Genomic DNA, 72,089 nt, shown 5'->3' with positions numbered 1-72,089 from the left:
GTAATTTCTCAACTTGCTGTTCCTGTCTCTCTTCCAGCGAACTCCGTGGCGATTGTGATCCTGTCCCGGGGAAAGTGCAGTCTCTCCAAATGTGTCAGTCGCTACCTGGTGGGAATGGCAGCGGCCGATCTCCTGGTCGTTATCTCCGATCCGCTGCTGAACTGGACTGCTCCGATTTATTTTCCCCGATCGTTCCTGCTCATTACTCCTGTGTGCAGACTCGATGGATGGTTGATTTCTGCGAGCACTGTGATCTCAGTCTGGCTGACTGTCGCTTTCACCGTCGATCGATTTGTGGTGATTTGCTGTGAGAAGCTGAAAACAAAATATTGCACCGAGAGAACGGCGGCTGTGGTTATCGGGACAGTGAGTGTGCTGGCCTGTTTGGAGACTGTCCCCTGGGGCTTTGCATACGGGTCTGGAGAAATAATTGATGGTGTTCCCTGGGGTTGTGTTCTTACACCGAGCTTCACAAACTCTCCCTCATGGGCGGCATTTGAAATGTTTGACCTTATTTTAACCCCTTGTGCCCCATTCTTCCTGATGTTGCTGTTGAATATTCTGACTATCAGGCGGATTCTAGCGGCCAGTCGAGCCCGCAGGGGGCTCCGGGGACAAAAGAGTGGAGAGAATGACAAGGACCGGGAGATGGAGAACCGACGCAAATCCATCGTTTTGCTCTTAAGCATAGCCGGTAGTTTCATAGTGCTGTGGGGAACATACGTGGTATTTTTTATCTATAGACGGATTTCAAGGAGTTTTGTTTATTCTGTCACGGATCCCCGTTACATCACACAACAGGCAGCGGGAATGCTGCAAGTTCTCAGTTCCTGCACCAACACGTGTATTTACGCCCTGACCCAGAGCAAATTCCGAGAGGAACTGAAGAATGCCGTGCAATACCCATTGAATCGGATTTTGAAACGCATGAAACGTTAGAAATACTAAACAACACACACAAAATCAGATCCTGATGAAGGGTCTCGCCACGATACGTCGACTGTTCACTCTTTCCCTCACACAAAATGCTGGTGGAACTCAGCAGGACAGACAGCATTGAGGGGAAAAATAAAAACATAAACTGCCGACGTTTCGAGCCGAGACCCTTCATCAGAGTCCCGTTAACTGTTTACTCTTTTCCCGCTTTGTGTTTGTTGCCTTAGAGTTACAAAACAGCTGTTTACAGCTGATCCCGACGGCATCACTGGCCTCACCATCCCAGATAAATCTCCTTTACGCCTCACGTCCCGCCCTGTTAAATTGAGGCTTGAGGCGAACCTGTTTCCCCCGCTTCCCGGTTCTGACAAAACCGCCTGATCTTGGAGTATATTTTCGTCTCTATCAACCACTCTCGCTCCCGTCAAAACCCGTCCTTTCCTTCATCATCTTTTTCTCTCCTCCTTCTCTACCTGTAGGTTTTGCTTCTCACTGCCAACTTGAACTATCTTCCTGTGAGTGAATACTCCTGTTTTACAATTGAAGACAAAGTTCCGCTACCTTCACTTGTCGCTGTGTGAGAGATAGAGAGATGGAGGAAGCGAGCGCGAAGGAGAGAGCGAATGAGACATCGCGAGGAAAGGGCGCGCGGGAGAGCACGTGAGGGAGAGGGCGCGAGGGAGAGGGTGCCATGGAGATGACGCAAGAGTGAGCGTGAAGCAGAGGGCGTGAGGGAGAGGGAGCGGGAGGGAGACACCGCGAGGGGGAGAGCACGAGGGAGTCGGCGTGACGGAGACGGCGCGAAGGACAGGACACGAGGAAGATGCCGCGAGAGTGAGCGCGAAGCAATGAGCATGTGGGAGAGACAGAGAAAATAGAATGAGAGAGACAGAGAGACAATGAAGCGACTAAGACATCGTGAGGGAGACAGAGAGAGAGAGGGGGAGAGGGACAGGGAGAGATAGGGGAGAGAAAGAGAGAGGGGGGCAGAGAGAGAAAGAGGGAAAAGGAGAGACAGAGAGAGGGAGAGGGAGGGACGAAGAGAGAGAGAGAGGGACATGGAGATGGGAAGGGAGGTGGAGGAGGAGCAGGAGAGGGACAGGGAGAGAGATGGATAGATAGAAAAGAGGCTGTGTGATATTGTCAGATCTGTGGTTCCACTCTTTCAGAGGGATCGGCTTGTTTAGTGGATGAAAGATATTATTTTGAATTGTGTATAGCTACTACTGCAGACATTAGTTTTTTTTTGTTCTATATTAAAATCGTACGAGTTGTAACAAATCGTCTGGTTTCGACGCGTGTGTCGGGGGGAAGGCAGCCTACCTGGGGGAAGCAACAGCGGCCGTGCCTCTGGCACAGAGTCTGGTCCTATGACTCAGAAGAGTAGGAAAAGGGAGAGAATGGCAGTACTGATCGGGGACTCTATAGTTAGGGGGTCAGAAAGGCAATTCGGTGGACGCAGGAAAGAAACTCGGATGGTAGCTTGCCTCCCATGGACCTGGGTCCGGGATGTTTCAGATCGCGTCCACGATATCCTGCAGTGGGAAGCAGAACGGCCAGGGGTCGTGGTAGATATTGGTACCAATGACACAGGTAAGAAAAGGGAAGAAGTCCTGAAAACAGACTACAGGGAGTCAGGAAGGAAGTTGAGGAGCAGGACCGCAAAGGTAGTAATCTCGGTATTACTGCCTGTGCCACACGACAGTCAGTAGAAGAATGCAATGAGGTGGAGGATAAATGCATAACTGAGGGATTGGAGCAGGGGGCAGGGATTCAGATTTCGGGATCATTGCGACCTCTTTTGGGGCAGGTGTGACCTGTACAAAGAGGACGGGTTGCACTTGAATCCCAGGGGACCAATATCCGGGCAGGGAGGTTTGCTAAGGCTACTGGGGAGAATATAAACTAGAATTGTTAGGGGGTGGGAACCGAACTGAAGAGACTGAGGAAGAGGCGGTTGGCTGACAAATAGAGAAAGCTTGAAGACAGTGTGTGAGGGAGGATAGACAGGCGGTAGAGAAGGGACGCGCTCACACCGACGGTTTGAGACTTGTCTATTTTAACGCGAGGGATGAGCTTAGAGCGTGGATCAGTACTTGCAGCTATGATGCGGTTTCCAATCCAGAGACTTGGATGGCTCTGGGACAGGAATGGTTACTTCAAGTGCCGGGTTTAGGTGTTTCAGAAAGGACAGGGAGGGAGGCAAATGAAGTGGGGGCGTGTTAGTGTTGATCAGAGATAGTTTCACGGCTGCAGAAAAGGTGGACGTCATGGAGGGATTGTCTACGGAAACTCTATCGGTGGAGGTTAGGAATAGGAAGGGGTCAATAACTCTACTGGGTGTTTTATAGGCCGCCCAATCGTAATAGGGATGTCCAGCAGTAGATAGGGAAACAGATTCTGGAAAGGTGTAATAATAACAGAGTTGTCGTGGTGGGAGATTTTAATTTCCTAAATATCGATTGGCATCTCCCTAGAGCAAGGGGTTTAGATGCGGTGCAGTTTGTTAGTTGTGTTCAGGAATGTAGACAATCCAACAAGAGGAGAACCAATACTTCATTTGGTATTTTGGTATTGGGAAATGAACCTGGTCAGGTGTCACATCTCTCAGTGGAAGAGCATTTTGCAGATAGTGATCATAATTCTATTTCCTTTACAACAGCATTGGAGAGAAATTGGAACAGACGAGTTAGAAAAGCGTTTAATTGGAGTAAGGGGAATTATGAGGTTATCAGGCAGGAACTTGGAGCTTAAATTGGGAACAAATGTTCTCAGGGAAAGTTACGGAGCAAATGTGGCAAATGTTCAGGGAATATTTGCGTGGAGTTTTGCAGGCTGCAGTAACTCTAGTCAAGAAGCAAAGGAAAGCTTACGAAAGGTTCAGCGAGCTTGGTAATGTTAGAGATCTTGTACATTATAAGGCTAACAGGAAGGAGCTTAAGAAGGAAATTAAGGGAGCCAGAAGGGACCACGAGAAGGCCTTGGCGGGCAGGATTAAGAAAAACGCTGAAGCATAAGAGATGGACCAGAGCTCTTAAAGATAGCGGAATCAAAGGTTATGGGGATAAGGCAGAAACTGAATACTGATTGTGGATGATCAGCCATGATCACAGTGAATGGCGGTGCTGGCTCGAAGGGCCGAATGGCCCACTCCTGCACCTATTGTCTATTGTCTATTCTACAAGTACGTGAAAGGCAAGAGGATAAGACGTGAAAGAATAGAACCTATCAAGTGTGACAGTGGGAAAGTGTGTATGGAACCGGCGGAAATAGCAGACATACTGAATGAATACTTTACTTCAGTATTCACTATTGAAAAGGATCATGGTGATTGACGTGATGACTTGCAGCGGACTGAAAAGCTTGAGCATGGTAGATATTTAAAGAGAGGATGTGCTGGAGTTTTGGGGAAGCATCAAGTTGGATTAGTTGCCGGGACCGCATAAGATGTTCCCCAAGCTGCTGTGGAAGTCGAGGGAGGAGATTGCTGAGCCTCTGGCGATGATCTTTGAATCATCAGTGGGGACCGGAGAGGTTCCAGAGGATTGAAGGGTTGCGGATGTTGTTCCCTTATTCAAGAAAGGGAGTAGAGATATCCCAGGAAATTGTATACCGGTGAGGCTTACTACAGTGGTTGGTAAGTTGATGGAGAAGATCCTGAGAGGCAGGATTTATGGACATTTGGAGAGGTATAATATGGCTTTGTCAAGGGCAGGTCATGCCTTACGATCCTGATTGAATTTTTTGAGAACGTGACTGATCACATTGATGAAGGAAGAGCAGTAGATGTAGTGTATATGGATTTCAGCATGGCATTTGATAAGTTACCCCATGCAAGGCTTATTGTGAACTTAGGGAGGCATGGGATTCAAGGGGATATTGTTTTGTGGATCCAGAACTAGCTTGCTCACAGAAGGCAAAGAGTGATTGTAGACTGGTCATATTCTGCGCGGAGGTTGCTGACCAGTGGTGTGCCTCAGTGAACAGTTCTGGGACCCTTACTCTTCGTGATTTTTATAAATGACCTGGATCAGGAAGTGGAGGGATGGGTTAATAAGTTTGCTGATGACACAAAGGTTGGTGGTGTTGTGGATAGTGTGGAGGGTTGTCAGTAGTTAAAGCGGAACATTGATAGGATGAAAAACTGGGCTGAGAAGTGGCAGCTGGAGTTCAACCCAGATAAGTGTGAAGTGCTTCATTTTGATAGTTCAAATATGATGGCAGAATATAGTTTTAATGGCAAGGCTCTTGAGCGTGTGCAGGGTCAGAGGGCTCTTGGGGTCCGAATCCATAGGACGCTCAAAGCAGCTGCGCAGGTTGACTGTAGTTAAGAAGGCACATTTGTGAGTCTGGGAGAGCGGGGCAGCCATTTTCACGAGACCCTCTCTATCTCTTTCCCCCTCGCCTTCCCAACCACCCACCCGGCAACACGAGCATCTCTGGCCACACGACGGCATCGTTCTCTCCCCGCGGCCTCCATGTTTGGCGAGCAAGAAGCCGAGTTTGGATCGTTACGTCTTTCGTGTCCGGAGCCGGGAAACTGTGCGCTGGCCGCTGAGCGTCCGCCCCACTGAAGCCCGGCCTTGTTCTTGAGGCTGACAAGACAGCGGGTTTACCTTTGTGTCGCAGGTTCTGGGCATAGACCTCAACAATTGGCAGCCTTTGAAAAATTATTGCACTAGAACATCTCTTAATCCCCCTGGCACATTATTTAGATGTAAAATGTGGACGGCAGTAAAGTGTGTTTGACTTCACCAGGTGTGTACTTGTTAAAGGCTGCTGAATGTCACACAGTACAAAATACAATTCGTGGAGCTGGCTGAAGTGAAAGCCCACCGATTGTGAACATGCTGTGTTGAACTGAGTCTGCGACAATTACTCCGGCGCTAAATTGCAACGAGAAGAAAAACAAAATGTCTCCTCGAACGCCATTACCTGCGGTGAATGACCGCGAAACAGAACATCACACTTCACATATAGATGGCCGTTCAGAAGTTCCTTCTCGGTCAGCCCGACCTGGGGGAGCACGATGCTGTAATTCGATTACCTGTTGTGCTGATGAACAGGCACACATAGGAAATTATAGGCTTTTGAAAAGTATAGGCAAGGGAAACTTTGCCAAGGTAAAGCTGGCTAGACACATCCTCACTGGAAGAGAGGTTGCAATAAAAATTATCCACAAAACACAGCTAAATCCTACAAGTTTGCAAAAGACATTTCTACCATTTCTTCTCCAGTCTATCACATAATTGAAGCCCCTTAACTCTTGAATCTATCCAGCAAATGTCTGAAAGAGTGAAGCCCTGATAAACTTCCTGAAGACTACCCAGAAATGAACATTAATATCTGGTTGAGGCTAAACAGTGTTTTATTATAGATCATTGTAACTTTGTATTGTTTGTTAATAAAACCAGGGATTTTGTATGAAAAATAAAGAGGGCACATGTGTGGAGCGTGGCCAGGTGGTTAAGGCCTTCGTCTAGTGATCTGAAGGTCGCTAGTTCGAGCCTTGGCTGAGGCACCGTGTTGTGTCTCTGAGCAAGGCACTTAACCACACATTGCTCTGCAAAATCACCGGTTCAGAGCTGTATGGGTCCTAATGCCCATCCCTAAGACAACGTCAGTGGCGTGGAGAGGGGAGACTTGCAGCATGGGCATCTGCCGGTCTTCCATACAACCTTGCCCATTGAAACCTTCCAAAGCACAAATCAATGATCTCAGGAGACTTACGGATGCCTATATAAGAAGGCAAACGGTGTATTGGCCTTCAGCAACCGTGGAATTGAATTTAGGAGCCGAGAGGTAATGTTGCTGCTCAGACTCCACTTGGAGTACCGTGTTCAGTTCTGTGCGCCTCACTACGGGAAGGATGTGAAAACCATAGAAAGTGTGCAAAGGAGATTTACAAGGATGTTGCCTGGATTGGGAAGCATGCCTTAGGAAAACAGGTTGTGTGAACACGGCCTTTTCTCCTTGGAGCGACGGAGGATGAGAGGTGACCTGATAGAGGTGTATAAGATGATGAGAGGCATTGATCGTGTGGATAGTCCGAGGCTTTTTCCCAGGGCTAAAATTGTTGCCACAAGAGGACACAGGTTTGAGGTGTTTGGGAGTAAGTACAGAGGAGATGTCAGGGGTACGTTTTTTACCCAAAGAGTGGTGAGTGCTTGAGTGCAGAATTCTGCCGGCAACGGTGGTGAAGATGAAGTCTTTTAAGAGACTTTTGGAGAGGTACATGGAGCTTAGAAAAATAGAGGGCTATGGGTAAGCCTAGCAATTTCTAAGTTAGGGGCATGTTCTGCACGACTTTGTGGGCTGAAGGTCCTGTACTATGCTATAGGGTTTCTATGTTATAACTTGTGAACATGACTTTGAAGCAGATGTTCTCAAGGAAATGCACAGCAGGAATGTGACAGATGTCCAGGGAACAGTTGCATGGCATTCTGCACAGGGATGTTCCATTGAGGCAGGGAAGGGGTGGGTGGGTAAAAAAAAAGAAACATGGTGCACAAAGGATGTGGACAATCTAGTCAAGAAGAAAAGAAAAACTTACGAAATGTTCAGGAGACTATGTACTGTTAGAGATCTGCAAAATTACGATGTTGCAGGGCAGAATTCAGGAAGGAATTTAGGAATGAAGTTATGAAAAGGCCTTGGTGAGCAGGATTAAGGAAAACTCCAGTGCATTCTATAGGTATGTAAAGTGCAAGATGATGAGCTGTGCGAGAATAGAACCAGTCAGTTGCGATACTGGAATCGAGTGCATGCAGACGTAGGTGGCAGCGGAGGTACTTAATGAAAACTTTCCTTCAGTCTTCACCAGGGAAAAGGACCTTGGCAATTGTGGGGATGACTTACAGCCGACTGGCGCGCTTGAGTGGATAGTCATTAAGAAAACGGCTGTGCTGGAGCTTTTGAAAGGTATTAAGTTGGTAAAGTCGCCAGTACCAGAGAAGATGTACCACAGTCTACCGTGTGAAGCAAGACAGGAGATTTTCGAGCCTCTGGCGATGATATTTCCATCATCAATAGGGACGGTAGAAGTACCAGAGGATTGGAAGATTGCAAAGGAGGTTGCAAAGATTGGAGGCGGTACAGAGCAAATTCACCAGTCTGGTTCCTGAGATGAGGGCGTTAGGCTGTGAGGATAGATTGATTGCCTGGGACTATAGTCGCTGTAATTCAGAATGATGAGAGGAGATCTTATGGAAACATATAAAAGTATGAAACGGGTAGATAAGGTAAGAGGCCGGTAAGTTGTTTCCACTGGTAGTTGATACTGGAACTAGAAGGCATAGCCTCAAGATTCGGGGGAGTAAATTTAGGACGGAGATGAGGACGAATTTCTTTTCCAGTGACACCATCTGTAAAATTGTTAAGAAATCATAAGCGCATTTCTTAATTATCTAATAACAAGGTTGTGTTATCGAGAACGCGACAGTGGAAGATATTGCATTACCCAACACACCCATATTCCGTGATAAGAACCCTGGCACCCAAAACTATAAACACCTTTGTGTGATGTTCCCACAGTTCTTTAACACATGATAATTTATTTGCCCACTCAAATCAATCCATTCTGCTGCTATCAGCGTCAGCGTCCGCAATTGTAAGGGTAATTGTCCTGTTTCAATCAATGAAGCCGAAAGGAGGGGCCACTTTACTGCGTCACGACACAATCTTAAAGCCTATGCTTGTATCACATCCAAACATCATGAAAGTTTTAAACTTGAATATAATTTAAAGACAACAGAATCAGCGGAGCAGAGAGCTCAAGAAGGGATCGTACAGTCTGGCCAAGTGAAATAGGAATTGATATGGGAGGTGAGGGGAGTAATGAATTAAAAGTATTGTATATGAATGCACGGAGTATAAGAAATAAAGTGGATCAGCTTGAGGCACAGTTGGAAATTGGTCAGTATGATGTTGTGGGAATAACAGAGACATGGCTTCAAGTGGACAGGGCCCGGGAAATGAATATTCAAGGGTATACGTCCTATCGAAAGGACAGACTGATGGGCAGAGGGGGTGGGGTGGCTCTGTTGGTGAGGAATGATATTCAGTCCCTTGCGAGGGGGGACATAGAATCAGGAGACGTAGAGTCAGTATGGATGGAGCTGAGAAATTCTAAGGGTAGAAAGACCCTAATGGGAGTTATCTACAGGCCCCCAAACAGCAGTCTGGATGTAGGGTGTAAGTCGAATCAAGAGTTAAAATTGCCTTGTAGCAAAAGTAATGCTATAGTTGTTCTGGGGGATTTCAACATGCAGGTAGACTGGAATAATCATGTTGGTACTGGACCCCAAGAAAGGGAGTTTGTGGTGTGCCTCTGAGCTGGATTCTTGGAACAGCTTGTATTGGAGCCTAACAGAGAGAAGGCAATTCTAGATTTAGTGTTGTGCAATGAACCGGATTTGATCAGGGACCTCGAGGTAAAGGAGCCATTAGGAGGTAGTGACCATAATATGATGTTTTAATCTAGAAATTGAGAGGGACAAGGGAAAATCGGAACTGTCAGTATTACAGTTGAACAAAGGGAACTATGGAGCTATGAGGGAGGAGCTGGTCAAAGTTCAATGGAACAATACCCGAGCAGGGATGACAGTGGAACAACAATGGCGGGTATTTCTGGGAATAATGCAGAAAGTGCATGATCAGTTCATTCCAAAGAGGAAGAAAGATCCCGAGGGGAGTAAGGAGAGGCCGTGGCTGACAAGGGAAGTAAAGGGCAGCATAAAGATAAAAGAGTGGTAGTATAACATAGTAAAGATGCGTGGGAAGCCGGAGGACTGGAAAACTTTTAAAGAGCAACAGAAGATAACTAAAAAGGTAATACGCAGAGAAAAAATGAGGTATGAAAGTAAACTAGCCAAGAATATAAAGGAGGATAGTAAAAGCTTCTTTCGGTATGTGAAAAGGGAAAAAAAATATATATTTAAGACCAAAACTGGGCCCTTGAAGACAGAAACGGGTGAATTCATTATGGGGAACAAGGAAATGGCAGACGAGTTGAACAGGTGCTTTGGATCTGTCTTCACTAGGGAAGGCACAAACAATCTCCCAGATGTAATAGTGGCCAAAGGACCTAGGGTAATGGATGAACTGAAGGAAATGTATATTAGACAGGAAATGGTGTTGGATAGACTGTTGGGTCTGAAGGCTGGGAAGTCCCCAGGACCTGATAGTTTGCATCCCAGGGTACTTAAGGAGGTGGCTTTAGAAATCGTGGACGCATTGGTAATCATTTTCCAATGTCCTTTAGATTCAGGATCAGTTCCTGTGGATTGAAGGGTGGCTAATGTTGTCCCTCTCTTCAAGAAGGGATGAAGAAAGAAAACAGGGAATTATAGACCGGTTAGCCTGACGTCGGTGGTGGGAAAGATCCCGCGGCTTTACTAATGAACTGAAACACCGAGGTGACCGGATATTTCACCGCGCTGATCACCTGATAACATCTGACAGGCGCAACCCCCACGGTGACAGATTGTGATTACATTAATGAATTAATATTTAGACCATATGTGGGAGTTAGTTTGTCCCGACAAATTGTATACAGTATGCTGCCACTGTAAATTGCCTCGAGGTTCGTCACAGCTCCAAATCAGCACACAGCCTCACATGCACGTTAGGTTATCCCAGAGCAAGAATCATTTCACGGAATAACTGTCTCCGTATTTTTTTTTTAAAGAAAGCAAAAACAGAGATTAATGTTCATATTGCATTTATTATGGAAGTCTGTATAAAGGGAAAAACCTTGAGATTTGATACACCGCCAAACCCACCGGCTTTCCCAAGTAAGTGTTCACCCCCGAGTCCATCAACATACCTACTCTGCACATATCAACAAATTTGTGTGCACCCACAAATCCGTGCTCACCGACAAACCCACATTCAACCTTCAAGTCAGTGTGCACCCCAAAGCAACCGATGCCCCTGTTACGAGTTCTCGTTTCATTAACTCCGAGCGTCACTTTAAGAGGCGGGACTGAGTGACGTCATGAAAGGCGGGGCTGATTTCTGAGTGACAGCCAAAGAGAGAGAATATTTATGAACTGTGTTTGTGCTCGAAAAGCCGGTGAATCAGCGAGTGAGTCTGTGACTCGGTGACTTTCCGGGGAAAGCAGACATGGGTCTCCCCCATGGACTACTATCATCGGAAAGCATCGGGCCACGAGCTTGGGACAGGCACGTTGCAAAGTACGGACAACTTTGATAGTTCTCCCTGCCCGGAGAATTATTGAAAGATCGACACAGTTCCTGTGGCTAAAGTAACTGTCACTTTAATTGATCCTTTCGTGGGTTTTGGAAGAATTAGTGGCATCACATTTTTTTCCGTCTTCCCTTGTACAGTAGTCAAGGGGTGTTGTGACGACCACTCGAGTCAAAGGATACATCTGTGTGGATTCGGGGGATTTTGACTTCGGACGGCGGTGCTGTCACTCAGTTTACTCAGTCTCACAATCCCCTCGTAACTACGTCTCAATATTATTAACACTGGATGCTTACGACTGATTTTTGGGGAAAAAGACTTTCCAGACATGCTCCTAAGCTTAACTGTTGGGAGCTACATACACATTTATACACACACATTTTTTTTCTGTTTTTTTGACTGATGTTTTATATATTAAGTAGTTACGAATAAAAATAGTCGTTTTACTAATGGAACCTGCTTCCGGTCGTGATCTATTATTGCTGGTCCTTTGTTAGATCGGAACAAACGTGGGGTGTTCTGTTTTGATCGTAACACCCCAAAATCCCAGTGCACTCACACATTCGCTGGCATACCCCCAAATCCGAACACATCCGTAAAGCCGCGTGCACCCCAAATCTGTAACCACCCCCAGATTCACCGACAAATCGGGAAACATGCGCACACCCCCAAATCGGTGCGTACTCAAAATCCGTGCTTACACCTACACATGAGACTACCGCAGAGCAGGAATCATTTCAGACAATTCACAAAACTGCTGCCTCCTCTTGAAAAGTGGCAAGAACAAAGTTTAAGTTCGAAACACATATTAACATGCATATTCTCCCATTCTAGTTGACATCTCCTTGAGTCTTCGCACCTCCCCAAACTGATCCTCACTCCCGTGTCAGTTGGTGCCTCCAAATCCATCGACACCTCCATATTCGCTGACAAACCCCTAAGTCTGCGCAAATCCCTGTGTACCCCACATTCGCTGACAAATCGCTATGTCTGCACAAATTCCTGTGTACCCCATATTCGCCAAAACATTTCTAAATCAGCACAATCCTCAAATCTGTGTGCACCCCCAAACCTGTGCTCACACCAAACCTGCCAACAGGCATAAATATACCAACATACCCCGATCTGTGCGCACACCAAACCCGTTGACTCCTTCACACGCAGATTAGATTATCTCAGAGCAAGAATCATTTCAACCAGTTCTCAAATTATCTGCCTCCAACTTAAAAAATAGCAAGAACAGAGGTCGAAGTTCAGGTTGTATTTATTATTAAACTATGCATCAAGGCGAGATTCAAAACGCCTTAAAATCCACCGGGATTCCCATATCTGCAAATCTGTGTGCACTCCCCAATCTGTGCACATCCGCAAACCCTAACTCAGTGTTCACCCCCAAATCAGTGTGCATCGCCAAATCCATGCGCACCCCAAACCTGCCGACACCCCGAAATCCACCGAAATCCCGCTAACATCTCCACATGCACATTAGATTATCACAGAGCAAGAATCATTTCAAACACTCCACCTCAAATCAAATAGCAGGAACAAAGTTCACATTTTGAAGTGCATTTGTTCGTAAAGTGTCTATAAATGAAACAGCCTTGAGATTCATTACAGCCCGAACTCCACGGACTCCCCAAATCCGCCGAGATACCCAAATCTCTGCGCAGACCTAAATACGCCCAAATCTCTGTGCACCCTCAAACGCCCAAAGCAGTGTGCACCCCCAAATTCACCGACACTCCAAAATCCATATTCACCAACATACCCTGAAACCTTCGCACATCCGCAAATCAATGTGCAGCTCCATTTCCACGTGCACCCCCAAACCCGCTGACATCCCCACAAGCACATTCGATTATCCCAGAGCAAGAGTCATTTCAAACTGTTCACAAAATAGGTGCCTCCATCTTAAAACGTTCAAAATGCAAACTGTAGTCATGTTTAAAGTATTTGTGTATGTCTGCATCTCTGTGTGTTTATATGCGTCCTCGTATGTGTCTGTTCATCCTTTTGTGTGTCTGTGTGTTTGTGTCAGAGACCAGCTCGTAGACGGCGCTTGGTCTTTGTCGTGACGGCGTAGCTACTGAGAACACACGGCTATCCTGTCTACTCCACACTCCCCACCCCCGCCCGTTCTGTAGCACACAGAAAGGGAACATACTGGCCTCTCCCGGAAACCACAAGCCGTTATTTTCTGAGAACATCGGATCTTTCCAAACAATGAAGAATTACACAACATCTATAATTCACTGTGCGTGTCAACCCGTCATCACAGTGCGGGGTGAGGTGGGGGGTGTGTGCGGACGGGTGGGTGCCGGGGAAAGCGCGATACAGAAAAAGGGGAATTGGAAAGAAGGCGAGAGGTAGACGGGAAGCGTTCGGCAGAACGAGAGAAAGAGAAAATAAGGGAGTGAGGAAGGGCACTGAGTGAGTAGGGTCGGGAGGAAAGTGTGGAGGAAAGAGTGGTGAAAATACCGATAAAGAGAGGAGGACAGAGAGAAGAGATTGAGGCTATATATATATTCTCTCTCCCTCTCTCACTCTCCCTCTCTCTCTGTCTCTCTCCCTCTCTCTCTCTCTCTCACTCTCCCTCTCTCTCTGTCTCTCTCTCTCTCTCTCTCTCTCTCTCGTTCTCTCCTCTCTCCTCCACACTCCCCTCCCTCGCCTATTCTGCAGCACATAAAAAGGGAACAAACTGGCCTCTCCCGGAAACCACAAGCCTTCATCTTCCGAAAGAACTTTGTCGCTGTGAAAACAACGAAGAATTATACAACATCAGACAATTCACTGTGCGTGTCAACTGTTATCACAGTGCGGGGTGGGGTTCGGGGCGCGAGGGTGGCGACCTAAACATCATCAAAAATCTGTGGATAAACCTCAAAAGAGCAGCGCATTTAAGACGGCCGAAGAATCTCACAGAACTAGAAGCCGTTTGCAATGAAAGAATGGGCGAAATTCCCTCAAACAAGAATTGAAAGACTCTTAGCTGGCTACAGAAAGCGTTTACAAGCTGTGATACTTGCCATAGGGAATGTTACTAAGTACTGACCATGCAGGGTGCCCAAACTTTTGCTTCGGGCTCTTTCTCTATTTTGTTATTTTGAAACTGTAAAAGATGGAAATAGAAAAGTGATCTTGCTTATAATACTGCAGAAATGTGTCATCTTTAACTTTATGACTTTTGAAATCAGGTAATCTTTTACTCGCTTAGGTATTAACAGTCACAGAAATTTTGACTAGGGATGCCCAGACATTTGTATGCCTCTGTACCCCTGACACCCGCTCCGTACCTATATCCAAGCACCTTAAAACTCTTACAAGAGGAATTCTGCAGATGCTGGAAATTCAAGCAACACACATCAAAGTTGCTGGTGAACGCAGCAGGCCAGGCAGCATCTCTAGGAAGAAGTGCAGTCGACGTTTCAGGCCGAGACCCTTCGTCAGGACTCGCGTTGTTCTACGTTCTACCTTGGTTTTGAGGGAGGAGAAGACGGCGGCGCTACGCAGCGCGCGTGGCCGTTCCGAATGATACCGTACGTGCTAACTAGGGGGCCGTGCACAATCCTGATTTGATGGAGACAGCCATGAGAAGCACGGAGGAACATCTGGAGAAACTTCTGAAATGCCCGCGATCGAGAATCTCCGGAGGGGAAGGCCCCAAATCCTCGGCTTTGCCTATTGCCTGTTGACGGGGCCGGGGTCGAGTCGCTTGGGCAGAGATGGTGCTCAGTGCTCGGTGTCGGAGGGCTGGTCGGAGGCTCGGAGTTCTCGGACGGACTCGGAGTCGGACTCTGGTCGGATGCTTCCGGTATGCTGCATCGGCAAGTTGGCGGCGCTGGAGGTTTACCGTCTGCGTGAGATGATGGGACTTTGGAGAGACTTTGAGACTTTTTACCGTGCCCATGGTCTGTTCTTATCAAATTACGGTATTGCTTTGCACTGTTGTAACTATGCGTTATAATTATGTGTTTTTTGTCAGCTTTTCAGTCGGTTTGTCACGTGTTTCTGTGATATCACTCTAGAGGAACATTGTATCATTTCTTAATGCATGCATTACTAAATGACAATAAAAGAGGACTGCGTGTCCTCATAATCTAAAATCTGAAAAAAATGGCAGCAGTAGTGTCTATTCTAAATCCTCTCAGATCCCTGTCTGATCCTTCTAGTTATGGGCTTATATCATTAATGTCTCATTTATGTAAACTGATGGAATGTATAGTAATCGAGCGCTTCAGTTATATTTTGGAAAGAACAGTGATATAGCGTCGTATTAGAGTGGATTTTGGAAGGGTGGAATGACATTAGATTTAGTTTTAGGTTTGGAAGATGATATTAGGAAAGCACAGTTAAATAAAGATGTAATAGCAGTATTTTTTGATACTGAAAAGGGAAATAATATGTTATGGAAGAAAGGACTTTTGATTGAATTTTGGAAATTAAGAGTGAGGGGATATTGCTTAATTTATCTGTTTTTTTTTATTTGGACGGTCTGTGCAAGTACGGGAGGGCACGTTATATTTGTGTTTCCATGAGATGGAGAATGGGACTCCACAAGGCGGTATTTGTAGCCCTTCATTATTTAATATTATGATTAATGTTATTTTCTCTGAGATGGGAACTCTGGTGGGTAAATCACTATATGCAGATGATGTAGCTTCAGAGATTAGAGGTAGAGTATCAATTTTACTCTAAGTAAGAAACAATTTACAATGAATACAGTCGAACAGTGGGCAAATATTTGAGGCTTTGAGCTTTTCGTCGCTCAGAGCACGTTGTGTGGTTTACAGACAGGATTAATCGACCTGCACTCGATTTAAAATAATATAATAAAACCCTTGAGGATCTGTCAGTTTTTATGATTTTCTTATTTGGACGGTCTGTGCAGGTACAGGTGGGCATGATATATTTGTTTTTCCATGAGGTAGAGAATGGGACCTTTCAGGGCAGTATTTGTAGCCCTTCGTTATTTCATATTATGATAAATGATATTTTCTCTGAGATAGGTACTGTGAAGGGTAAATCACGACATGCAGATGATGGAGCTTTATGGATTAGAGTATTTCAATTTTACTATAAATAGAATGTAATTTATAGTTGACGGCTGAAGCAGTATGCAAATATTTGCTGATTTGAGTTTCTGTCACTGAAACACGTTGTGTGTTTTACAAACAGAATTAATAGACTTGTACTTGATCTCAAGTGACGCCCGTGTCAGTGGTGAGATTTCCAGGCATGTGGATGGAAGCACCATATCACTAAAATAATTGAGAAATATAAGGGAACATTGAATGTCCTCAAACAACCATGTGGGTGTTCTTGGGGTGCAACACGAAAATCTTTGTTGACCATTTATATTTGTTTAATTCAATCTGTTCTTGATTATGGCTGAAGTTGATCATCCTCATCTTCAACTTTAGAATGCTTAGGTGTGATACCAGCACAGGCTTTAAGATTGTGTTGTAGTGCAGTAAGGTCGTCTCCTGTTTCGGCTTTACTGGTTGAAATGGGACAATTGTCCTCACAATGACAGAGGGTTAAGTTGCTGTTAACATACTGGGTTAAATTGAGGGGGTAAAGAAATGATCATCCTGTTAAAGGTGTTCTGGAGGACTGATAGGAACATCACAAGAACAATACGTTCAGTTTTGGGTGGTTGGGTTCTTATCAAGCTGGGAATATGGGTGTATTGGATGATACAATATTTCCCACTGTAGCTTTCTCTGTAGCACCACCTTGATTTTTTTTCCAATGACTGTAGTTAATTTTAGGTTATACAACTGGATTCTGTGTTGCCTGAGTATCTGCTCGTTCATCAGTACAGTAATGAAAGTTATTATCACATGGTAACTATTTTTAAAGTTGGATCAAAATATAATTTAACTGGGATTGTTGGTGTGACTGTTTTGTGCCTGAATTGCAGGTAATGTTAAAGAAATGACTTACCAGCCATTCATCTGTATTTGAAGCAGAATTCTTTGTCATCATTTTAGGGTTACAGTGGGTGTAGGAAATTGGTCCTTACAAACTTGTAATTTGTTCAGAATCCTTTTCAGTTTTGATGAGTTTTAAAACAGATCATTCTAGCAGAAGGTCAGATTGACTGTTGGAAACTCGTCAAACAGTATTCCATGTACAAAGTTTGGTTTGTACGTCTGCACCTTATGGGCCCTGCACACAGCACTATCCAGCGAAGTGATGAGGCTGACTGTTTAGCAACAAAAGCTGCTAAAATTTCAACTGTGGATATAGACCTTACACTTAGCAAATCAGAAATTAAGGGGTTGGTAGGGTTAAGAATTAGGAGCTTTTGGCAGGACTTGTAGGATAATGGAGATAAGGACAGACACCTTTACAGAGTTCATAAATCAGTTGGTTTATAGAAGAAGGGCTTAAAACAAGATGGGAAGAAACTATATTGACACGACTTAGAATTTCCCACAGCATGCTTAATTATACCTTGTATCTAATTGGAAAACTACATTCTGTGTCGTGTACATTTTGTCGTTATGAAACTGTTAAACACATACTATTTCAGTGTGAAGCATATAAGTTTGAAAAAAATGCAGGCTTCGTTACATTCCTTGGGGTTGATAGTTTTCATATAAAACTTTATTAAGTTCTGGAGTGACCTTAAGTTAATTCAGAGTATTAAGCAGGAAAAGGCATGTAATAATAGTAATGTCACAATTATATCGGGGGACGTCAATACGCAAGGGAATTGGGAAAATCAGGTTGGTGTCGGATCGCAAGGGAGGGAATTTGTTGAATGCCTATGAGACGGCTTTATAGAGCAGCTTGTGTTGGGGCCTACTCGGGGAAAGGGTAATTACCCTGATCTTATTCGGGAGCTTAAAGAAAAAGAACCCTGAGAAGGCAGTGATCATAATATAATTGAATTCATACTGCAATTTGAGAGGGAGAAGCCTAAGTCACATGTGTCAGTCTCGCAATGGAACAAAGGGAATTACAGAGGCATGAGAGGGGAACTTGTCCGGGTGAATTGGAGGAGGCTACTGCAGGGATGACGGCTGATCAGAGGTGGCTGAAGTATCTGGGAATCGTTTACAAGGCGCAGGATAGACAAGTCCCACAGAAGAATTTCTCAAATAGCAGGGGAAGGCAAACGTGGCTGACAGGGGAAATTAAAGAGAGAACATAGAAGCGTACAGCACAGCACAGTACAGGCCCTTCGGCCCACAATGTTGTGCCGACCCTCAAACATTCCCTCCCATATAACCCCCAAGTCAAATTCCTCCATATACCAGCCTAACAGTCTCTTAAATTTTACTAGCGTATCTGCCTTCAGCACTGACTCAGGCAGGGCATTCCACGTACCAACCACTCTCTGATTAAAAAAACCTTCCTCTAAAGTCCCCCTTGAACTTCCCACCCCTTATCTTAAAGCCATGTCCTCTTGTATTGAGCAGTGGTGCCCTGGGGAAGAGGCGCTGGCTATCCACTCTATCTATTCCTCTTATTATCTTGTACACCTCTATCATGTCTCCTCTCATCCTCCTTCTCTCCAAAGAGTAAAGCCCTAGCTCCCTTACTCTCCAATCATACTCGATACTCTCTAAACCAGGCAGCATGCTAGTAAATCTCCTCTGTACCCTTTCCAGTGCTTCCACATCCTTCCTATAGTGAGGCGACCAGAACAGGGCACAGTACTCCAAGTGTAGGCTAACCAGAGTTTTATAGAGCTGCATCATTACCTCGCGGCTCTTAAACTCTATCCCTCGACTTATGAAAGCTAACACTCAGAAGGTTTCTTAACTACCCTATCTATCTGTGAGGCAACTTTCAGGGATCTGGGGACATGTACCCCCCAGATCGCTCTGCTCCTACACACTACCAAGTATCCTGCCATTTACTTTGTACTCTGCCTTGGAGTTTGTCCTTGCAAAGTGTACCACCTAACACTTCTCTGGGTTGAACTCTATCTGCCACTTCTCAGCCCACTTCTGCATCCTATCAATGTCTCCCTGCAATCTTCGACAATCCCCTACACTATCTACAACACCACCAACCTTTGTGTAGTCTGCAAACTTGCCAACCCACCCTTCTACTCCTACACCCAGGTCGTTAATAAAAATCACGAAAAGTAGAGGTCCCAGAACCGATTCTTGTGGGACACGACTAGTCACAATCCTCCAATCTCAATGTACTCCCTCCACCACGACCCTCTGCTTTCTGCAGGGAAGCCAATTCTGAATCTACCTGGCCAAACTTCCCTGGATTCCATGCCTTCTGACTTTCTGAATAAATCTACCATCTGGAACCGTGTTAAATGCCTTACTAAAATCTATGTAGATCACATCCACTGCAGTACCCTCATCTATATGCCTGGTCACCTCCTCAAAGAACTCTATCAGGCGTGTTCGACACGATCTGCCCTTTACAAAGCCAAGCTGACTGTCCCTGATCAGACCATGTTTCTCTAAATGCCCACAGACCCCATTTCTAAGATTTTTTTCCAACAGCTTTCCCACCACAGACGTAAGGCTCACTGGTCTATAATTACCCGGACTATCCCAACTACCTTTTTTGAACGAGAGGACAACATTCACTTCCCTCCAATCCTCCGGTACCATTCCCGCAGACAACGAGAACATTAAGGTCCTAGCCAGAGGCTCAGCAATCTCTTGCCTCGTCTCGTGGGGCAGCCTGGGAAATATTCCGTCAGGCCCCGGGGACTTATCCGTCCTAATGTATCTTAACAAGTCCAACACCTCCTCTCCCTTAATATCAACATGCTCCAGAACATCAACCTCACTGATATTGTCCTCACCGTCATCGTTCCCTCTCATTCGTGAATACCGAAGAGAAGTATTCATTGAGGACCTCGCTCACCTCCACAGCCTCCAGGCATATCTTCCCACCCTTATCTCTAATCGGTCCTACATTCACTCCTGTCATCCTTTTGTTCTTCACATAACTGAAGAATGCTTTGGGGTTTTCCTTTACTCTTCTCGCCAAGGCCTTCTCATGCCCCCTTCTTGCTCTCCTCAGCCCCTTCTTAAGCTCCTTTCTTGCTACCCTATATTCCTCAATAGACCCATCTGATCCTTGCTTCCTGAACCTCATGTATGCTGCCTTCTTCCTCCTGACTAGATTTTCACCTCACTTGTCACCCATGGTTCCGTCACCCTACCATTCTTTATCTTCAGCACCGGAACAAATTTATCCCTAAACATCGACCACATGTCCATAGTACATTTCCCTGGAAAAACATCATCCCAATTCACACCCGCAAGTTCTAGCCTTATAGCCTCATAATTTGCCCTTCGCCAATTCAAAATATTCCTTTCCTCTCTGATTCTATCCTTTTTCATGATAACGCTAAAGGCCAGGGAGCGGTGGTCACTGTCCCCCAGATGCTCACCCACTGAGAGATCTGTGACCTGACCCGGTCCGTTACCTAATATGAGATCTGGTATGGGATTCACCCTAGTCGGCCTGGTAACATACTGTGAACAGTAACTGCTCCTTTCCCAAAAGAGGATTCTGCTACATTACCCACCCTTTCTGTAGCTGTAATAGTATCCCTGACTAGCATTGCCACCCCTCCTCCCCTGACCCCCCATCCGTTTTAAAGCACTGAAATCCAGGAATATTGAGAATCCATTCCTGCCCTGGTGCCAGCCAAGCCTCTTAAGGACTGTGTGAAACCTAAGGAAATGGCATATAAGTTGGTAAAAACGTGTGGGAGATTGGATGATTGGGATGCTTTTAAAATCCAACAAAAGTGTACTAAAAGACAATAAGAATGATAAAGATGAATTATGAGGACAAACTAGCTATTAATATAAAACGGGATGCCAAAAGTTTTTTTTTTCGTCAGTTACATAAAGAGTGAAATGGAGACGAGAGTTGATATTGGACCACTGGAAATTGACGCTGGTGAGGTAGTGATGGGGGACACAGAAATGACAGATGAACTGAATGAATACTTGGTATTAGTCTTCACTGTGGAAGACGCTCGCAGAGCACGAGAGGTCCATGAGTGTCAGGGGGAGGAGTGAGTGACAAAGGAAAAGTGCCAGGCAAACTCAAATGTCTTCAGGTGGATCAGTCACATGGGCCAGATGGACTACATTGCAGAGTCCAGAGGGAGGTTGCTGAATGGATGATGGATGCATTGGTGACGATCTTTCAAGAATGACTTGATTCCGGCATGGTCTTGGAGAACTGGAAAATTGAAAATTGAAATATTTAAAAAATGGAGGAAGGCAGAAAATGGAGAAAGGAAATTATAGGCCAGTTAGCCTGATCTTAGTGGTTGGGAAAGTGTAGTCTGTTTTCGAGAAGATTTTCCAAGGTATTTGGAGTCGAATGATAAAATAAGTCAATGTCAGCATGGTTTCTGTAAATGACAACCGTGCCTAACAAATCTTTAGAGGTCTTTGAGGAAGTGAAAAGGAGGGTGGGTGGATAAATGAGAGGCAGTGGATATCACTTACTTGGGTTTTCAGAAGGCCTTTGATAAGGTACCACAGATGAGGCTGCCGAACAAGTTAAAATCTTATGGCGTTGCAGGACAGATACTGGAATGGATACAGAAATGGCTGACAGGTAAGAGACAGCGAGCAGAGATAAAGGGGGCCTTTTCAGGTTGGCTGCCAGTGACGAGTGGTGTTCCCCAGAGTCAGTATCTGGACTGTTACTTTTCATATTGTTTGTCAACGATTAAGATAATGAAATTGATGACTTTGGGGCAAAGTCTGCAGATGATATGAAGGTAGGTGGAGGGGTGGCAAGTGTTGAGGAAGCAATGCGATTGCAGCTGGACAGACAAATTGGAAGAACAGTAAAAAAAAAGTGGCAGATTGAATACAGTATTGGGAAATGTATGATAATGAATTTTGGTCAAAGGAATAATAGTGTGGACTATTATTTTAATGGGGAGATAATTCAAACATCAGAGATGCAGGGGACTTAGGAATCTTCGTGTAAGAGTCCAAGAAGGTTATTTCGCAGCTTGAGCCTGTGGTAAAGAAGGAAAATGCAATGTTGGCTTTACTTTGAAGGGGAATAGAATATTAAACAAAGGAGATAATGCTGAGCCTTTAAAACACACAAGTCAGGCCGTACTTGGAGTTTTGTCAATGTTTTGGGTCCCATGTCTCAGAACGGAGAAGGGATCTCATTGAAACCTAACATGTGTTGAAACGACTAGACAGGGTGGATGTGGAGAGGTTGTTTCACGTGGTGGTGATATCCAGACTAGAGGGCACAGCATCAAGATTGAGGGGAGATCTTTTTGAACAGAGGTAAGGAGGAATGTTTTTATCCAGAGAGTAGTGACCCTGTGGAATACTTTTCCACAGAATGCGGTGGAAACTGTCTGTGGGTATACTTAAGGCGGAAGTTGATCATTTTCTGATCGTTCAGACCATCAGAGGATAATGCGAGAAGGCAGGCGTATGGGGTTTAGTGGGATCCGGGATCAGCCATGATGGAAACTCCTCCCGTGTTTATTTCACTCTCCGCACATTTATATTTACAGGGACTTTACTCCTGACGCCGGTCCCAGGACCCGACCCGTTTACAGACCCGGAGTGGAACCAGAGCAGATTCTCAGCCACTGACTTCCATCCCAAGGCCAGAAGAAAGGATAAAGTTTCTCCGTGAACTTATTCCCAGTGAAGGTGTGGAGATGGGACTTGGTCTCCGCGTTGTAAAATGAAACTGCCCCGGACTCGTAACTGAGATAAACTCCCACCCTCCCGGGGATGGGACCGGCAGGGAGACGGGACTCGGGGGAAGTGAGAACATCGAACACGTCATAATCCCGATGTAACACATCATCTACCTGCCTGATGATCCAGAATCCGGTCTCCGGACTCAAACTGACCCCTGCCTTCCTGTCCACAGACTCTGCGGCGACTCCTAGACCCCAAACCCTATTCCCCGCCACCTCCACCTCCCAGTAATGTCTCCCCGATGTGAATCCCTCCGATCCCAGCACACGAGCCCGATTTGTGAATCTCTTCCCGGTGTCAGGGAGATCCCTCCAGTTCCCGGTCCGTCTCACACTCTTCCGATCCTCAGACACCTCGAGCTCCGGGTGCGCCGTTTCCACATCCACGGTGACAGAGACTGGGGAGAGAAACAGAGAATTAGAGAGTCCCTGGGGATCGGGAGGGACGGGGAGGGAGACTCAGGCAGCGCGGCCCCTATACCGGAATATAGGCCGCTGGGTCTCAGGCACAGTCAGGTGGCTGACAAGAATCTTTCCCGGGGTTTTACCCAGTCACAGCGGATGGAGAACCAGTATCTCCCTGAGGTTTAGCTTCCGGTCCGGACAGCGGAGTTTTCCCGATGAATAGACACAGAATGCTGGAGGGTCTCTGCGGATCAGGCAGCATGTGTGGAGAGAGATGAACAGTCTACGTTTCAAGAATAGAAACAAATAGGAGAGATAGCCAGCAGAAACGGGCGTGGGGTGGGGGTGAATTCAGATGGTAAGGGGTGAGTGAATGGATTTGAACAAGATGTCACAGAGGCTCTTCGGCACAACTTGTTCATTCCAATCAATTTGTTTTAATGAGCTAGTCCATTATTCCTTTCCACCTTTCTTATCCACATACCTGCCAAGATGCATTTTAAAACATTGTCACTGTACCCATCTCTACAGTTAATCAAGGGCCCATTGTAAACGTGGGTAGCCCTCTTCGCTGTCCACTATGCAATGATTTTAGTGTCACCCAGAAACCTACTAACTATATTCCCTACATTCTCATCGAAATCATTAATATGAATGACAAACAACGCCGGCCCCAGCACAGGCCTCCAGTCCTCTGTGTTTAAGAGACACTTGGACAGACACTTCAATAGGCAAGGCACAGAGGGAGGCGGACCTACTGCCGGCCAATGGGATGAATGTGGATAGAACAATAGAAGCACAGAACACCACAGCACAGAAAACAGGCCATTCGGCCCTTCTAGTCAGTGCCGAAACTTTATTCCGCAAGTCCCATTGACCTGCACCCAGTCCATAACCGTCCAGACCTCTCCCATCCATGTATCTAACCAATTTATTCTTAAAGCTTAAGAGTGACCCGCATTTACCACGTCAGATGGCAGCTCGTTCCACACTCCCACGTCTCTCTAAGTGAAGAAGTTCCCCCTAAACCTTTCCCCTTTCACCCTAAAGCCATGTCCTCTCGTATTTATCTCTCCTAATCTAAGTGGAAAGAGACTACTCGGATTTACTCTGTCTGTATAATATTGTAAACCTCTATCAAACCCGCCCCCACCCCATTCTTCTACGCTCCAAGGAATAAAGTCCTAATCTGTTCAATCTGTCCCAGTAACTCAACTCCTGAAGACCCGACAACATCCTAGTAAATCTTCTCTGCACTCTTTCAGTCTTGCTGATATCCTTCCTATAGTTAGGTGACCAGAACTGCACACAATGCTCCAAACTGTGTTTTAAAAAAAGATGGTAAATAGGTCAGCACAGAGGTGGTGGGTCAAAGGGCACATTTCTATGCTGTACAGCCATAGCTCTGTGAACTGTTGACTGAGACCATACCCACCCCCATCGGTGCAGAGAATTCCAAACAGACAGTGACAACTGACCTTTGACTCCTCAGACAGAGGAAACATCCTCCCTGCATCCTGCCTGTTGAGCCCTGAAATAACTTTGTGTTTCCCTAAGATCTCCACTCATTCTTCGAAGCAGGGAACAGAGAAAAAAGAACAGTACTGCACAGGAACAGGCCCTTCATTCAATTTTAGTTCATTTGTGAGTGTGAAGTGTAAAATGGAGGAGTGTGGAGGTTAGAGATAGTAAAGGAGGTGAAAATGGCAACCAGTAGGGGTGAGATGAATGCCAGTTTGAAGCAGAGGCAAGTGGGGGAGGGATGGAGAGCCTGCAAGTGAACTGTGTGTGTAGACGTAACGAGAAGGTGGAGGGGACAAAGCTGGGAGATGTAAACTCGTCTACATCTTTATTCTTTCTACCAAAATGCATGCACGACTTCCCTACTCAGTAATCTTTTCATCACTTCTTCGCCCATTTTCCTGATCTGTCTCTGTCCTTCGCCAGATTCCAAGCTTCAGCAGCTCTACTTGCCCTTCAGCTGTCTTCATCTCATCTGCAAGCTTGGTCACAAAGGCAGGAATTCTGTCGTCCAAATCATTCGTTGTCTATCTTGCCTTTGTGAAACTTGAAGAATTCCAGCAGATCTGTCAACCAAGATTGCTCCTTCAGGGAAGGCATGCTGTCTTGGGCCTATTTTATCATGTCCCTCTGTGTATCCAAAAGTTCGTCCTTAATACTGGACTGCAACATCTTCCCAAGCACACCACATCCATGCCAACCATTTCACTGAAGAAAGACCAATTCATGTGTAATTTCCTTTCCTCAGAGTGAAGTGACCTTTGCAATATCCAGTGGCCTTGAATGATTCTGAATCTCGTGATTCTTGAAAGATCATTAATGACGCATCCACATTCACTTCAGCTACCTTTATCCGAACACTGGGATGTAGTCCATGTGGTGCAGGTGATTTATCTACCTCAGACCTTTCACCTTCCCACACACTCTCTCCTCAGTAATAGCAAAAACGTATGTCCCCTGACACTCTCAGCTTTCTGACGAGCAGCGGATATCTTCCCCAGTGAGGTTTGACACAGAACAGTACGCAATTCCCACTACCATGTCTTTGGCATGTTCCATAGGTCCAATATCCACACTTACCTCTCTCTCACTTGGGAAATATTTGAAATAAAAACTTTCTGTATCTACTTGTGTATTATTGGCATGTTTTCCCTCGTATCTCATTTTTTCTCGCCTTATTATTTTAGTTACAATCTGTTGGTGATTGAAACCTTCTTGATATCCTGCTAATCTCTGTTAAAATGTATGCCCTGTCTTTTACTTTTATGCTGTATCTGACTTCCCTTGTCAACCGCAGTTACCCTATCCTCCCAGTATAATACATCTTCATATTCGGGACATATCTATCCTGTGTCTTCCGAATTGCCCCCAGAAACCTCAGCTTTTGCTATTCATGTTCCCTTTCCAATCTACTCTGGTCAACTCCTCCGTCATGTCTCTGTCATTCCCTTTACATCACCCTAATACTGATACATCCAACTTTACTTCTCCATCTCAAACTGTGGGGTGGGTTCTATCATTTTCAGTTTACAGCTTCCTCAGGGTTATTTTACCTAGAGCTCCCTAATCCTGTCTGGTTTGTTACACAAATCCCAGTCGAGAATTGCTTCTCTCCCAATAGACTCAACCAGAAACTATATTAAAAAGTCATCTCTTAGGCACTTTACAAATTTCCTCTCTGGAATGCAACACCAACTTGATTTTCCCAATCTACCTGCATTTTGAAATCCCCCATCCCTATTATCACCTTACCCTTTATACATGCCTTTTCTATCTCCTGATGTAATTTGTACCCCATACCCTGGCTACTATTGGGAAGTCTGTATACAACTCTCACCAAGGTCTTTTACCCTTGCAGTTTCTTAATTCTACCCACAAAGATTCTACACCTTCCAATTTTGTGTCACCTCACTAAAGATTTGATTTCAGTTCTTTTTTTTTTCAACAGACCCTCCCCAGCCTCTCTGCCTACCTGCCTGTCCTTTGAACACAAGGTGTATCCTTGGATGTTGAGCTTCAAGCCACGATCGTCTTTCCACCACAACTCAATGATGCCAACAACGTTATACCTGCCAATCTCTACCTGTGCTACAACATCATCTACCTTAATCAGTATACTGGAGCAATCAAATATAACACCTTCAGTCCTGTATTCATCAGCCTATGCGACACTGTCCACAGGAACTTAAGCAAGGTCTTTGATGTTGATTATAGACGACACTGGGGATATTCTCTGAAATTCTGGCACCCCGACTATTGGAAGGATGACATTTCACAGGACAGAAGGCCTCAGAAGGAAATTACCAGGACTGGGGACTGTAGGTTAACAGGAGAGAGTGGATAAGCGGGGTCTATTTCTCTGGAGTGCAGGGTGTTGAGGGATGACCCGTTATTGAACTGTATAAAATCATAAGAGACTTAGATAAGGCAAGAGTATTTTTTTTCCTGAACTTGGGAGTACAGAATCAAAGGGTAAGAGGGGATCTGTGGAGTAACTTTCTCTCAGAGAGGGAGGTGGGCAGATGGAATTTGATATCAGCAGAAACATAGAAACATAGAAACATAGAAAATAGGTGCAGGAGTAGGCCATTCGGCCCTTCGAACCTGCACCGCCATTTATTATGATCATGGCTGATCATCCAACTCAGAACCCCGCCCCAGCCTTCCCTCCATACCCCCTGATCCCCGTAGCCACAAGGGCCATATCTAACTCCCTCTTAAATACAGCCAATGAACTGGCCTCAACTGTTTCCTGTGGCAGAGTATTCCACAGATTCACCACTCTCTGTGTGAAGAAGTTTTTCCTAATCTCGGTCCTAAAAGGCATCCCCTTTATCCTCAAACTGTGAACCCTTGTTCTGGACTTCCCCAACATTGGGAACAATCTTCCTGCATCTAGCCTGTCCAATCCCTTTAGGATTTTATACGTTTCAATCAGAGGCCCCCTCAATCTTCTAACTTCCAATGAGTACAAGCCCAGTTCATCCAATCTTTCTTCATATGAAAGTCCTGCCATCCCAGGAATCAATCTGGTGAACCTTCTTTGCACTCCCTCTATGCCAAGGATGTCTTTCTTCAGATTAGGGGACCAAAACTGCACACAATACTCAAGGTGTGGTCCCACCAAGACCTTGTACAACTGCAGTAGTACCTCCCTGCTCCTGTACTCGAATCCTCTCGCCATAAATGCCAGCATACCATTCACCTTTTTCACTGCCTGCTGTACCTGCATGCCCACTTTCAATGACTGGTGTATAATGACATCCAGGTCTCGTTGCACCTCCCCTTTTCCTAATCGGCCACCATTCAGATAATAATCTGTTTTCCTATTTTTGCCACCAAAGTGGATAACTTCACATTTATCCACATTAAATTGCATCTGCCATGAATTTTCCCACTCACCCAACGTATCCAAGTCACTCTGCATCCTCTTAGCATCCTCCTCACAGCTAACACTGCCACCCAGCTTCGTGTCATCCGCAAACTTGGAGATGCTGCATTTCATTCCCTCATCCAAGTCATTAATATATATTGTAAACAACTGGGGTCCCAGCACTGAGCCTTGCGGTACCCCACTAGTAACTACCTGCCATTCTGAAAAGGGCCCGTTTATTCCCACTTTTTGCTTCCTGTCTGCTAACCGACTCTCCATCCACATCAATACCTTACCCCCAATACCGTGTGCTTTAAGTTTGCACACTAGTCTCCTGTGTGGGACCTTGTCAAAAGCCTTTTGAAAATCCAAATATACCACATCCACTGGTTCTCCCCTATCCACTCTACTAGTTATATCCTCAAAAAATTCTATGAGATTCGTCAGACATGACTTTCCTTTCACAAATCCATGCTGACTTTGTCCAATGATTTCACCGCTTTCCAAATGTGCTGTTATCACATCTTTGATAACTGACTCCAGCAGTTTCCCCACCACCGACGTTAGGCTAACCGGTCTATAATTCTCCGGCTTCTCTCTCCCTCCTTTTTTTAAAAAGTGGGGTTACATTAGCCACCCTCCAATCCTCAGGAACTAGTCCAGAATCTAACGAGTTTTGTAAAATTATCACTAATGCATCCACTATTTCTTGGGCTACTTCCTTAAGCACCCTAGGATGCAGACCATCTGGCCCTGGGGATTTATCTGCCTTTAATCCCTTCAATTTACCTAACACCACTTCCCTACTAACATGTATTTCCCTCAGTTCCTCCATCTCACTGGACCCTCTGTCCCCTACTATTTCTGGAAGATTATTTATGTCCTCCTTAGTGAAGATAGAACCAAAATAATTATTCAATTGGTCTGCCATGTCCTTGCTCTCCATAATTAATTCACCTGTTTCTGTCTGTAGGGGACCTACATTTGTCTTTACCAGTCTTTTCCTTTTTACATATCTATAAAAGCTTTTACAATCAGTTTTTATGTTCCCTGCCAGTTTTCTCTCATAATCTTTTTTCCCCTTCCTAATTAAGCCCTTGTCCTCCTCTGCTGAACTCTGAACTTCTCCCAGTCTTCAGGTGAGCCACTTTCTCTGGCTAATTTGTATGCTTTTTCTTTGGAATTGATACTATCCCTAATTTCTCTTGTCAGCCACGGGTGCGCTACCTTCCTTGATTTATTCTTTTGCCAAACTGGGATGAACAATTGTTGTAGTTCATCCATGCAATCTTTAAATGCTTGCCATTGCATATCCACCGTCGATCCTTTAAGTGTCATTTGCCAGTCTATCTTAGCTAATTCACGTCTCATACCTTCAAAGTTAACCCTCTTTAAGTTCAGAACCTTTGTTTCTGTATTAACTATGTAACTCTCCATCTTAATGAAGAATTCCACCATATTATGGTCACTCTTACCCAAGGGGCCTCTCACGACAAGATTGCTAATTAACCCTTCCTCATTGCTCAAAACCCAATCCAGAATAGCCTGCTCTCTAGTTGGTTCCTCGACATGTTGGTTCAAAAAACCATCCTGCATACATTCCAAGAAATCCTCTTCCTCAGCACCTTTACCAATTTGTTTCACCCAATCTACATGTAGATTGAAGTCACCCATTATAACTGCTGTTCCTTTATTGCACACATTTCTAATTTCCTGTTTAATACCATCTCCGACCTCACTACTACTGTGAGGTGGCCTGTACACAACTCCCACCAGCGTCTTCTGCCCCTTGGTGTTACGCAGCTCTACCCATGTCGATTCCACATCTTCCCGGCTTATGTCCTTCCTTTCTATTGCGTTAATCTCTTCTTTAACCAGCAACGCCACCCCACCTCCCCTTCCTTCATATCTATCCCTCCTGAATATTAGATATCCCTGCACGTTGAGCTCCCATCCTTGGTCACCCTGGAGCCATGTTTCTGTGATCCCAACTATATCATAATCATTAATAACAATCTGCACTTTCAATTCATCCACCTTAATACGAATGCTCCTTGCATTGACACACAAAACCTTCAGGCGCTCTTTTACAACTCTCTTAGCGCTAATACAATTATGTTGAAAAGTGGCCCTTTTTAATGCTTGCCCTGGAATTGTCGGCCTGCCACTTTTACTTTTCTCCTTAGTACTTTTTGCTTCTACCCTCACTTTACACCCCTCTGTCTCTCTGCACCGGTTCCCATCCCCCTGTTGTGAACTAACCTCCTCACACCTAGCCTCTTTAATTTGATTCCCACCCCCCAACCATTCTAGTTTAAAGTCACCTCAGTAGTCCTCGCTAATCTCCCTGCCAGGATATTGGTCCCCCTAGGATTCAAGTGTAACCCGTCCTTTTTGTACAGGTCACGCCTGCGCCAAAAGAGGTCCCAATGATCCAAAAACTTGAATCCCTGCCCCCTGCTCCAATCCCTCAGCCACGCATTTACCCTCCACCTCATCGCAATAGCAGCCTCAAAAAATTCTATGAGATTCGTCAGACATGATTTTCCTTTCACAAATCCACGTTGACTTTAGGCTAACCGGTCTATAATTCCCCGGTTTCTCTCTCCCTCCTTTTTTAAAAAGTGGGGTTACATTATCCACCCTCCTGTAGCAATAAGTTCAGACAGATACACAAATAAGGAATGATACCAGGGATATGGTACAAACACATGCAAATTGGATCTTAGTTTTGCAGATAGATGAAGGGGACCGTGGGTTCAACATCTGCCATTGCTCTTCCCAGATCATCCTCCTGAGGAATCTCACCCTGGACCCTGTCTGCGAACTGTTGATGTGACGTCACGTCAGAGGGCAGCTCAGTGCACAGAGCAGACAGACTGGGTAAGGACGGCAGATTTCATTCCCAAATGGGAAGTTGTGCCTGTCTCTTTGGCCATGAGTCACACTCTCATAGTGTGTATGTGTTGATTGTGGTAAATAACAGTGTGTTTGTGTGTACACATTGAAGGAGAGTGTGCACATTGAAGTATTTGCATATCACAGTGTGTCATCACATGTCTGGTGTGTGCTGACAATGTATGACATGTGAGTGAGTTGTTTAAATAAATAACTCACTGTGTCTGAAGATATTGGTCTCCAGGTTACTGAGGGAAGTAACAACGTACGTTGCTGAGGCTCCGACTAAGACCTGCCAAGCCTCCTTGTGTATGTGTGTGAGGAGGTTTGCAGGCCGATTATGCTGTGTGTGCTTCTCCCGAGGTGTAATAGTGACCGATATCAATGCTGGTTGGAGTGTCCGGGCTCAGTCTCACAATGATTCAATGGGGTGGTTTGATGACAACAGTGAGGATCGCGACTCCAGCAGGGGGCAGACCTGAGTCAATGAAAGTCTGCAGTCACAGAGAGGTCAGTCTGCAGGTCTGCAGTCCGTGGATATGATCAGTCAACGTTTCGGGCCGGAGCCCTTCGTCAGGACCGAAACGTTGACTGATTATTTCCACGCATGATGCCCGACCTGCTGAGTTCCTCCAGCATGTTGTGAGTGTTGCTTTGACCCCAGCATCTGCAGAGTATTTTGTGTTTACAGAGAGGTCAGACTGGGCAAGCAGGCTCAATCTCCCAATGCTTCAACGTGGTGGTTTGATAACCATGACCGTAAGACATGGGAGCAGAATTAGGCCATTTGGCCCACCGAGTCTGCTCTGCCTTTCAATCGTGACTGACTGTTTTTCTTCCCTCCTCAGCCCCACACCCCGGCATTCTCCACGTAACGTTTGATGCTGTTCAATCTCGAACCAACGTTCCCTCTAATTTTTAGTAGTCAGTGTGCACGAAAATCTTATGTTGTGCAAATTATTTTCCTGTGACAAAAGTATGTGCGCACTGAATGCACAGATGGCATGTAGATTTACAAAATATTTGACATAAAACTGCACAGAGTAACAGGAAAATTACATACATATTTAAGTCACTCAGTTATTTTTTTTCTCTCTCCTGTCTTTGGCATTTACCCATTCTTTGTAAACTCTATCTAGACTAATAGAACTTCAATCCAATTGGTAGCTTTCGATTCTCATTAACATATCCACATGACATTCACCTAAACGGTTTCGCAGCTTGTTTTTGAGTTGATTCGTTAGGCTAAAACCTCGCTCACAGTCCGCACTAGACACAAGAAAGGTTCCCCCAATGTCCATCAACTGTGCGAGGTCACAAAACTGTTCATTTTGAAGTACAAATGCCACCGTTTGAGCAAAGTTTGAAATCAGTTTGGATTTAATTTTTTCTTGCACGGAAAATTTGAAATCATTAAACTGTCTAACTAGTACCGTATTTTCAGCTAGAAAATCATGATATTTTTAGACACAAGGCATTAACTTTTTCATCGCCAAATATGAAGTCATAACCTGTAATTGTGGAGAAATCAAAAGCTGACCATTCTTGTACCTCATCTTCAGGAAACCTTTCTTCTAAATGCACACAAAGACTATGTATAAAAGTCAACAGCGAACTTGTATTTACTGTGATATTTTCTTCACGTTGTTGGCTTAGCAAAACTTTAACTTTGTTACTACATGAAATACTGTCTCCCAGATCCCAGAACAGGAAAGGTGAGGTGACGTAAATTAGTGACGTACATTGTGGTATTTGAAAAAAAAACGACTAACTAGTTTACAGAAACATTTAGCTAAAAGATTATTTTCAATAAGTATAATTATTAATTACTACATTACTTCAGGTAACTAAACTTTTGTGCACACATTAATTTCCTTTGTGTGCTGGTTGAAAAATGTGTGTACGTGCGCACACACGCACAGCTTAGAGGGAACATAGTCCAGAACCTATCACGTTCTACCTTAAATTCCTCCAAGGACCTGGCCACAGCTGCCTGTGGTAACAAATTCCACAAATTCACCACCTTCTGGCTAAAGAGCTTTCTCTGCATCTCTGTTTTAAATGGACGCCCCACTATACTGAGGCTGTGTCCCCTTGTCCTACACTCCGCCACCACGGGAAATATCCTTTCCACATCTACTCCTGGCCTTTCAACATTCAGAAGTTTTCCAGTGAGATCCCCCCTCATCTTTGTAAATTACACTGAGTACAGGAACAGAGTTATCAAACATTCCTTGTATGATATCCCTTTCATTCCTGGATTCATCCTTGTGAACCTCCTGTGAACACTCACAAATACCTACACATCTTTTCTTAGATGAGGAGCCCAAAACTGTTCGCAATACTCAGGGTGAGGCTTCACCAGTGCCTTATAAAGCCTCAGCATCACATCCCTGCTCTTATATAATCAACCTGTTGAATTGAATGCTAACATTGCATTTATCTTCCTCAACATCGACTCTACCTGCAAGTGAACCTTTAGGTTTTCTGCAGAAGGACTCCCAGATCGCAGATTTCTGTTTTTTCCTCCCCATTTAAAAAAAATATTTCTAATATCAAAGTGCATGACCATGCATTTTCCAACATTGTATTTAATTTGACACTTTCTTGCCCATTCTCCTCATCCACGTATTTGTGCAGCCTGTCTGTTTGCTCAACACTACCTGTCCCTATACCAATGTTTGTATCATCTGCAAACTTGACAACAAAGCCATCCTTTCAATCATTGATATACAGCATAAAAAGAATTGGTACCAACACTGACCATGGTGCAACACTGCTAGTCACTGGCAGCCAAACAGGAAAGGTTTGTTTTTCTCTCATTTACTGCCTCCTACCCTGCCAACTTTTCTGTAATACCGTGGGCTCTTAACTTGGTAAGCAGCTTGTCAAAGGCCTTCTGAGAGTCCAAATACACAACATCCCTGCATTCCCGTTATCACTCCTACTTGTAATCTCCTCATAGAATTCCAACAGCTTCATCAGGCAGGATTTTCCCTGAAGGAAACCGTGTTGACTTTGTACAATCTTGTCCTGTCACATTAAGTACTCCATCATCTCATCCTTAACAATTGGCTCTATCATCTTCCCAAACACAGAGGTGATGCTAAATGGTCCACAATTTCTTTTCTGCTGCCTTCCTCTTTACTTAAAGAGTAGAGTGACATTTGCAGTTTTCCAGTCCTCTGACGATATGACAGAGTCCAATGATTTCTGAAAGATGATTTCTAATGCCTCCGCAATGTCTACCAGTGATCTTTCACAACACTGGGGTGCAGTTCGTCTGGTCCGGGTGACCTATGTACCATTAGGTCTTTCAGCTTTTTGAGCACCTTCCCCCCTGTAACAGTAACTGCACCCACTTCTCTTCCCTCGCACCTTTCAACATCTGGTATAGTGCTAGTGTTTTCCACAATGAAGCAAAATACTCATTTAGTTTATCTTCCATCTCTTTCTCCCCCGTTATTATATATCTGGACTTATTTTCTAGTCGTCCTAACTCCACTCTCATCTCTATTTTTTTTACATACTTGAAAAAACATTTTTACTATCCACTTTGATGTTGTTTGCTCGCTTGCTTTACAAAGACAGGTGTGTGAAAGTGGCCCATATGATTGTGGCAGACCTGCATCACCCCACCACAAACTGTACCAGTTGCTACCAACCGGGAAACGGTACCGCAGCATAACTCAGGACCACCAGGCTATAGGACTGCTTAACTCATCTGACATAATGGTATTTCGATGTCACATTGATTATCCTGTTGTACATACTATTTATTATAAATTACCGTAAATTGCACATTGCACATTTACACAGAGATGTAACGTAAAAATTTTTACTCCTCATGTATAGGAAGGATGAAAAAATATTCAATTCAATTCAATTTCATATTTCATTGCTCCCCTCCCAATCACTCTTGTACTTGCTCTCTGCAGGTATTTAAAAGCTTCACAATCCTCTGTCTTCCTACTAATTTTTGATTTGTTGCATGCCCTCTCTGCTTTTACATTGTCTTCCCTTGTACTATTTTGCTATTTGAGTATTTATTTATTTTTGGAATACACCTACCCTGCACCTTCCTCATTTCCCATAAATTCACACCATTTCTGCTCTGCTGTCATCCCTTCCAGAATCTCCTTCCGGTTTGCTTTGGACAACTCCTCTCTCAGACCACTGTCATATCTTCTACCCCTCTGAAATACTACAACGTCAGACTTTACTTTCTGCTTATCAAATTTCAACTTGAACTCAGTCATGTTGTGAGCACTGCCTCCTAAGGGTTCCTTTACCTAATCACCTCTGGTTCAATACATAACACCCAATCCAGTAGAGCTGTTCCCCCAGTAGGCTCAACGACAAACTGCTCAAAAAAGCCACCACATGGCATTCAACAAATTCACTCTCTTGAGATCTATTACCAACCGGATTTTCCCAATTGACCTGCATGTTGAAATCTCCCATGACTATCAAGTCCTTTTGATTGGCCTTTTCCACTTCCAGTTGTAATCTGTGATCCACATCCCATCTACTGTTGGGAGGCCTGTATATAACTGCCATCAGGTCCTTTTACCTTTGCAGTTTCTTAACTCAACCCACAAGGATTAAATATCTTCCTATCCTATGTCACAACTTTCTACTGATTCACCAGCAGAGCCACGCCACCCTCTCTGCCTACCTTCCTCCACCACCGATACATTGTGTAACCTTGGACATCCCAACTACAACCATCCTTCAGCCACGATTCCGTCATAGCCATAACATGGTATCCGACAATCTGTAATCGAGCAACAAAATCATCCACCTTATTTCTTATACTCCGTGCATTGAGATATAACACTTTGAGTACTGTATTTGCTACCTTTTTTGATTCTGCATCCCTTCTGCACTGATACTCACCCTGCTGGCTGCAATTTTGTCCTCGCATCTGTCAGCCCCATCTGACAGTCTACACGCTGTCTCTGCTTTTTTCACCATCAGTCCTAATCAGAGTCCCTTCACTCTGGTTTGCTCGCCCCTGCCAAATGTGTTTAGACCCTCCCTTTCAGGTGTATCGAACCTCCCTGTGAGAGTATTGTTCCCTCTCGGGTTCAGGTGCAATCTATCACTTATGAACAGGTCATACCTCCCCGAGACGAGATTCCCATGATCCAGGAACCTGAAGCCCTGCCTCATGCAGCAGCTTCTCAGCAACACATTAACCTGTCAAATCCTCCTGTTTCTACCCTCAGCAGCATGTGGCACAGGCAGCAACCCAGAAATTACAATCCTGGAGGTACTGCTTCTCGGCTTTCTACCAAGCTCTCCAAATTCTATTTTCAGGACTTTTTTGGTGTTACTTCCTATGTCATTGGTATCAATGTGTACCAAGATATCTGGCTGTGTTCCCTCCCTCTCTAAAATGCTGCGAACACAATCAGAGATGTCCCTGACCCTGGCACCTAGGAGGCACATACCATTCGGGTGTCCCATTCATGTCCACAGAATCTCTTGTCTGTTCCCCTGACGACTGAGTCCCATATCACTAGAGTTCCCTCTTCTCCCTCTAACAACAGTGACAGTTGCCCGTTCAGCAGGCGGGGGCAAAGACCTGCGTCAGTCAGAATCTGTACTCCCAGCGCACGAAGGACTTGTGTGTTTTTCTGACTATCCCGGTCACCACACTGATACCCGCTTTTGTTCACTACGATATCATGAAATCAGTATTAGTTTCCCAGCTCCTGTGGTGGGGTTCAAACTCATGTCTTGGCGTGTTAGTGCAGTGGCCTGGGATCGGGACACAGTGGTTCATCTGCCAGTCCCGTGTATTGGTTGTATTCTGGCCCTGTGCATGTGTGTTCAGGGGTCTGATATCTCCAACTGACCATGTGACAGTGATGCCTCCCAGTCGGTGGGGCTGATGTGGAATAAACTTCAGTTCCCCTTCAGCCATTATTATAGACAATCTTCACTTCAAGTTATAACTTAATTGTGTCTCAGAAACAAGAAGAAAAAAAAAAACCTTTGCAAGTTTTACCTCGATTAATGACATCAAGTGTTTCTCTCAGCACTTTGTTCAAAAAATAGGGGTGATAGAAATTTTCAACTGGTAAGGCCTCATCAGTCACTGACAATTCCTGGATATCATCATTAATCCTGTAAGTATTAAACTGCTGGTTATAAACTGGAAATCTAAACTATTTTACAAATCCATGCAGGGTTTCAGTAAAGAGCATGTCCTACCTCCTGTTCCGACGAGCTTCCTCCTGAAATAAATAAAACACAAATCTGATTAGATTTGGACTTACTGTCCGCATCCTGAATTTCATCCAAACAATTACAAGGTGTTAAAAATTTCCAGCCCCACAGTCACTCACATACGCAGACAATACAGAACCATGGGGTAACTTACCAAGAACATTTCTGAAAGTTAGTCTGAGAGAATACAACTTACAGGAAAGACAGGGCAGGTTGTGCATTTTCATTTGGATATGACGTCAGGGTGATAAGATGGAGGAATATAAGATCAGTGATGGATTTCATTGCGTTCAGGTGGAGAAAGTACCTCTATTTACAGGGAGACTTTTGGGAAGATGAAATTGCAGATGGATTTTAATGAATCCGAGAAGAAATTTATTGAAGGGAACGTGGAACTCGCTGCCACAGGAGTGGTTGAAGTAGAACAGCGGAGATTGAATGTAATGGGGAAACTGGATAAACATGGAGTTCGGGCACTGTTGCTGGGTGTGGTGAGCAGGTGGGAGGTGGATTGTGAAGCACTGAGACTGATAGGAGAAAATGGACCAAAAGGACTGCTTATGATGGAGGATGGGACACAATCCCATGTAAAATTAAACCGAAGGTGTAAAGTGAAAAGTGAAAGTTTCCTTAACCTGATGGATCCTGGATATAGAGGATAATTCTGATGTGTGGGTCACATTCTTTGTTCTCAGTGATTGACAGATAGATCCTCGCACCCATTGCACCAGACAAACTCACAGACTGTGACTGGAACTGGGTCTTTACGGAAGTTTTAGAGGATATTTATTGTGGTAATTAAGGGCACAATCAACAGATCTGTGTTATGATCAGAGTAAATCATTTCAGAGAAGATTGCATTCTGTCCTGGGATGTACAGAAGTTGCGTAAGGTCATTTTTGGGACAACAACAACCGTGAATAGTTGCATCAATTGTCTGGTGAGAAACAGTTTACTGCCATTTGTAAATGCTGTGTGTAGGAGCAATGTCTCTATTTTCTGTCTGCATTGTATTCAGTGTTGCATGTTTATAAAGGTAACACGTCATGTGAGTGGGGCGTGGTAATAACGCAGGGATTAAGTTATATATTTGTGTTTTGTTCTGGGCAGTTTTCAGCTGAGGATAGACGGATGTCATATCTTTTGTTGACCGCTTCACTGCAGCTTAATTTACAATTAATTACGCTGAAGTTTCATCGCTTCAGGATTGTACGGTGCTAATGAAGGGCATAATACTTCGACATTTTGGAACGTCTTTATTGTCGTGATTGGAGGGCGCTTCATACAAGCATAACAATCTGTGCAATATTGCCAGCAGTGACAATTGATTTTTTTTTCCGAATTGGCCACTGTGCTGTGTTTATTTCAAATATACCAGTGTTCATTTAGTGCCCTTTGACAGAAACAAATTGAAATATAACCTCTCACCTTGAGAAATATCATACTGTCTTTTTGATCCATCTGTTCCTTTAACTTTGAGACTTCCTCCTGAATAATCCTGATATTCTCTTGAATCTCTCGAAGATTTTTCTTCATTGTACTCAGAATCCTCGCCTCTTCTTCCCCGAGATCCCTGAGTAAGCTCTGCTCTTTCTCAGTGACAATCTGGCGCAGTTCAGCAAACTGGGATGTGATGTGGGACTGAACGCTGTGTGACTGATGCTGTTGAATGAAGGGCAAAGATTAATTTACTGTATTGCTGTGTTGCATTTCCTTATGATATTAAGGTGACTAGTCGGTCCATTAATGTCCATGCTAGTTCTGAGAGCATTCCCGGCAACCCCATTCCCTCACATTTTCCTGAAATCTATTCTCCCTCATTGACCCATTAACTACCACCTGATTCACATACAGCATCCCCACCATCACAGGGTTAATTGTAATTAACCATTCATGCAGCATATCCGCGGGATGTGTCTGAACATGCAAACTCCACACAGACAGCACCAGAGTTCAGGATCGCTGGAGCTGCGATACTCTGCTATTCTGCATTAGAGGGAGCAAAACTATACAGTAATATCAGAAATTCCGCTCAGGAAGACTCACCAGAACTCCAGAAATCTTCTCTTTCTGTTGCTGCTCCTTTTCCTGGAAGTCTGATTCCATTTTTGTGAGAGAGTCTAAGGAAGAATTTAGCTGATCCTGGAAGTCAGAGAGCGAAGGAAATAGAAACGAAGATGTATCAAAAGAAACAGGTGTTCAAACCCGATTATCGCTCACAAAATGCTGGAGGAACTGAACGACTCAGGCAGCATCTATGCTGGGGGAAAAATAGTCGCCGTTTGGGGATGGCACCCTTCGCTTGGACTGGAAATCAATGGGGCAGAAGCCAGAATAAAAAGGGTAAGATTCAGTCGGCAAATGACGGGTGAGACAACGTGAGGGGGACGTGGTGTAAGGTGATGAAGTTAAGAAGATGAGAGGGGTCAGGTGGGGAGGCAAAGAGCTAAAGAAAATGGGATCTATACGAAAGGATAATCGACCATAGAAGAAACGGGAGGAATTGGGACTGTATGGGATTCCGAATGGTGGCCAGTGAGGCGGTGTGGGAGTCAGGCGTAGCACTAGGCCCGCTTGGAGGTAACAGTGCCAGGAGGGAGATCGGTGCAGAGGAGCAAGTGGACAAGGGAGTTACAGTACGGACAGCGATCGCCACACAGCCTGGAGAGTTGTGGGGAAAGGGTGGGTCTGGGCTGTTGGAGGGAAAGATGTGTTTGGTGGTTGAATCCGGTTGGAGATGGCGAAAGTCGCGGGGAATGATGTGAAGGCTCCCGTGGTTCCAGGCAGAAGAACGGAGGAGAGAGTGAGGATCAAATTCAGGTTAGTTTTACCTTGTAGATTTTAACAGCTTCTTTAATCGGCATGAAGCGGTGCTCTCGGTGTTCCTGCGCAACTGCACAGATCAGACAGATCAGTGTCTTGTCCGTGTTGCAAAACAGCTTCAGTTCTTCCTCATGTTCCTCGCAGTGAAATTTACTTTCCTTCCCTTTCGGATTCAGGTTTAGATTTCGAGCTTTTTCAGCCAAATTTACTAAGGCCCGATTTACCCTGAGGGTGCCGTCAGCAAACACCTCTCTACATTCGGGGCAGGAGTTTCTCTCCTCCCTTTCCCAACACCGTGTGATACAAGAGCGACAGAAGTTGTGCCCACACTCCAGTGACACCGGATCGGTGAAAACATCGAGGCAGATGGAACAAATTGCCTCCTCGGTCCAACTCTCGGCCTGTCCTTTCGAAGCCATGTGAACTCCCGGCACTTCCTGATTCAGAATGATTTCACTTTCGGGGCGGGGCTGATCCCCTGCAGTACCGCGATTGTCCACTACATGTCGCTGCAGACTCGGGAAATGAACATTCTGCTGTTGGAGGTGTTCACTTCGAAGTAATAGTGGTAATTTCCATATCAGGGTGAGATCAGCAACACACTAAACAGGTCTGAACATAAATAAAAACTCGGCCATGGACTGCCTAAACCCGGCTGCGAAAGGAGGGGCGTTGGGCATGGGGCTTGCCACCTTATCTCGTAAAATGGCAGTGCACAGAAATGCCAAACGAACCTCCAAAGGCCTCATCCCTGGGACCGGTAGGACCTTCCCCGGAAGATCATTGAAGTCGTGTGGTGAAAGAAGAAGCCTCAGGGCCGATCAACCTTCGCCCTGGACAGGGGACTCTGGCGAGATGCTGGTGGGGGCCTGTGCCCCGGTAGGCGTGATGGGCTAAAGAAGAAGCAGAACAGAAATGCAGCCGGAGTGAAGAGCCTGGTTCAGTCTGAGGCAGGACTGAAAGGGACAAGTTCTGAAAAGAGAGGCACAAGAGACTGCAGATGCTGGAATCTCCGGTAAGAAATGTGATGCTGGAGTGACTGAGCGTGGCCGGCAGCATCTTGGGAGAGAAATGTATAATCGACTTTCCGGGACGAGATCCTTCATCTGGACTGTCTCAACCCGAAATTTCGATTGTCCGTTTCCCTCCACAGATGCTGACTGACTTGCTGAGTTCCTCCAGCAGCTCGCTTTTTTTTTCCAAGTGTAAAGAGAGTCAGACTGGGGTGTAAAACCGGGGTTAAGTAACTATTGAAAACAACTATTAAATTAGTTCATGCCATGAAAGTGGGGATGTGGAGAGAATATTGTGCTGTGACAAGACAGATGCTGTGGCTGCAGCGAAAAGTACAGGACTGGACATTCCACATCACAGGGTGGAAAACATTTTAGTCGGTGAAGTCCCGAAGAAACTTTCTGACTTTACCCATGTCTGTCCCAGCTTCAGTGAAAGGCCAGTTTCCACAATTCTGGACAGAGCCCAGACGTTGATGTTTTTTTAATTTTAAATCAAAATAAGCATTACACACCATAAATATTCACAAAGATAAACCGTGCAATGCCTTTACCCGAAGATCAGTGACCCTTCTGTCACGCAGCTGCTGTGGCACAGGCCCTTCCATCTTTCTCCACATATCTTCACCAGCCCACAGTCCGCAAAGAGGTGAGTGACCGTCCCGTCTCCACTGCAGTAATCTCGGGGCAGCTATTAGATTCATCCGAGCACATCCTGGTTGGAGTCCAACCAACCATTGAGCACGTCTACATGAAACGCCGTCGTAGCAAAGCAGCATCCATCATCAGAGATGCTCACCACCCAGACCAGGCTCTTTTCTCGCTGCTGCAATCCGGTACAAGATGCAAGAGCTCAGGTCTCGCAGCACCGGGTCCAGGAACAGTTACTACACCTCAACCATCAGGCTCTGCAACAACAGAGGATAACTACACCCACTTACCGTCCATTGAGATGCTCCCACAACCAATCGTCGTACTGGGCCTGTATCAAAATTGGTGAAATTGGTGAAATCAGAGGTGGTTTGACTCAGACCGATCGCGTTGATCATGTCTCAGAATTAGAGAAGTAAAAGAGACAGGCACAATCTCACAGGGTATTGACAGTGTTGGGGCAGGAATGATGTTTCCCCTGGCTGGGCTCTGGAACCATGGTCCACAGACTTAAATCACAGTTCACCTCAGCAGGACTGAGATGCGGAGAAATTTCCTCCCCAGTGCAGCGAATCTTTGGAATTTTCTCCACGAGGTTTCTAAATTGAATAGACATATTTTGGGCCTCAGCGCTGATGGGGACATTGAAGTGGTGTTGAGGTCAAAGGTCAGACATGGAGACGCTTCAGATGAGGTTCACAAGGATGATTCCAGGAATGAAAGGGTTATTATACGAGGAACGATCGATGGCTCTGGGTCTGTACTCGGTTGAATTCAAAAGGGTGAGGGGAATCTGATTGAAACCTTTTTGAATACTGAAATGTAGACAGAGTAGATGTAGAAAGGATGTTTCCCATGGAGTGAGAGTCTCGGACAAAAAGGCACAGGCTCTGCATCGGGAAGCGCCCTTTCAAACCTGAGATGCTGAGAAATGTCTTTTCACAAAGCATGGTGAATTTGTGGAATTTGTAGCCACATGCAGCTGTGGAGGCGAGGTCGTTGGGTGTCATTAAGGTGGAGATTGCTAGGTTCTTGATTGGACATGACATCAAAGGATACGGGCAAAAGGCCGGGTACTGGGGTTGAGGAGGAGAGAGGGAAAAGGATCAACCATGAGTGAACGGCGGAGCAGACTCGATGTGCCAGACGGCTTAAATCGGCTCCTAGGACTTATGGTCTTATGCTCTTATGTTCTGTAGATTTTCTCAGTGTCCGCAGCAAAATGCTTGTCGGGGTTGTCTGTACTCTGATAATAAAATGTACTTTGAAGTTTGAGTTTCGGGGAAATTCCTTTGATTCTGAGAACAAACTGTGATTGGCGGCAGCAGCCCGTCCTCAGACACACTCACAGCCAATCAGCGGCACAGCTGGGAGAGTCTTGCTTCCATTGGTTGAGGGGTGTCAGTGGGCGGGACGCTGAACTTCCGCAGCGGTGCGGGGTTTGGAACCGAGAGCGAGTGGACCCGGGGAGAGGCCGGAGATTGGGAGCTGCACGTCGGGTAACGGCTGCAACACCGGCCGGGTGAATCATCCGATGGCAGAGCTGAAGAGACTGGCGGAGATTCCGTGAGATGTTTCAGCTGCACGGAGGATGCCCGGTCTTTCCCCGCCGTGGATCGGGGCCTGTTGTCTGGAGTTCTACCCCGGACCGGTCTGCTGCTGCTGGGCGACGGGAGCTGGCCCGCAGCGGCTGCTGATGGATCTCTGGAGCTCTCACCACTCCCCTGTGCAACCGGACAGGCTAAGGCCAAGGTAAGAACAAGGCGCAAAGGTCAGTTTGTGCTTTAGAAAATAAGAAACAGGAGCCGGGTTAAAAATTGACAGCAGTAAAAATACCCGAAATGCCATTTTTAAACCGATTTTTTTTTCATTTTTCTTCATTTTGGGTCACTTTAGGAAAAGCCATCAAAAAGCCACAGTGTTCCATGTACGCTGGGTGATAGTCCTTCAAATAGTTCACCCCGGTCTTTTTGGGCACCGGTATGATTGCCGCCATTTTGTATGTGTATGTGTGTGTTTGTGTGTCCAAATGTTTGAAACAGTGAAACAGAGAATCCGAGGCTTCCCAGTTCGATCCAGCAATGTTCCCAGTAACTGTGGTCACAGAGATGGGACGGCCATTCAGATCAGAACAAAATAATTCACCCAGCAGTTGGTGAACCTTCAGAACTCACAACCCACTCTTGTGTTTGAGAGAGACATTCACAAATTTAAATGTGCGATTTAAAGTTTACAAAGTAAATTTATTATCAAAACTTTAAACATGTCATCATGCACAATCCTAGATTCATTTTTTGGGGGCAAATTCAGCAAATCCAAGAGCCATTATAGAATCACTGACAGACCAAACCCAACAGGACAGACAAAAACCTAAGTGCAAAAGACAATAAACTGCAAATATAAAGGAAAAATAATAATAAATAAATGAGAAATAAAGATCAAGAACATGGGATAAAGAGTCCTTGAAAGTGAGTCCAGAGGTTGTGGGAACAGTTCAGTTATGGGGTTACTGAATTTCAGTGAAGTTATGCTCTCTGGATCAAGAGCCTAATGGTTCAGGGGTAGTAACTGTTTCTGACCTGGTGGTGTGGGCCTGAGGATCCTGCACCCTCTTCTTGATGGCAGCAGTGAGAAGGGAGCATGTCCTTGGTGTCTGTGGGGGTGTGGGTGTCCTTCATAGAAACATAGAAAATAGGCGCAGGTGTAGGCCATTCGACCCTTTGAGCCTGCACCGCCATTCAGTATGATCATGGCTGATCATCCAACTCAGAACCCTGTACCAGCCTTCCCTCCATACCCCCTGATCCCTTCAGCCACACGGGCCATATCTAACTACCTCTTAAATATAGCCAATGAACTGGCCTCAACTGTTTCCTGTGGCAGAGAATTCCACAGATTCACCACTCTCTATGTGAAGAAGTTTTTCCTAATCTCGGTCCTAAAAGGCTTCCCCTTTATCCTCAAACTGTGACACCTCATTCTGGACTTCCCCAACATCGGGAACAATCTTCCTGCATCTAGTCTGTCCAATCCCTTTAGGATTTTATACGTTTCAATCAGATCCCCCCTCAATCTTCTACATTCCAATGAGTATGAGCCTAGTCGATCCAGTCTTTCATCATATGGAAGTCCTGCCATCCCAGGAATGAATCTGGTGAACCTTCTTTGTACTCCCTCTATGGCAAGGATGTCTTTCCTCAGATTAGGGGATCAAAACTGCACACAATACTCCAGGTGTGATCTCACCAAGGCCTTGTACAACTGTAGTAGTACCTCCCTGCTCCTGTACTTGAATCCTCTCGCTATAAATGCCAGCATACCATTGGCCTTTTTCACTGCCTGCTGTACCTGCATGTCCACTTTCAATGACTGGTGTACAATGACACCCAGGTCTCGTTGCACCTCACCTTTGCCTAATCGGCCACGATTCAGGTAGTAATCTGTTTCCTGTTTTTGCCATTGAAGTGGATAACCTCACATTTATGCACATTAATTTGCATCTGCCATGAATTTGCCCACTCACCCAACCTATCCGAGTCACCCTGCATACTCTTAGCATCCTCCTCACAGCTAACACTGCCGCCCAGCTTCGTGTAATCCGCAAACTTGGAGATGCTGCATTTCATTCCCTCATCCAAGTCATTAATACATATTGTAAACAACTGGGGTCCCAGCACTGAGCCTTGCAGTACCCCACTAGTCACTGCCTGCCATTCTGAAAAGGTCCCGTTTATTCCCACTCTTTGCTTCCTGTCTGCTAACCAATTCTCGATCCGCATCAATACCTTACCCCCCAGTACCGTGTGCTTTAAGTTTGCACACTAATCTCCTGTGTGGGACCTTGTCAAAAGCCTTTTGAAAATCCAAATATACCACATCCACTTGTTCTCCCCTATCCACTCTAATAGTTACATCCTCAAAAAATTCTATGAGATTCGTCAGACATGATTTTCCTTTCACAAATCCATGCTGACTTTGTCCGATGATTTCACCGCTTTCCAAATGTGCTGTTATCACATCCTTGATAAATGACTCTAGCATTTTCCCCACCACCAATGTTAGGCTAACTGGTCTATAATTCCCCGGTTTCTCTCTCCCTCCTTTTTTAAAAAGTGGGGTTACATTAGCCACCCTCCAATCCTGAGGAACCAGTCCAGAATCAAAAGAATTTTGAAAAATTATCACTAATGCATCCACTATTTCTTGGGCTACTTCCTTAAGCATTCTGGGATGCAGACCATCTGGCCCTGGAGTTTTATCTGCCTTTAATTCCTTCAATTTACCTAACACCACTTCCCTACTAACATGTATTTCCCTCAGTTCCTCCATCTCACTGGACCCTCTGTCCCCTACTATTTCTGGAAGATTATTTATGTCCTCCTTAGTGAAGACAGAACCAAAGTAATTATTCAATTGGTCTGCCATGTCCTTGCTCCCCATAATAAATTCACCTGTTTCTGTCTGTAAGGGACCTACATTTGTCTTAACCAATCTTTTTTTTTCACATATCTATGAAAGCTTTTACAGTCAGTTTTTATGTTCTCTGCCAGTTTTCTCTCATAATCTCTTTTCCCTTTTCTAATTAAGCCCTTTGTCCACCTGTGCTGGACTCTGAATTTCTCCCATTCCTCAGGTGAGCCACTTTTTCTGGCTAATTTGTACATTTTTTTCTTTGGAATTGATACTATCCCTAATTTCCCTTGTCAGCCACGGGTGCACTACCTTCCTTGATTTATTCTTTTGCCAAACTGGGATGAACAATTGTTGTAGTTCATCCATGCAACCTTTAAATGCTTGCCATTGCATATCCACCGTCAATCCTTTAAGTGTCATTTGCCAGACTGTCTTAGCTAATTCACGTCTCATACCTTCAAACTTACCCTTCTTTAAGTTCAGAACCTTTGTTTCTGAATTAACTATGTCACTCTCCACCTTAATGAAAAATTCCACCATATGGTCACTCCTACCCAAGGGGCGTCTCATGACAAGATTGCTAATTAACCCTTCCTCATTGCTCAATGCCCAGTCTAGAGTGGCCTGATTTGTAGTTGGTTTCTCGACATGTTGGTTCAAAAAACCATCCCGCATACATTCCAAGAAATCCTCTTCCTCAGCACCTTTGCCAGTTTGATTCACCCAATCTATATGTAGATTGAAGTCACCCATTATAACTGCTGTTCCTTTATTGCACACATTTCTAATTTCCTGTTTAATGCCATCCCCAACATCACTACTACTGTTAGGTGGCCTGTACACAACTCCAACCAGCGTTTTCTGCCCCTTAGTGTTATGCAGCTCTACCCATATTGATTCCACATCCTCTTGGCTAATGTCTTTCCTTTCTATTGCGTTAACCTCCTCTCTAACCAGCAATGCTACCCCACCTCCTTTTCCTACATGTCTATCTGTCCTGAATATTGAATATCCCTGAATGTTGAGTTCCCACCCTTGGTCACCCTGGAGCCATGTCTCTGTGATCCCAGCTATATCATATTCAATAATAACAATCTGCACTTTTAATTCATCCACCTTGTTACGAATGCTCCTTGCATAGACACACAAAGCCTTCAGGGTTGCTTTTACAACACTCTTGGCCCTTATACAATTATGTTGAAAAGTGGCCCTTTTTCATGCTTGCCCTGGATTTGTCGGCCTGCCACTTTTACTTTTCACCTTACTACTTTTTGCTTCTACCCTCATCTTACACCCCTCTGGCTCTCTGCACTTGTTCCCGTCCCCCTGTTGTGAACTAACCTCCTCTCTCCTAGTCTCTTTAATTTGATTCCCACCCCCCAACCATTCTAGTTTAAAGTCACCTCAGTAGCCCTTGCAAATCTCCCCGCCAGGATATTGGTCCCCCTAGGATTCAAGTGTAACCCGTCCTTTTTGAACAGGTCACACCTGCGCCAAAAGAGGTCCCAGTGATCGAAAAACTTGAATCCCTGCCCCCTGCTCCAATCCCTCAGCCACGCATTTATCCTCCACCTCATCGCATTCCTACTCTCACTGTCGCGTGGCACAGGCAGTAATCCCGAGATTACTACCTTTGCGGTCCTTTTTCTCAACTCCCTTCCTAGCTCCCTATATTCTCCTTTCAGGACCTCATCCCTTTTCCTACCTATGTCATTGGTACCTATATGTACCACGACCTCTAGCTCCTCACCCTCCCAGTTCAGCATATCTTGGACACGATCAGAAATCTCCCGGACCCTGGCACCAGGGAGGCAAGCTACCATCCGGGTCTCTGGACTGCGTCCACGGAATCGCCTATCTGACCCCCTTACTATCGAGTCCCCTATCACAACTGCCCTCCTCTTCCTTGCCCTACCCTTCTGAGCTACAGGGCCGGACTCTGTGCCGGAGGCACGGCCACTGTCGCTTCCCCCAGGTAAGCTTTCCCCCCCCAACAGTACTCAAACAGGAGTACCTATTGTCAAGGGGCACAGCCACTGGGTACTCTCTATTACCTGACTCTTCCCCTTCCCCCTCCTAACCGTGACCCACTGGTCTGCCTCCCATGGCCCTGGTGTGACCACCTGCCTGTAACTCCTCTCTATCAACTCCTCACTCTCCCTGACCAGACGAAGGTCATCGAGCTGCAGCTCCAGTTCCCTGATGCGGTCCCTTAGGAGCTGCATCTCGGCACACCTGGCGCAGATGTGGACGTCCAGGAGGCTGGGAGACTCCGGGACCTCCCACATCCAGCACCGAGAACAACAAACTGCCCTCACACTCATACTGCCCCTCTCCTCAAATAACAACAAAAAATGAATGCCAAACCCTCTTCGCCTTGCCCGTTTCCGCCTAAGCCCGTTGAGCCGAAGCCCTTAAGGCTTCCTCTTATGAGAATAGGTTAGGTGAACTCTGCCTTTTCTCCTTGGAGCGACGGCAGTTTCTAAGATGATGACAGGCATTGATCGTGTGGATAGTCAGAGGCTTTTTCTCAGGACTGAAATGGCTAACACGACAGGGCACTCTTTTAAGGTGCTTGGAGGCAGGTATACAGGATGTGTAAGGGGTAGGTTTTATACGAAGAGAGTGGCCAGTCCGTGGAATGGGCTGACGGCGATAGTGCTGTAGTGGGATACGACAGGGTCTTTTAAGAGAATCCTGGATTGGTACATGGAGCTCAAAAAAACAGAGGTCTATGGGTAACCCCAGGTAATTTCTAAAGTAAGTACATGTTCGGCACAGCATTGTGGGCCGAAAGGCCTGTATTGCGCTGCAGGTTTTCCATGTTTCTCTGTTTCTAACATTCTCTACTGCTATTTGAAAGGCTAACTGACATTCATATTAACTAATTGTCATGTGTGTTCTCCTTTGACCGACAGGCACCACAGCCAGTGACAGTAGGAGACAGAGGTGTGTCTGATCTACGATCGGCCCTGTGGAAATCTGCCCCACTCTCAGCCCCTCCTCTTACGCTGTCAATATTGGACGACAACTTCCAAGATGACCTGGTGGCCCCGGCTGATATGCGGCTGCTGCAGAATGAGCGCGCTGATCGACGGGAGGTGTCGTTCCTATGCAAAGCGGGCATTTGTGAAATGTGCACAACAGTTTCTATTATAAGCAATTCGTGTTATTTTCACCGTTTACATTACACTACAAATGCAACGTGATAGTGGGGTCTGTGGTGGTGGAGGAGAAATCAGTGTTCCATCACCCTCTGCTTTGGGATCAGTGCACAGTCACTATCCAGTCTCCTTTTGATTTGAGTTCTCCAGTCCCGGCTGCAAGAGTCGTGAATCCTTATTGTGCCTTTCCAGGTTAAACAAGTCCTCACTGAGGCCACCGACTGGAGATGCACACAGTACTCCAGCCGTGGTCTCACCAACATGGAACAGAGCAGCAGGGGAACAGGCCCTTCTGCTCTCTGTGCTGTTCTGAACCAACTAAACTGGTCTTTCCACGCCTTATTAAACCATTCCCTTCTGCAAACACATCGACATTGCTGCATTCCCCACACATTAATGTGGTATCCAATTCCCCCTTTCTCATTTGCTTCCTTCAGCAACCCTGGCCTTCATTCCAGACATACATCACTATGAGTATGAAAAGAAAGCTTGCAAAGCACATTTCCTCTAAACATTCTGAGTCAAGTTTAACATTACTGTCATGGATAAGTGTTTTTTGTATAGCAGCAGTGTAGGAAAAATACAAATTATATTAAATTACGAAATAAATAAAGAGTACAAATAGGGCTGATGAGCCAGTGCCCCCCCAACTAAAATATATGCCCTCTAGTATTAGACAATTCATCCTCAGGGAAATAAGTACAAGCTGTCCATTCTGCCTGCATCTCCCATATTGCGATAAACTCCCGTCAAGCCTCCCTCGCCCTCTGCAGATCCAGAGAATATATCCCTTAATTGTCCAATCTCTCCCTATCCAGGCTACGCCCTGTTAAGCCTTTTCTACTCAACGTCAAAATCATCCACATCTTTTGCTGGAATAGAATGCAATCGTCCAGATGTAGTTAAATTAGAGGTTTATAAATCTGCAACGTAACTACCTGTCACCGAACTTCCTGCCTCGATTACTAACGGTAACTGGCCCACGCCGCATTTATCAACCCCAACAAGCAGATACTTTAGGAGTGTATTGAACTCAGATCCCAAGATCCCTCTGTAGATCAACATTGACATCTACACAGGCCAAGCTCGCAAGCCACCACAATTCTGGTGAACCTCCTCTGCAGTCTTCCAGCCCAAAACATCCTTTGTACAGAATGCTAACCAGAACTGAATGTGACATTTCAAGAAATTTAGCAGTCAAAAGAATGAAGTCGACCATTCGGACGAGACCCTTGCTCCCTCGGCCCACCCATTCCATGCCGAACGGGTACACACCAAACTCGCCCCATAATCCTGTGTTTGTCGCTTCTCCTCGGGGACAGCAATTAACTTGTTTGCACATTTCAGTTGCGTAGACGCAGCGGCTGAAAGATCCTTTCCCTCTTGTAAGAGTCTAAAACTAAACCTTTCCTATCCTGTATTAACCACAATGTCTTTCAAATTTGTATAAGTACAGGACCACAAAGGTGGTAATGTCTCTTAAAGAACAGAAAGGCGGATAATTTCCCCAAAGCCTGGTGGGATACAGTGGACAGATTAGGAGATTGGGCAAGAAAGTGGCAAGTGAAATGCAATGTTTGAAAATGCATGATCATGCACTTTGGTAGTGGAAATACATGTGCGGACCATTTTCAAAATGGGGAGAAAATCCAAAAATCTGAGATGCAAAGGAACTTGGGGGTACTTGTACAGAATGCCCCAAAGCCTTGCATGTTACGTCTGTGGTGAGGAATGCAAATGCCATGTTATCATTCATTTCAAGAGCTCAATAATACAACTGCAAGGATGTGATTCTGAGGCCTCACCTTGAGAATTGTGAACACTTTAGGCCCCTCGTCTTGGAAAAAATTGCTCCAGCATTGGAAAGAGTCCAGAGGAGTTTCACAAGGATGAGTCCAGGAGTGATATGGTTATCGTATGAAGAACATTTGATGGCTCTGGGTCATTACTCGCTAGAATTCAGCAGGATGAGGGGGGAACTTTTCAAATGTTGAAAGGCCTAGACAGATAAGATGTGGAAAGTTTGTTTCCCATGGTGGGAGACTCTAGGACAAAAGGGCACAGCCTCAGGATAGAGGGGCATCCATTCAGAACAAAGATATGGATATTTTGTTTAGTCAAAGGGTGATGAAATTGTTGTCAGTTGCAGCTATGGAGGACAGGGCGTTGGGTGTGTTTAAGGCAAAGGTTGATACCTTCGTTATTAGACATGGCATCAATGGTTATGCGGAGAAGGCCGGGAATTGGGGTTGAGGAGGAGAAAAATAAGATTAGCCATGATTTAACAGCGGACCAGACTCAATTGGCTAGAGGGCTTAATTTTGTTCCTGTGCCTTATCGTCTTATGAAAGGGCACAGGCCGCCGTCAGGTAAGTTGTGAAGGTTTTGAGAAAATTTTGCTGGAAGTCATATTGTGATAATATTGGAAGGGATATTAAACTTGCAGATGTTTGAGGAAAGATTAAGGTAATGGGGTGTTCGTAGGGATCCAAATATTCCAGTATTGATTGACGAGTGTAAATTGATTGTACCTGAAAAAAGGAAGGTTTAGTTCCTGGCTGTGTCATTTTCTGCGATTCATAATCAAGATAAATTGAGTGAAGAGATTCAGTAATACCGGGATGAGGTTCTAAGTGAAAACAGCAGGTAAATGGATGATCATTGCAGCTTTCAGTTGCTAAATCACAATGTATGTGTTTTACAAATAGCATTAATAGACCGGCACTGGAATTGAACTCGGTGGCTCAAACTCCTGAAGAAGTGTTGGTGGTAGGATTTCTTGCCACGTGGATGGAAAATAAGCTGCCGTAGAAGCAGTGTATCACTAATATTATCGATAAATGTAAAGGAGCATTAAATATACTTGTGTCTTCGTGGATTTTTCTGGGGTGCTGCATGAAAATATTTATTGACCATTTAGATTTGTGCAATCAAATCTGTTCTTGATAATGGCTGCCTGGTTTATGGATCAGCTTCCTCTTCCATTTTAAAATATCTGGATGTGATAAAGGCACAGACTTTAAACTTGTGTTGTGGTGCAGTGAGATGGCCCGCTGTTTCGGATTGACTGGTTGAAATCGGAAGCACCTTTTCAATTGTGGAGGTTGCAGCTGTCAGATTGAACTTCAGGCGGCGGAGGAATCATCATCCTGATGAAGGTGTGTTGCTGGGCTGTTCGGAACATCACAATAACAGTGTTTTCAATCTTGGGTATCATGCTTGGAATATGGGTTAGTTGGATTATTCAGGCTGCCCCACGGCAGCTTTCTCGGTAAACCCAACTTGTTTATTCCAATGCATTTTCCTGATTTTAGGTTACTGGATTTAATAAAATCTAAGGGTGTTAACTGGGATGCTGATGTGGCTGCTTTTGTGCACGAATTATAGGTGACAATAAGGAAACAACGTACCAAACATTTAGCAGCATTTTCAGCAGAATTAGTTGCTATCATTGTAGGCACACTTGTCCACGTAAGGTTGTAATTTGTTCAGCTTTTTTTTGGTTTTGATGTGCCTTAAAACAAGTCATTCCATCAGTAGGTCAGATTTAATGTCAGAAACTCATCAAACTTTATTTCGCATACGAGGTATTGGTTTCCAGATTGACATTGTCCGGGTCCCTGCACATTGAGTGTTGAGGTGGACGAGCGGTTTGACCGTTCAGCGACAAAAGCTGTTCAATGTTCAGCTGTGGATATCGACCTTTATCGAAGCAAATCAGAAGCTAAGGGTAGCTTATTTGTGTAGATTTGCCTCGATTTTTGGGGCATGTCGGCAAATATGGGCTGTACACTGACTTGGCGTGTACGCAGATTCGTGGGTACATACAGATTTGTGGTGTGCCGACAGATATGGCGGTGCACACAGATTTGGGTGTGCCGCGGATTTAGGGCTGCACATGGATTTTGGAGGTGTCGGTGGATTTCGGGGATTTTTTGACGTATATCAAGGTTGTTTCATTTGTAGATACTTTAATAATAAATACACTTAAAACATTGAACTTTGTTCCTGCTATTTTGTAAGGTGTAGACAGCTATTTTGCGAACTGTTCGAAATGCATCCTACTCTGGAATAATCTGATTGGAATGTAAAAGTTTCTGCGGGCCGGGGAGCGCCCAGCATGGGGGTGCATGAAGACACGGTGAGCAGTAGGGCCCGGAGGAGTCGGTAGAACAGAGGAATCAGGAAACACAGATTCATAATTCACTGAAAGTGGCGTCACCGCTAGAGAGAATCGTACAGAAAGATGTAGGCACATTGGCCTTCATAAATCAAAATATTGAGTACAAGAGATGGGAATATATGTTTAAGTTGTATAAAACGTTTATGAGTCCTAATCTGGAGTATTGTGTGCAGCATTTGTCACCTGCATGCAGGAAAAATATCAATAAAACTGAAAGGATGCCGTGAATATTTACAATATGTTTGCCGGGATTTGAGTTCGGAGTTGTAAGGAATAGTTAAATAGGTTTGGACATTAATCCCTGGAACTTAAGCAAATGATTTGAAATTTCATAGAGGTATGCAAATTATGACTGATATAGACAAGGTAAATGCAGGCAAGATTTTTCCGCTGAGGTTGGGTGAGGCTGGGACTAGAGTTCTCTGTTTAAGAGTGAAAGAAGAAAAGTGCCAGCGGAAGTGGATGATGTGGCTATGATTGCATGGAAGAGGGGTTTGGATACCGACACAGATGGGATGGGTGTTGAGGGCCATTTTCGAGGTGAGGTCATGAAACTTGGGAAAATAACAATTTGGTACGGACTAAATAGCGGAACACGGTCAGATTCATTTTTATAGTGCTCTGTCACGCCAGATAATTTGTAGATGAGGAAACTGGTTGGCTCTGTTGTCTGTGAAGGAAGTAGGATGATTTAAAATGTTTTGGTGGGGTATAGAAGTGTATAGGTGCTGGGCATCCTTGATCAAAATAAGGCGATCAGGGCAGGGATTTTAAAGTTGTCCAGCAGTTCGAGAGCGTGTGAAGTTCATGGAGGGAGATGTGAAGGGACTGAACAAAAGGTGATAAAATGAGTTTGAGGTACACGGACACGTCAGATCGGGCAAGAGCAGGCAGAGACAAAAGTAACAAAACCCATTCACACGCACTTACACACATAGGCAGACAAATATATAGAGACAGAGACCAAAATACATACCAGATATAGAGTAACATACACACATAGATTCCCAAATACACACACACACACACACACACACACACACACACACACACACACACACACACACACACACACACACACACACACACACCTGCAGTATCACATTTGCCTTCCCAGGTCCCCACTTTGCTCTGTGTGCTTTCCATATTCGATAGTTTTGAATATAATGTCTCCCTTATTTTTCTAAACTGAGCAGCACAGGCCCAGAGCCATCAAACTCTCCTCATGGGTTCACTCTTTCATGCGTTCTTCATCCTCCCCAAATGTATTTAGTAGAGACTGTCCGAGCTCTCCGCTCTTCAGAAGTAAGCCTACGATATTGTTGTATTCGTTACAAACAATGCAGTGCTGTATAGTTCCCTGAGCCAGTGTACACACGTCTCTCTGGTGTCCTGAAGGGATTCTTCCACACTAGCCACGTGTTCCCAGTCGTCAAGCCGTCACGACAAAGACCGGGCGCTGTCCTCCAGCTGGTCTCTGACCCAAACACACACAGACACACAACAAGACGGACAGACACATAGGTGAACACATATAAACACACAGAGATGCAAACATTCAGATATACTTTAATAATTAATACATTTTGAACTTTGAACGTTTTAAGATGGGGCAGCTATCTTCTGAACTGTTTGAAATGATTTTTGCTCTGGAATAAACCGATGTGCATGTGGGGATGTCAGCGGGTTTGGAGTGCAAATTGATGTGCGGATGTGCGCAGATTTCAGAGTGTCTCAGTAAATATGGGGGTGCACACTGATTTGAGGATGCATGAACGTTGGGAGGGTGCACAGGGATTTGGGAGTGCACAATGATTTGGGGTTGCACACAAGTTTGGATGTGTCCGCGAGCTTGGGGATGCACACGGATTTGGGGTGTCCGTGGAACTGTGGGTGTGATGAATCTCAAGGTTGTTTCATTCACAGATATTTTAATAACTGATGTATTTTGAACTTTGAACTTGCTATTTGATTTAAGGTGGAAAATCTACTTTGTGAATTGTTTCAGATGATTCTTGTTCTAGGATAATCTAATGTGTATGTGGAGTTGTCAGCAGGTTTGCGGTGCGCAGGGATCTGGGAACGTTGGTGGATTTGGGGGTGTCGGCAGTGTTGGGGGTGTGCATGGATTTCGAGGAGACCACTGAGTTAGGGATTGCAAGCGGGTTTTGGAGTGCCCACAGATCTGCGGATGCTGTGACGAACCCCGTGACGGGAATAAAGAACCAGAAAAGATGGAAAACACTTTGGAGTCTAGGATTGCTATAAACTAATAATATTTATTAATAACTACGCAACACAGTAATATAAATGTGCATAAATCAAACAGGTTAGCAATTATATATATATAAGTACATCAATCAGAAAGTGTGGAAATATATGTATGAAAAACCAAGTTTCTTTATGTCTAGGGGTAAAAAGTTACAGTCTAACGATGATGAGTAAAGTTCAGTTCAGTTCATGGTATTTAGTTCAGTAGCGTGGGGTGGGGGAGGGGAGAGAGAGAGAGAGAGGGAGGGGGGGAGAGTTGAATCTTCAGGTGAGCTGATGCCGTCGATCTTCTCGTCGTCCGCCGAAATCCTTCACAAGTCACCGACTGTGACTGTAACAAAGGGGGGACCGGTTTTCTGTGGTGGAGCTATCACCCCGGCAAGGGTGGACACATAGACAACTCTCCACCAGTCAACCCCTTCTCCTTCACTGGAAGAGCAATTAGGTCGATTCGCCTGATCGATCCTCCAAAACCCACTTTCTCTGCGGGCACAGCAATGCTCATTCAGTGTCCAGATCATGTGTCTGAGATCTATATCATCTGACCTCCTATTTATCTCACCGTGCTGAGCATCACCTGTAATTCAAAGAGTCCCCCCTTCCTTTGTCTGTGAAGAAATGCAAGCAGGCAACAAGTCCTTGAAAGTCACATCAATAATGTGCTGTCGGTCACCATAGCAACTTTCCAGCTGCTCGGTGCTATCTCCAAAGTAGAAATCCAACGTTACCTCCCGTGTCCTAACGTGGCAGTCCAACCGTTAATCTTCTCTCTCTCTCTCTCTTCAAAACAATCATCGGTGATAAATAACTCTCTCTCTCTCTTCAAACAGTTAATAGGGGCACTCCAGGAACCCTACACAGTGCACACACATTTGAGATACGCTCAGATTTGGGAATCCCGGTGGATTTGGAGATGTGCCGAATCTCAACGTTGTTTCATTGATACAGACTTTAATATTAAATGCAACTTGGACCTTGGCCTCGGTTCTTACTATTTTTTGGCGTGGAGGCAGATATTTTGTGAACTGCGCGAAATGATTCTTGCTCTGAGATAATCTAATGTGCATGTGAGTGTGCCGGCAGGTTCGGGGTGCACAAGCATTTTGGGGTGCAGGCAGATTTGAAGAGTGCGCTGATTTAAGGGGGTTTTGGCGAATATGGACGTGCACAGGGAATTGCTGCTGTGTGAAGTAATGGGGATTTGTCAGTGAATATGGAGGTGTCGGTAGATTTGGGGGCACCCATTGAAACGGGGGTGAAGATGGGTTTGGGGAGGTGCACAAGTTTGGGAATGTCAACGGATTTGGGGTTGCACAGACAATTTTGGTAGTTCGTGGATTTGGGGTGTGCACGTATCTCAGGGTTCTCTGGGTGTGGAGGTATGGCGAATCTAAAAGTTCTTTCATTTATAGATGCTTTAGTAATAAATACATCTTAAATTATAAAGGTGGGACTACTTGAAATGATTGCTCCTCTGTGATAGTCTGACGTGCATGTGGGTGGTGGTTAACGTGTGCACGGAATTGGGGTGCACACAGATTTCGCGACGCATACCGATGTGTAGAAGTGCGCTAATTTGAGGGAATATGCGGGTGAATACGCATGTGGACATCTGTTCGGGCATTTAAAGGTGGAAGCCGCTCTTTTGTGAAGTGTTTGAAATGATTCCTGCTCTGGAATAATTTACTGAGTAGGTGTATGCACAGATATGGGTTGTGCACGGACTTGGGAATGTGCGCAGAATTCCGGCTTTGTCGGTGAATTTGGGGGTGCATACCGGTTTGGCGGCGCATGCCGATTTGCAGATGAACGCAGATTAACGGGCATGTCAGCAAATGTGTGAGTACCCTGGGATATAGTGTGTCCGTTTCTTGGGGGTGCACACTGATTTGAGGGCTGAATGCGGGCTTGTCGGCGAGCACAGATCTCTGAGTGAACACTGAGTTACAGATATGTGCAGAGTTGGATGTGCTTGCAGATTCGGAGGTAAACAGTGACTCGGGGAAGCCGGTGGATTTGTAGGTGTGCCCAATCGCAAGATTGTTCTGTTTATATAGACTTTAATAATTAAAACGATATGATATTTGACCTCGATCCTTGTTTTTTTTTAATATATAGCAATTGCCATTTTGTGAACTGTTTGAAATGATATTTCTCTGGGATCATTTAATGTGCATTTGGGAGTCCAGTAGGTTTGGGTTTCTCACGGATATGGGGATGCAGACGGGTTTGAGAATATGCACTGATTTAGGGGTGTTGTAAAGAACATGGGGTGCACAGAGATTTGGTGATGTGCACAGAAGTGGCTGTTAGCCAGCGCATATTGCGGAACAGGCGGATTTGGGGGTGTCAGAAGATGTGGGGCACATTCTGAGTTGGGTGCGCACATGTATTTGCATATGCGTGTGGATCTGGGTGTATGCAGAGCTTTGGCAAAGTCTGCCGATTCGAGGGTGCACACGGATTTTGCAGAATCGGTAGTTTTGGAGCAGGCTGATGAATTTGAGGTGTGCATGTGTTTCAGGGTTCTCAGGGTATGGAGATGTGGCGAATCTCAAGATTGTTCCATTTGTACATACTTTAATAATACATGCAATTTCCATTTTTACCTCTGTTCTTAATTTTCTATGGTTCAGGCAGCCATCTTGTGAACTGTTTGAAATGAGAGTTTCAGAGCATGTGAAGTTTGCGGATAGAGATTGGAAGGGACTGAACCAAGGGGGATAGTCAAAATTCGAGGTATACGGACAAATGTTCAGTCAGGCACGGTCAGGCAGAGACAGTGGGTCTACCCACGAACGGACAGGAAAACACACTGTCACACACGAACACACACAGACAGACAAACCCGCAGACACACGGGCAGAAACAGACAACTATAATTTCTTCACCGTCTGTCTCGCTCTTCTCCGTGTTCTTTGACACATACGGGATGATATGTTAGAACATACTAACCACCCTCACTAGACCACTGAATTTGATGGCCATTCGTTGGAATGAGAAATGGACCTGGACAAGTTCCCAAATATTCTGCCTGTGACTGAGTTACTGAGAGGTCTTTTGGGGTTCTTGGATATGGAAGTGTTTATTTATCATCAGAAACTGACATTTTTTTTGGTCCTTCTCGGTAGAGTCGCAAACACAAACTACATCAAGAGTTTCTACTATTGAGGAGAATGATAACAGTAAGTGATTCAATACAATTTCACAAGTTACAATGACAAAATTTACTTCAATATTCTGTGTCCGACAAATAGTTCCTTTGAAGTACATATTTACAATGGAAGCACATGTATTTGATGAAACAGCTCGGAAGGTTCAGTCAACATTTTTCAGAAAAGCTATCTCCCACAAATGTTCTAAATATTAAATCATTAATTTCATCACAATCTGACACCGCGGGGATTACACCTGTCTGATGTAATCGGATTGTGAATAATTTAAAAACCTTTATTTTTAAATCTGTTGATGTCAGTCCCCGTGGAGCCGCTAAATGGTATTAAAACCCCAGGCAGGTGCTGCCTCAAAATTTCCTTCCGAGAGATCGCCTGGAGCACAGAGGGACAAATCACTGGACAGAGAAATGTCTGCAATGTTGGATAGGTACAAAAGTGTGGAGAAAATATTGTACTTGTTGATTGCCGTCATTGGAGTTCCCGGTGGGTGAGCAGAAGAATTAATATTTTTGCTGTTTCTGTGTGTTAACCGGTGTTAAGCTATTTATGATCATTTGACAAGTTTCTATCTTGATGATCATTAAGAAAAAAATATCCGTCAGAGATATCGATCCAGTCAGTTCAACACTCTGATCTTTTCATATTTAATAACAAGCGGAACTAAACTTCTGTCTCTCCCTTAACTCATGGGATCGACTCTAATGTCGTTATTGCCGTGAATGAGACCTTGTCCTGCGTTGCTCCAGTGCTGTGGACGAGCAGCTCTCCGGGAGGCTGTGACTGGGAGGAATTAAATGGGACTCTCTACAGAGTTGTCCCAATGGTGGGGGCAGGCGGCTCTCCGGGAAGGTGTGATTGGGAGGGTGTTGATGGGAATTTGTCCAGAGTTGTCCCGATGGTGGGGGCAGGTGGCTCTCCGGGAAGGTGTGACTGGGAGGGTGTTGATGGGAATTTGTCCAGAGTTGTCCCAATGGTGGGGGCAGGCGGCTCTCCGGGAAAGTGTGATTGGGAGGGTGTTGATGGGAATTTGTCCAGAGTTGCCCCAGTGGTGGGGGCAGGCGGCTCTCCGGGAAAGTGTGATTGGCAGGTTTTAATGGGAAGTTGTCGTGATTTTTCCCGGCGTTGGGGAGAGGCATCTCTCTGGGAAGGTGTGACTGGGAGGAGTTTACATTGCGAAGTTCACCGTTTCTGAGTTATTGATCAGACAGAACCCAAGGTCCTGTGGTTTTATGTCTTCCTCTGAAGTCTCTCAGTCGGATCCTACTGACTGTTGGTCAATAATCTGGGTCTGATCACCTGCACCAGTGCCCGCGGATCTTTTGCTGTGTATTATCGAATTGAACTGCGCTGTAGATTTAATCCATCAAAGGAACAACTCAGCCTTAGGTTACTAACTTGTTCCTGCTTTCCCTCTGAGACGCGTCGTAAATCGGGGCATCGTTTCGTCCTGACGGAGGGTCTCGGTCCGAAACGACGGCTTGTTGAATGTCAGGGATGCAGCTCTCCGCGAAGGTGTGACTGCACGCGTTTTAATTGGACTTTGTCCAGGTCTGTCCCAGTACTGGGGACAGGCAGCTTTCCAGGAAAAGTTGACTGGGTGGGGTTTACATTGTAAAGTTCTCTGTTTCTGAGTTAGTGTTTAGAGAGAATCCCTGGTCCTGTGTTTCAGGTCTGCCTGTGGAGACTGTCACAGTCGGATCCCACTGCCTGTTGGTCAAAAATTGGGTCAGATCAGCTGAACCAATCTGCCAACGTGTGTTATTGAACTGATCTGTAGAATTAATCCATTAACGGAGCCACTCAGCCTCAGGTTGCTACGTTGTTCCTGTTTTCCCTCTGAGACCCGTCGTAAGTTGACGAGGGTAAAGCGGTGGAAGTTGTCTCTATGCATTTCAGTCAGGTCTTTGACAAGGTTCCACACGGAAGGTTAGTTAGGAAGGTTCAATCGTTAGGTATTAATATTGAAGGAGTAAAATGGATTCAGCAGTGGCTGGATGGGAGACACCAGAGAGTGCTGGTGGATAACTGTTTGTCAGATTGGAGGCCGGTGACTAGTGATGTGTCTCAGGGATCTGTACTGGGTCCAATGCTGTTTGTCATATACATTAATGATCTGGATGATGGGGTGGTAAATTGGATGAGTAAGTATGCAGAAGATACTAAGATAGGTGGAGTTCTGCATAATGAAGTAGGTTTTCAAAGCATGCAGAGAGATTTAGACCAGTTAGAAGAGTGGGCTGAAAGATAGCAGATGGAGTTTAATGCTGGTAAATGTGAGGTGCTACATTTTGGTAGGACTAATCAAAATAGGCATACATGGTAAATGGTAGGGCATTGAAGAATGCAGTAGAACAGAGGTATCTAGGAATAATGCTGCATAGTTTCCTGAAGGTGGAATCTCATGTGGATAGGGCGGTGAAGAAAGCTTCTGGTATGCTGGCCTTTATAAAACAGAGCATTGAGTACAGGAGTTGAAACTGTACAACGCATTGGTCAGGCCAGATTTGGAGAATTGTGTACAGTTCTGGTCACCGAATTATAGGAAAGATGTCAACAAAATTCAGAGAGTACAAATAAGATTTACTTTTATGTTACATGGGTTTCATCACCGAAGTTACAGAGAAAGGTTGGACAAGTTGAGTCTTTATTCTTTGGATCGTGGAAGGTTGAGGGGGGACTGGATAGAGGTATTTAAAATTTTGAGGGAGATAGATAGAGTTGACGTGGATAAGCTTTTTCCATTGAGAATGGGGGAGATTCAAACAAGAGGACATGAGTTCAGAGTTAAAGGCCAAACCTTCAGCGGTAACATGAGGAAAAACTTCTTTACTCAGAGAGTGGCAGCTGTGTGGAACAAGCTTCCAGTAGAAGTGGTTGAGGCAGGTTCGATGTTGTTATTTAAAGTTAAATTGGATAGATATATGGACAGGAAATGAATGGAGGGTTTTGGGTTGAGTGCAGGTCTGTGGGACTAGGTGAGAGTAAGAGTTCGGCATGGACTAGAAGGGCCGGGATGGCCTGTTTCCGTGCTGTAATTGTTATATTGTTATATAAATCCGTGCACTGCTTCGTGCTCAATAAGGATCTCGGCCCGAAAGGACGGTTTGTAAAATTCCACGGATGCAGCTTCACCAGCTGAGTCCCTCCAGTATTTGATGTGCGCTGCTCTTGTATGCATTCGTGGCCGCATCAGATGCTGAGTTTCCATAGGCCTGGCCAATCAGGGGTAAATCAGTGAAACTGGCCCCGTTAACGACTGGAATCGGAATGATCGTTGTTGTTCATACAGCTCGTTTTTATCGCCTAGGATTGCACACGCATGGTCTTATCCCCACACTGAGGAAAGCAGGTCAGAGACAGTGTGACCAGTGTCTGATTTACATTAGCAGCCGTTCATAGACTCCAGCACTCCTGATCTTTAGCTGAAACCCGACATCGTGTTAATTCCCGGAGAATGTGTTTAGTAACGCCCAGTGTCTGTTCTCTCCCTCTCTCACTCCCTCTCGCCCTCCCTCTCTCCCTCCCTCTCTCTCTCCCTCTCTCTGTCTCTCTCTCGCTCTCCCCTCTCTCTTTTTCTGTCTCTCTCTTTTTCTGTCTCTCTCTCTCTGTCTCTCCCTCAATCTCTCTCCCTCTCTCTCTCTCTCTCTTTCTCTCCTTCTCTCTCTCTCCCTCTCTCTCTCTGCCTCTCTCTCTCTCGCTCTCTCACCCCTCTCTCGGTCTCTATCTATCTCTCCCCACTCTCTCTCCCTCCATCTCTCCCCCTCCCTCCCTCCCTCCAGTGAATTTAGCGGCGATTGTGATCCTGTCCCGGGGAAAGTGCGGCCTCTCTGTCTGCACTACTCGCTACCTGGTGGCCATGGCAGGGTCTGACTTACTGGCCGTTGTCACCAATGTAATTTTATATTGAATCAGAACTTTTTACTTCCGGAGGAGTTTTCTGAGCATCACCCCTGTGTGCAGTGTTATCGATGTACTGACGTTCACAGCCACAGACTGTTCTGTCTGGTTCACCGTCACTTTCACCTTTGATCGGTTTGTCACCATTTGCTGCCAGAAGCTGAAAACAAAATATTGCACCGGGAAAACTGCGGCTGTGGTTCTAACAACAACCGGCGTGCTGTTCTGTCTGAAAAACATACCCCGATACTTCACACGGGAACCCTGGGTGATCATCGACAATGTACCGTGGTTCTGTAAACCCGTGAACAATTATCTCACTGACCTGGGGTGGGTAGTATATGACTGGCTCCACACGGTTTTAACTCCGTCCCTCCCTTTCGCTGGGATCCTGCTGCTCAACGCTCTGACAGTCAGGCACATTTTAGTGGCCAGTCGGGTCCGTAAGGGGCTGAAGGGTCAGAGCAAGGGGGAGAACCGCAGTGACCCGGAGATGGAGAGCAGGAGGAGGTCTGTGGTTTTACTCTTCACCCTCTCCGGCAGCTTCATCCTCCTGTGGATGACATACGTTGTAAATGTCATTTATTATCAAGTATCTGGATACGATTTCAATGATTCTGAATGGATCTTTTACTACGTCGGTGTTTTGCTGAAGAATTTTAGCTGCTGCACGAACACATTTATTTACGCGGTGACTCAGTCGAAATTCAGGGAGCAGATAATCAGAGCGGTGAAATATCCGGTCACCTCGGTGCTTCAGTTCATTAATAAAGCCGCGTCCTGAGCACAAGCCGAAAGCGGCCGCAATTTCTCCAGTCCAGACGCCAGCTCCTCACATTCACCGCCTGATCTCCCAGCTGTTTGTTCCCGGGCTGATTGTCCCAACGACGGACAGATCCGAAATATTAGCATAGTGTGTGTGGTCGGGGTGGCCAGGCAAATTCTTGGAGTCTCAGTACATCATTGGACCCGCCAGATGTCAATCAAAGAACAACTCCGGATTGCGAGCCACCGATTGGTCTGTTGATTTGTTCATGAATTTATACTCCCGCCCAGGAGCCTCACAGTCTGTTCACCCAAGACGTCTGATGCTGGTTTGCTGTTCCAATGTCAATCACACCAGTCTCTGCAGTCCCCTTCAATGATTGGCTAACGTGAAAAAAGGCGGTGTTTGGGTAAATAACGGTCGAAACTCCAACTTTAAGGTAAATTTCGCTGCCATCTGGAACGGAGTGTGTTGCAGACAGTTGGGAATTAATACCCTCACTGCCTCTTCTATCTAACGCTCTATTAACCCGTAAAACCCTATAGATTATACTTAATTAAACACAGTACCGTGAATTAAATTAAATTCACTCCCATTGAAAGATTTTAAATGAAAGCTATCAACCCCCAATGTTTATAATCAAGCCTGCATTTCATTTCTTTTTACCCGATATGCTTCTTATCAGAAGACTGATACTTCTTAACTTTCCTAAACAACTTATTTTTCTCCCCAAATGCCTCTGCATACATCTCAGTCCACCATGCTACAACCTTTCTCCTATAAATGCTCTTTTTCACAGCAATCACTTTCAACGCTGTTTGATGAATAATGTGACAGAACGTTTCATTACAAAAACCCACATCATCCTCTCAACATTCAGCCCTGGCAGACGCTCATCACATAAAACATTAAACCACTTTCATTCCTGTTGAATCAAATATTTCTGCTACAGCTGTGACATATATTTCATTCAATTCACAACTCGATTCCACGTCCCTTCCTAAAAATAGCAACATCGCTGCCAACTAACTTATCACACCTAATGACAAAATAATCCTGCACTACAAAGAAGAACTTTTGCTCTGCTTTCACAATAATTTGAGTTTCATCATTACGACTAGATGTCCGAGCAGTACAATTCACCACGTCCGTTATAAAAATCACAAATTTATCCATCAGTGAAGTATCTTTCGGAATTGAACTGTGATGACAACATATACCCTCTGACGTCACAGACTGTTCTATGTCTGGTACCACTTTATAAACATTCAGTTTAACTTTTGCAAGGCCTCTGCATAGGACCCACCCAATAGTACTTTACCCTGTGGAACTGCAGCTGCCTCTGTTTTCAGAAAGCAACGAAAATAGAATTTTCACGTTTCCCTTTCTCCATGACTGACGTTCAGATTAACTAATCATCGTTTAAATTCACATTTGACCGACAGGCACATCAGCCATTGACAGCAGAGGACGGAGGTGGGTCAGAGCTACCTCTGCCACATAATCAGTCCCTCTCTACGTTGTCATAGTGTTGAAACAGAGAGTGGCTGAGGAGCCGAGAACATTAGACTACAATTTCTAGATGGCCACGCCGCCCTTCAGGTTCCTACGACTGAACGCGGTGCCAGCCGCGAGTTGTAGTTCCGGAAAATCGTGCGGCCATTCTGTGCAGTGCCTTACGGGAGTTGTAGTTCTAATTCATAATAGGTGTTCATTGTGTTTTTTTTTCCCCTTTACTTTAGCCTACAATTGCTTCGTGACAGTGAGGCCTTTGGAGGCAGAGGGGAGAATCAGTGTGGCGTCACCGTTAGTTTCGTGATCATTCCAGAGTCACGATCGAGGCCCTTTCTGACCCAAGTCCTCCAGTCCCGGCAAGAAAATTCGTGAATCCTCACTGCACCTTTGTAGGTTAATCACGTCCTTCCCGAGGCGGCTGTCCAAAGTTACACACAGTACTCCAGGTGTGGTCTCACGATCATAGATCAGTACAGCAGGGGTAAAGGCGCCTCTGCTCACTGTGCAGTTCTGAACCAATTGAACTGGTAACTTCGTGCCTTTCTAAACCAATCCCTTCTGCATCAGCAGGTGCGCATCGCTCCATTCTCCACACATTTACACATTCTGCGTCAGGATTAACATCACTGTCTGATGTAAGTTGTTCGTGTTTTTACCGCAGGAATGTGGGGAAAAGATACAAAATTCCACTAAATCACAAAATAAATTCTGCCGAAAAAAAGAATCAAAAGAGGCAGTGTTCCCTCTTTCACATGAAATGCATTGCCTCTGTTTTCATACGTTGCAACCTCAGGGAAAAAACACTGGCTGTCCACTCTGTCTGTGACTCTCATAAAACCATAGAACTCTAGAACACCACAGCATAGAAAACAGGCCATTCGGCCAATCTAGTCTGTACTGAAACATTATTCCGCTAGTCCCAATGACCTGCATCCAGTCCATAACCTTCCAGACCACTCCCATTCATGTACTTATACAATTTATTCATAAAACGTAAGAGTGAGCCCACTTTTACCACGTCAGATGGCAGCTCGTTTCACACTCCCACCACTCTCTGAGTGAAGAAGTTCCCCCCAATATTCCCCCTAAACCTTTCCCCTTTCACCCTAAAGCCATGTCCTCTCGTATTCATCTCTCCTCATCTAAGTGAAAAGAGCTTATTCCCATTTACTCTGTCCATATCCCTCATAATTTTGTAAACCTCTATCAATTCTCCCGTCATTCTTCTAATCTCCAAGGAGAAAAGTCCTATCCTGTTCAATCTTTCTCTGTAACTCAACTCCTGAAGACCCGGCGACATCGTAGTGAATCTTCTCTGCACTCCTTCAGTCTTACCGATGTCCTTCCTGTAGTTAGGTGACCAGAACTGTGCGCAATACTACAAATTTGGCCTCACCAATGTCTTATGCAACTTCCCCATAACATCCCAACGCCTGTACTCAATACTTTGATTTGTGAATGCAAGGATGCCAAAAGCTTTATTTACAACCGTGTCTACCTGTGACGCCACTTTCAGGGAATTATGTATCTGAACTCCCATATCCCTTTGTTCCACCGCAACCTCGGTGCCCTACCATTTACTGTGTATGTCCTACCTTGATTTGTCCTTCCAAAATGCAGCACCTCAACTTGTTTGCATTACATTCCATCTGCCATTTTTGGCACATTTTTCCGGTCCAGATTCCTCTTCCAGCATTGGAAGCCTTCCTCGCTGTCCACAACGTCTCCAATCTTAGTGTCATCAGCAAACTTGCTGATCCAATTTATCACATTATTATCCAGATCACTGATATACACAAGAAACACCAGTGGTCCTAGCACAGATACTTTAGGCACCCCAATAGTCAGAAGCCTCCAGTCTGATAAGCAATCATTCACTATCACTTTCTGTCTTCTCCCACACAGCCGATTTCGAATCCAGTTTACAACCTCTCCAACGATACCTAGTGTCTGAACCTTCTGAACTAACCTCCCATGTGGGACCTTGTCAAAGGCCTTAGTAAAGTCCATGTGAACATCATCCACAGTATTTCCTTTGTCTACTTTCTTGGTAACCTCCTCGAAGAACTCTGCAAGATTCATTAACACGATCTACCACGCACTACCATGCTGACTATCCTTAATCAGCCCTTGGCTGTCCAAATACTTGCATATCCGATCTCTCAGAACACCTTCCAATAGTTTACCTACTACAGATGTCAGGCTCAGCGGCCTGTAATTAACTGGTTTACTTTGGGAGCCTTTTTTAAACAACGGAACGACCTGAGCTGCCCTCCAGTCCTCCGGCACCATATCCGTGGCTAAATATTTCTGCCAGGGCCCCTGCAATTTCTACACTAGTCTCTCTCAAGGTCCGAGGAAATATCGTGTCATATCATATTACCATTAATTTCTGTCAGGCCTCCCTCAGCCTCTGGTGCTCAGGAAAAAATATCCATAAATTGTCCAGTCTTGCCTTATCCAGGCGGCTTCCTGGTAAACCACTTTTACTCACCTTCCAACACCTCCACATTTTCCCTATTATAGAATGCAATACTGCAACTAGAGGTAAACCAGAGATTTATAAATATGCAACATAGGTACCTGACACTGGAACTCTTCACCTCGACTACCGGAGGTAAGCAGACGCTAGGCCGCATTCGCCAACCTATCGCTCCGTGCAGCCACTTTGAGGGAGTTATGAATTTGGATCCCTTGACTCGTATGTAGATGAAAACTGAACAATGTCGTCACATGACGCAAAACCCCAACAATCCTGGTGCATTCCTTTTCAATATTCCAGCACAAAACATGTTAACAAGAATTGTATGCAGCAGTGCAAGTAACTCAACAGGTCAGGCAGCATCGATTGATAGGAATAGAGGTAACGTTTGGGACAAGACATTAACGCTGGCCCTTCGGCTCACCCCATTCATGCCGACATGGTCCCTATCAAAATGGCCCCATCTTCCTGCATTTGTCATTGTACATCTCACTCGCAAGGGCATGGCGGCTCAAGGGCATTTCCCTGCTGTAAGGATTTATGAGAAAACCTTTCCTATTCAAATTGTTTTTTTAATGTGTTTAACTACAGAACAACTAAGTAGCCAGTGTTTCTATTGTTAAAGAACAGTAAGGTGGACATTTCTCCAGAGCCTTGCGGGATATACTGCAGATTATTGAGAGAGGTATATGATGTGATTACTTGGGACTTGACTAGCCACAGGCAAGGTACCGGAAAACGGTTATTTTATTATTTCTATTCAAGCGGAATGGACCAGCTGGCTCTTCCATACTGTGGCGACCTGTTGTCAGGTGTAGTCTGCATCGACCTGCACCCGGACCATGGTATTCAATAAACGTTCGTTCCCTGTAACTACCCAAGATTCTCCTAAATGTTGCAATTGAACCTGCATTCACCACTTCACGGGATCTTATTCCACACTCTCACTACCTTCTGAGTGAAGAATTTCTCTTTCAATGTCCCTTGGAACGTTTCACCTTTCACCCTTAAACTATGACCCCTTGTTCTAGTCCCAGCCAACATGAGGGGGAGCCTCCTCTGTTTGAGTGAGTCTAAAACTATTGGCTCTTTCCCTCTAACTCAGGCTCATAAGTCCTAAGAACATCATTACAAATGTAACCTTTCAAGATTATTGATATCATTTCAGTACATTGGTGACCAGATCTGTACACTGTACTCCTAGGATACAAGATCGAAAACAATTAGAATGAAAATCTGAAAATGCCTTAGGCACCTCAGCTATGAATATGTGCCTAAGACTTTTGCACAGTGCTCTATATAGTGTGTAAGTCTCGGCTCGATCACTGTCATTACCTACTCTTCTTCACGTTAGGGCTGCCATTCTCGTGAATCCACTCTGAAAACTCTCCAATATCAATATATCGTTTCAAAAAAAAAAGTCCAAAACTGCACACAGTACTCCAAGTGTAGTCTCACAACTGCCTTATAGAGCCTCAACATCACATACCTGCTCTTATATTCTATACCTCTGGAAATGAGTGTCAACATTGCATTGGCTTTCTTCACCACTGACTCAACCTGGCGGTTAACTCTTAGAGTAGCCTGTACAAGGACTGAGTGCATGGAATAGATTGCCGACCATAGTGGTGGAGGCGGATATAATAACATGTCACAAAGAGGCGTTGGGAACGGAGCCAAATGCAAAACGCAAACACTGAAGTACGAGGAACAGGATTTTACTAGAGCAGGGACGTGACAGGATGCAGACAAGGAGCAGGGACAAGAAAGCAGGCTAGGGCTTGGACCCTGAGCCGGAGACTGGACAAGGACCCAGAACCTGGGTCTTGCCTCGGACTCGGGCCGCAGAACCAGGCATGGACATGACATGACTGCAGGACTGGAGGCTGGGTCCTTGAGGCTTAAGGCTTGGAGACAGGCTTGGGGTCTTGGTCTTGAGGCTTGAAGACAGGCTAGGGTCTCGGATCTTGAGCTTGGAGATAGGCTGGGGTCTTGGATCGAGCTTGGAGACATGCTGGGGTCTTGGATCGAGCTTGGAGACATGCTGGGGTCTTGGATCTTGAACTTGGAGACAGGCTGGGGTCTCGGACCTAGCTTGAAGAAATGCTGGGGTCTTGGATCGAGCTTGGAGACATGCTGGGGTCTTGGATCGAGCTTGGAGACATGCTGGGGTCTTGGATCTTGAACTTGGAGACAGACTGGTTTCTCGGATCGAGCTTGGAGACATGCTGGGATCTTGGAGACAGGCTGGGGTCTTGGATCTTGAACTTGGAGGCAGGCTGGGGTCTTGGTCTTGAGGTTGGCTGCTGGCTGGGGTTTTGGATCCTGAGCTTAGCTGCCGGCTGGGGACTTGGATCTTGAGTTTGGCTGCCGGCTGTGGTCTTGGATTTGGGGTCTTGGACTTGAGGGCTGCAGGCTGGGGTTTTGGGTCTTGAGCCTGCAGGCTGGGGTCTTGGGTCTTGAGGCTGCAAGACTGGACACGGCTTGGGTGAGGAACTCCTGGGTAGGACGATACGCAAGGACAGGAAAAGGCACATGGACAGAACTCTGATACGACTGGACTAGGCACGGACTGGACGAGGTACTTCAGGAGCACGGAGACTTGGAGTAGAAGAGACAGGAGCTCCGAACACAGTGCCGGGACCCCTGCTTGGGAACAGGACGTAGGGCCGGGACTCACACGCATAACACACAGCCAGGACCCCTCGTTGGGAACAGAACGTAGGGCCGGGACTCACACACATAACACAGAACCGGGACCCCTCCTTGGCAACATGACGTAGGGCCGGGACTCATAACACAAGGTGGCGGCAAACGGCCGGACCCACCTAGCGAAGCGTGGACACAGAGACAGATCCCAACACTAGGTAGCGGCAAACGGCCGGATCTACCTAGCGAAGGCGTGGACACAGAGAAAGAATTTCACACAACGAAAAACAGTTCCTTATTTTGACCTAACAAGGTCTTGCTCCGGCGGTAAGACTTCAGCGATACTGGCGGGGTATATAGGCGGGGTATGCATGCTAGGTGAGCCGGCAGAGAGTCAGGCGAGGTATATAGGCAGAGAGTCAGGCGAGGTATCCAGGCAGAGAGTCGGGCGAGGGGGGCAAAGACAGGGAGGGGAACAGGACAGTCCAGCAGGGAATCCCTGGTTTGCAGAGGTATTTGTGTCTCAACCCCAAAACAAGAAACGTGTGCCCATAACAGAAACTGCGGAAAACCAGAAACCCCGGAACAAGGAACCATGGACCGCAGCGTGAAACCGAACACGGACTTCACGGACCGGACTATGACATAGGATCTTTTAAGAGTCTCCTGGAGAGGTATACGGAGCTTCGAAAAATAGAAAGGCACGAGATTTAATGTTCATAGTAATTCTGGAACTGCTACAGAATGTTGAGGAAGTTGCGTATTTTCGCAATGAAAGGTTTTGTCACGTTATTCAGCAAACTAATGGGAATCACTTCCCGTTACAAACAGAATTAATATGAGAAAGGCTGTACCATGGTGGACTGAGAAGCGCGCAGATGCAATTAGGGAAGCAAAGTGTTTATGAACGTTAAGAAGTATCAGTCTCCGAGTGATCGTATTAAATATAAAATGGCACAGGCCGTGGTGAGGAAAATGGAGAAGATTGTGAAAAGAGTTTACTGGAGGTCATATTGTGATAATATTGGATGGGATATTAAACTAGGGGATGTTTGGGGAATGATTAAGAAAATGGGGAAGACGTAGGGTTCATAATATTGGTGAGGGTAAAAGGATTGTCACTAAAATAGGGTATGTTCAGTTACTGGCTGCGTCATTTGCAGCGAATGATCATCAAGATAATAAAAATGACGAGGTTATACACTATAGGAATAAGGTTCTCAGTGATCAGACTGAGATGTTGGAAATCAGACGTAGCAATGATAGTATTACAGATGAAGCGTTTTATTTCTGTGAACTAAAGAAGGTTATTATTCATGTGGCACTCACAACACGCTGGAGGAAATCAGCACGTCGGGCAGCATCCGTGGAAGAGATCGGTTGACGTTTCGGGCCGGAACCCTTCGCCCGACCGATCTATTCCATGGATGCTGCCCGACCTGCTGAGTTCCTCCAGCGTGTTGTGAGTGTTGATTTAAGCCCAGCATCTGCAGATTATTCTGTGTTTATGATTCATGCAGGTCAAACGTCCCCTTGAAAGAATGATATATGTTATTGTATGATCAGACATGTGACTGACAACTCCCTAGAGATATTATTAACATTTCTGAATCGCATTTGGCGGTTAGGTCACCTTCCTTCCTCGTGGAAAATGGTGGTAGCTACTGAAATCTTAAATCCTGATATATTTGCCTATTGTTTAAAAACTATTTATTGCTAATTGCATCCAATGTACAGCACAGTTGCAATTTCTACCTCTAATCCATGAAGATCCATCATCCGCATGTAGTGACTTACGCACG

General features: G+C 45.3%; 2 protein-coding genes, 1 long non-coding RNA gene and 1 pseudogene across 3 annotated transcripts; 3 read left to right on the top strand and 1 right to left on the bottom strand.

Annotated features, from left to right (window-relative positions):
• Positions 1-5,849: 5,849 nt before the first annotated feature.
• Positions 5,850-6,185, top strand: LOC140185359 (MAP/microtubule affinity-regulating kinase 3-like). Its single transcript, XM_072238743.1, has one exon. It carries the CDS (start codon positions 5,850-5,852, stop codon positions 6,183-6,185), a length of 336 nt encoding a protein of 111 aa, XP_072094844.1.
• An 11,251-nt stretch (positions 6,186-17,436) lies between these two features.
• On the bottom strand, positions 17,437-40,772 carry LOC140185296 (zinc-binding protein A33-like). Its single transcript, XM_072238682.1, has 6 exons — positions 40,116-40,772; positions 39,331-39,426; positions 38,713-38,946; positions 37,270-37,292; positions 37,064-37,182; positions 17,437-23,248 (listed from the first exon to the last, which is right to left on the bottom strand). Exons 1-6 carry the CDS (start codon positions 40,524-40,526, stop codon positions 22,695-22,697), a joined length of 1,437 nt encoding a protein of 478 aa, XP_072094783.1. The 5' UTR covers positions 40,527-40,772; the 3' UTR covers positions 17,437-22,694.
• A 2,369-nt stretch (positions 40,773-43,141) lies between these two features.
• On the top strand, positions 43,142-49,356 carry LOC140185398 (uncharacterized). The gene is made up of 2 exons (XR_011882595.1): positions 43,142-43,523; positions 49,103-49,356. It is a non-coding gene; the product is annotated as an uncharacterized lncRNA (long non-coding RNA).
• Positions 49,357-59,385: 10,029 nt separating this feature from the next.
• On the top strand, positions 59,386-63,659 carry LOC140185048 (probable G-protein coupled receptor 139; annotated as a pseudogene).
• The last annotated feature ends 8,430 nt before the right edge of the window (positions 63,660-72,089 follow it).

The sequence above is a fragment of the Mobula birostris genome, chromosome 20 (genome assembly GCF_030028105.1).
Source record: "Mobula birostris isolate sMobBir1 chromosome 20, sMobBir1.hap1, whole genome shotgun sequence".
NCBI lineage: Eukaryota > Metazoa > Chordata > Chondrichthyes > Myliobatiformes > Myliobatidae > Mobula > Mobula birostris.
The sequence above is the reverse complement of the archived record's forward strand: the minus strand, read 5'-3'. Positions and strand labels throughout refer to the sequence as shown.

Coding starts and splice junctions, on each gene's coding strand:
- LOC140185359 (XM_072238743.1), top strand. CDS start 5,850: ATGTCTCCTCGAACGCCATTACCTGCGGTGAATGACCGCGAAACAGAA.
- LOC140185296 (XM_072238682.1), bottom strand. CDS start 40,526: ATGGCTTCGAAAGGACAGGCCGAGAGTTGGACCGAGGAGGCAATTTGT. Junction 37,183..37,269: donor GAAGCTCGTCGGAACAGGAG/GTAGGACATGCT, acceptor TAATACTTACAG/GATTAATGATGATATCCAGG. Junction 23,249..37,063: donor ACTTGATGTCATTAATCGAG/GTAAAACTTGCA, acceptor TTCTCTCCCCAG/TCTCTGTCACCGTGGATGTG.